Consider the following 72,089-nt stretch of genomic DNA (forward strand, 5'->3'; position numbering starts at 1 on the left):
TATAGAACTTGGCTTGTATATTCCAATGATGGGCTTCCTCAAATGCCCTAGGTCTTCATGAGCAAGCAAGTTGGATGCACACCCACTTAGTTTCAGTTTGAGCTTTCATACACTTATAGCTCTAGTGCATCTATTGCATGGCAATCCCTACTCCTCACATTGACATCAATTGATGGGCATCTCCATAGCCCGTTGATTAGCCGCGTCGATGTGAGACTTTCTCCTTTTTGTCTTCTCCACACAACCTCCACCATCATATTATATTCCACCTATAGTGTCTATGTCCATGGCTCACGCTCATGTATTGCGTGAAGGTTGAAAAGGTTGAGAACGTCAAAAGTATGAAACAATTGCTTGACTTGTCATCGGGGTTGTGCATGATTTGAATGCTTTGTGTGGTGAAGATGGAGCATAGCCAGACCATATGATTTTGCTAGGGATAACTTTCTTTGGCCATGTTATTTTGAAAAGACATGATTGCTTTATTAGTATGCTTGAAGTATTATTGTCTTAATGTCAAATGATAGACTATTGCTTTGAATCACTCGTGTCTTAATATTCATGCCACGATTAGATTAGATGATCAAGATTATGCTAGGTAGCATTCCACATCAAAAATTATCTTTTTTGTCATTTACCTACTCGAGGACGAGCAGGAATTAAGCTTGGGGATGCTGATACATCCCTGTCGTATCTATAATTTTTATTGTTCCATGCCAATATTCTACAACTTTCATATACTTTTGGCAGCTTTTTATAATATTTTTGGGACTAACATATTGATCCAGTGCCTAGTGCCAGTTCCTGTTTGTTGCATGTTTTTTGTTTCGCAGTAAATCCATATCAAACGGAGTCCAAACGGGATAAAAACTGACAGAGATCTTTTCTGGAATATATGTGATGTTTGGGAAGAAAAATCAATGCGAGATGATGCCTGAGGGGGCACATTGAGGGGGCACGCCCCAGGGGGTCAGGCGCGCCCTGGGCCCTCGTGGCCACCCCATAAGGCGGTTGGTGCCCTTTTTGCCACAAGAAAGCTAATATCCGGATAGAGATTGTGTTAAAATTTCAGCCCAATCGGAGTTACAGGTCTCCGGGAATATAAGAAAAGGTGAAAGGGCAGAATCCCAAAAGGCAGAAACAGAGAGAGACAGAGAGACAGATCCAATCTCGGAGGGGCTCTCGCCCCTCCCACACCATGGAGACCATGCACCAGAGGGGAACTCCTCTCCCATCTAGGGAGAACGTCAAGGAAGAAGAAGAAGGATGTGGGCTCTCTCCCCCTCCCTTCCGGTGGCGCGGAACAACGCCGGGGGCCATCATCATCACTACAATCTACACCAACACCTCCGCCATCTTCACCAACATCTCCATCACCTTCCCCCATCTATCTACAGCGGTCCACTCTCCCGCAACCCGCTGTACACTCTACTTGAACATGGTGCTTTATGCTTCATATTATTATCCAATGATGTGTTGCCATCCTATGATGTCTGAGTAGATTTTCATTGTCCTATCGGTGATTGGTGAATTGCTATGATTGGTTTAATTTGCTTGTGGTTATGTTGTTGTCCTTTGGTGCCCATCATATGAGCGCGCCTGTGGATCATACCATACGGTTAGTTGTATGTCGATAGGACTATGTATTGGAGGGCAAGAGTGACAGAAGCTTCAACCTAGCATATATAGAAATTGATGCATACGGGATTGAAGGGGGATCAATATATCTTAATGCTATGGTTGGATTTTACCTTAATGAACGTTAGCAGCTGCGGATGCTTGCTAATAGTTCCAATCGTAAGTGCATAGAATTCCAAGTCAGGGATGACATGCTAGCAGTGGCCTCTCTCACATAAAATTTGCTATCGGTCTAGTAAAGTAGTCAATTGTTAGGGACAATTTCGCAACTCCTACCACCACTTTTCCACACTCACTATATTAACTTTATTACTTCTTTACCTAAAACATCCCCTAGTTTTTTATTTACGTGCTCTTTATACTCTTGCAAACCTATCCCGTTACACCTACAAAGTACTTCTAGTTTCATACTTGTTCTAGGTAAAGCGAACGTTAAGCGTGCATAGAGTTGTATCTGTGGTCGATAGAACTTAAGGGAACATTTGTTCTACCTTTAGCTCCTCGTTGGGTTTGAAACTCTTACTTATAAAAAGAGGCTACAATTGATCCCCTATACTTGTGGGTTATCAAAGCCAAAAGATACAAGTTTAATAATGATAGTGCAACTTATTTGTGACACTACTGTTTAGGTCATATTGGTGTAAAGCACATGAAGAAACTCCATGCTGATGGACTTTTGGAATCACTTGATTACGAATCACTTTATGCTTGCGAATCATGCCTCATGGGCAACATGACTAAGACTCCGTTCTCCGGAACAATGGAGCAAGCAACAGACTTGTTGCAAATAATACATAGTGATGTATACGGTCCGATGAGTGTTGAGGCTCGCGGCGGGTATTGTTATTTTCTGACCTTCACAGATGATTTGAGCAGATATGGGTGTATCTAATTGATGAAACATAAATATGAAACATTTGAAAAGTTCAAAGAATTTTAGAGTGAAGTGGAAAATCATCATAACAAGAAAATAAAGTTTCTATGATCTGATCGTGGAGGTGAATATTTGAGTTACGAGTTTGGTCTTCATTTGAAACAATTTGGAATAGTTTCACAACTCACGCCACCTGGAACACCATAGAGTAATTGCGTGTCCGAATGTCGTAATCATACTTTATTAGATATGGTGCGATATATGATGTCTCTTACTGATTTACCGCTATCGTTTCGGGGCTATGCTTTAGAGACGGCTGCATTCACGTTAAATAGGGCACCATCTAAATCAGTTAAAATGACACCATATGAATTGTGGTTTGCAAGAAAACCAAGTTGTCGTTTCTTAAAGTTTGGGGCTGTGATGCTTATGTGAAAAAGCTTCAACCTGATAAGCTCGAACCCAAATCGGAGAAGTGCGTCTTCATAGGATACCCAAAGGAGACTGTTGGGTACAATTTCTATCACAGATCCGAAGGCAAGATATTCATTGCTAAGAATGGATCCTTTCTAGAGAAGGAGTTTCTCTCGGAAGAAGTGAGTGGGAGGAAATTAGAACTTGATGAGGTCATTGTACCTTCTCCCCAATTGGAAAGTAATTCATAACATAAATTAGTTCCAGTGATTCTAAAAGTGCAACTATCCCTAGGTGGTTTTGGTAATTCATAACAACATATAGCTCATTGAGCTAATGCTATTCCAAGATGATTATTTCAGGAAAGCTCAATGATTGGCATGGCATGGATGTGAAAGTGGAACCCTCAAAATGCTAAGGACAATGGATTGGCACAAGCTCAAAAGCTCAAGACTCTTCATTTTATATTTTAGTGATCCAAGATCACATTGAGTCCATAGGAAAAGCCAATACTATTAAGGAGGGATGAGGTGTTGCTTAATGAGCCTCTTGCTTCATGTGCTTAGTGATATGCTCCAAAAACCCTCAACTACTTTCCCATATCCACATATGACCTAAACTCTAAGCCAAACTCGGTCCTACCGATTCTTCCTATCCGGCGCCACCGAGTTTCACTTGTCATTAGCCACTGCCAAACCCTAGCAATTCGGTTCTACCGATAAGGATCTCGGTCCCACCGAGATGGGGTTGCAAACTCTCTGTTTCCCTTTCGTAACTTTTCGGTCCCACCGAAAGAGCGAATCGGTCCCACCGAGATTGCAATGTAAACTCAGTGTTTCCCCTTTGTAACTTTTCGGTCTCACCGAGTTCCACTCGGTCTCACCGAAAGAGCAAATCGGTCCCACCGAGTTTGCCTGACCAACTCTCTGGTTAGCTAATTACCAAATTCGGTCTCACCGAGTTTGTGTAATCGGTCTCACCGAGATTACGTTATGCCCAAACCCTAACCGAATCGGTCCTACCGAGTTGCATGTCAGTCCCACCGAAATTCCTAACGGTCACTAGGTTTACTATTTCGGTCAGACCGAGTTTATTGATTCGGTCCCACCGAGATTGGAAAATTGTGTAACGGTTGGATTTTGTGTGGAGGCTATATATACCCCTCCACCTCTTTCTCATTCAGGAGAGAGCCATCAGAACACACACACCATTCCAACTCATATGTTCTGAGAGAGAACCACCTACTCATGTGTTGAGATCAAGACATTCCATTCCTACCATATGAATCTTGATCTCTAGCCTTCCCAAGTTGCTTTCCACTCAAATCTTCTTTCCACCAAATCCAAATCCTATGAGAGAGAGTTGAGTGTTGGGGAGACTATCATTTGAAGCACAAGAGCAAGGAGTTCATTACCTACACACCATTTGTTACTTCTTGGAGAGTGGTGTCTCCTAGATTGGCTAGGTGTCACTTGGGAGCCTCCGACAAGATTGTGGAGTTGAACCAAGGAGTTTGTAAGGGCAAGGAGATCGCCTACTTCGTGAAGATCTACCGCTAGTGAGGCAAGTCCTTCGTGGGCGATGGCCATGGTGGGATAGACAAGGTTGCTTCTTCGTGGACCCTTTGTGGGTGGTTGCTTCTTCGTGGACCCTTCGTGGGTGGAGCCCTGTGTGGACTCGCGCAACCGTTGCCCTTGGGTGGAGCCCTGTGTGGACTCGCGCAACCGTTACCCTTCGTGGGTTGAAGTCTCCATCAACGTGGATGTAGGATAGCACCACCTATCCGAACCACGGGAAAAACATCCGTGTCTTCAATAGCGTTTGAATTCTCCAAACCCTTCCCTTTACATTCTTGCAAGTTGCATGCTTTACTTTCCGCTGCCCATAAACTCTTTGCATGCTTGCTTGAATTGTGTGATGATTGCTTGACTTGTCCTAAAAAATCTGCCAAGAACTAAAATTGGGAAAAGGTTAAGTTTTTATTTGGTCAAGTAGTCTAATCACCCCCCCTCTAGACATACTTTCGATCCTACAAGTGGTATCAGAGCTTTGGTCTCCATTTGCTTGATCTCCATAGCTTTTGGTGGTCATAGCCTTGGTTTCACAACCTAGGAGAGTATGGCGTCTAGCGAGGGAAATTATCACCGTAGAGGTCCTTACTTTGATGGTACTAATTTTGCTAGTTGGAAGCATAAAATGAAAATGCATATTCTTGGACATAACCCCGCTGTTTGGGCTATTGTGTGTGTTGGTTTGCAAGGTGACTTCTTTGATGGGAGAGAACCAAACCGTGAAGCTACCGCGGATGAGTTGAAGATGTTGCAATACAATGCTCAAGCTTGTGATATTCTCTTCAACGGATTATGCCCCGAAGAATTCAACAAAATCAGCCGCCTTGAGAATGCAAAGGAAATTTGGGACACTTTGATTGATATGCACGAAGGTACCGACTCCGTCAAGGAATCCAAGTTGGATGTGCTTCAAAGCCAACTTGACAAGTTCAAGATGAAGGATGGTGAAGGTGTCGCTGAAATGTACTCTAGGCTTGCTCTCATCACAAATGAGATTGCCGGCTTAGGAAGTGAAGAGATGACCGATAGATTCATCATCAAGAAGATCCTAAGAGCCTTGGATGGAAAATATGATACCGTGTGCACATTGATCCAAATGATGCCCAATTACAAAGATCTCAAGCCAACGGAAGTGATTGGAAGAATTGTTGCTCATGAGATGTCACTTAAGGATAAAGAGGAACTTCACAACAAGTCAAGTGGTGCCTATAAAGCCTCATGTGAAGCCCCTACATCATCAAGTGAGAAACAAGACTTCAATGAAGAATTGAGCTTAATGGTGAAGAACTTCAACAAGTTCTACAAGAGTAGAAGCAAAGATAGAAGCTCCAAGTCAAGGTCCTACAATGACAAAAGATCTTCTAGTCGAGAGAGAAACTGTTACAATTGTGGAAGACCCGGACACTATTCCAACGAGTGTACGGCTCCCTACAAGAGAAGAGAAGATTCTCCAAAAAGAAGAAGCAAAGGATCACCACCAAGAGAGAGAAGGAGTAGAGATGATCGTTATGAACGAAGATACTCACGGAGAAGCAAGGATTCGGAAAGGAAGGAAAAATCATCAAGGAGCTACACAAGACGAAGACATCAAGCTCATGTTGGTGAATGGGTATCCGGCTCCGACTCCGACAGCCACTCCGAGAGAAGTTATCACTCCGACTCCGAAGATACTCAAGATGAAGGTGTTGCCGGTCTAGCACTTGTGTCAACCAACTCCTACGACATATTTGACTCACCAAATGAAGGAATTGGAAGATGCTTCATGGCCAAAGGTCCTAAGGTAACACACCCCGAGTATGTTGATTTCAATAGTGATGAAGATGACTTGTTAGGTGATGATTTGCTTGGTGACAACTCTAGTGATGAATACTATGATGAAAGACCAATTAATCATGCTAATCAAGATAAAACGAATGACAATGATAAGGAGAAGATTGAGGCTCTAACTAAAGAACTAAAAACTCTTAAGTTAGCTCATGACACTATCTTCGAAGATCATCGAGAACTTTTAAGAGCTCATGAGAAGCTACGCTTTGAAAAGCTCAATCTTGAGCAAGAGCATGAGTTCTTAAAGGCAATCAATGATGATCTCCGCAAGAAAAGTTCTTCTTACATTGCCAAGCGTTTACTCTTATCCACTTACATGCCTCAAGTCAAATCTAACAAGAAAGATTCTTCCGCTAGTAGTAACAATGATCATGCTAAATCCAATATTGTTGCTTCTAGTAGTTCTCTTGATTCCACTAATGATTCTCTTAGCCAAGTTACACTTGAGCAAGAAAATAGCTTATTGAAGGGAATTATAGAGAAAGGAGTGTACAAAAGCCTTGCCGGGAGTAAGCAATTCGAGGAAATTGTGCGCAAGCAAGGAATGCACCGGAAGAATCAAGGTATTGGTTTTGAACGAAAGTTCAATGCCAATGGAGTTGAATGGGAAGAAGATCAATACCCCAAGACAAAGTTTGTCCCTCAACAAGAGAAGTTTTTCAAGGGGACACAAGCTCAAGATGATCTTCCACCACAAGACTACGAGCAAAAAGGCAAGGACAAGCTTCAAGAGGAAATTGATGCATTTGAAGAAGCTCCTAAGACCTTAGTCAAGTGGATTCCCAAGACTACCTCAAGTTCCACTTCATCAAGTACGACTACAACTCCAAGGATTCCCATCAAGATGATGTGGATCCAAAAGAAGAAGAACTAGAGAGTTCTTGAGGGTGACTCCGCCAACATACTTCACTCTTATCATTTTGGCAAGAACAAGTGCAATCAACTTCCACATCTTGCACTAGTTCAAGGAGTCACAAACCCTCTTGTTGGTAAGACAAGGGACAAGGTAACCTAAAAGTTTTCATGGACATCATCTTTTGTGTGCATCACTCTATGTCTATGGATATCCTTGTTTGTTCCTTGTGGGACTAACCCATGTAGGTATTGAAAGTGCAATTCACTCAAATGGATAGCTCCAAGAGATCTACATCAACATTGAGCATCCACATCTTCAATGTCTACATGAAGTCATCATCGACAAAACCCAAGGTTAGTTCATCCCTCTTAGGGGGGATATCACATCTAGGGGGAGCTTTACTCTAAGACTGAGCTAAAGCAACTCTAAAGATGTGAACAAAACAATGCTTTATGTAAAAGTGGTAACCCCACTTGAGCTTAAACGATGAGTATGACCTACGATCAAGTGTTCTCACTTGACTCCTAAGTCAATATACTCATATATAGATGACCTAGTCATCGCAAATTGCTTGATAGATGCTAGAATTGGTTGTGCATGCTTTGCCACATATTTCATTTGCTATCTTATTGTGTGAGCATGCTGATTGCATATTTTACTCATTCGAGGACATCCACTTGTTGCTTTGATTGTTCGGCTTTATCTTCTTTTGCCAAGTGGATGGACAAGAATGCCTAAGAACCTCCTCTAGCTATCTATGCTTTTCTCGTCTCAAACTCTATTCATGCTGCATCACAAAATTTGATCAAGTCAGATTCGAACCACTCTGTGTGAGGAGCGCTCGGAGTCCCCGATTCGTCATAGACTTAAACTTCCAAAACCTCTTTATGATTCTCGGTCTGACCGATACTCCACTTTCGGTCCTACCGAGATCATTAAGTTGATCTAAGTTTTCAATCTCGGTGCAACCGATTTGAACCTTTCGGTCTCACCGAGTTTCAGTAACTGCACGCAGTTATGAATCTCGGTGCCACCGAGTTGTTCAACTCGGTCACACCGACAGGGTCGGGCTATATATAGTCACGGGCAAAATTTGGAAATTTCTCCGAACCCCTTCGCCCGCGCGATAGCCTGCTCTGCCCCTGAGGTCTCCGGATCGTCTTCTCGCCGCCAGCAGCCTCCAGTCGCTGGTCTCCGTCGCCGTCAACGGGATTTCTGCCCAGCCGTTGCCGCCGTAGCAAGTCCACGCCGAACTAGGGTATGGACTTGATCTTTGTGCTATTCCTCAATCTGATTCCTAGCACATTGTGATCATATTGTTTCTGGCCACGTTTGATAAACTTCTATCCAGTCAAAACGCTCATAGATTAGGTTTGATTCGAAAATTCTAGGTTTAGGTTTCCGCCGAAACCATCTCGGACCCACCGAGTTGAAAAACTCGGTCCCACCGATTTGGCTTATGCCATTGCACAAGTAAAACTCGGTCTGACCGAGAATTACTATCGGTGTGACCGATTTTTGAACTCAGTGAAACCCTAGCAGTCTCGGTGCCACCGAACTGTGACTCGGTCTGACCGAGTTCACTAGTTTAGGTTCCAAAACTGCTTCGGTATCACCGAGTTTGAAAATCGGTAGATCCGAGATGATTTCAGTGGGAAACTAAAACTAAGTTTTTGGATCATTCTTTTTGCAAAAATCTCTGCATTTTGTGATGCTCATCCACTCTATCTCTTCTATAATCTATTCACAGGGTCAGCAGTCAGTTTGCAGCATGTCAGACCAGAGTGATAGCCAGAATCTGTCAGAGCAGCAAGTGGTGATGAGTGAGGGCACTAGTCCCTCCAGTTCATCTGATGAAGGCAGCAGGAGCACTCCTAGCAATTTGCCAAAGCTGCCACGAGACAAAGGAAGAAGAAAACCTCAGATTCTGAAGATGTGGACTATGTGGCAGAGGAAGAGGCCACCTCCAAGAGAGTTGAGCCAGCTCAAGGCTCAAAGCCAGGCCTGAAAATCAAGAGGCCAGCAGGCAGGCAACCCATGTCAAAGGCTAGAGCCTCAACTGAGAAGCCTGCTCCCATTGAGCCCGTTGCAGCTGAGGGCAAGAAGAGGAAAGAAAGAGTGAAGAAGACTATAGCCAGAGTGCTTGGGAAAGCCTCCATCATGGTAGAAGAGGAGGAGGAAGAAGAGGCAGCTGCACCAGCGCCCAAGGCAGCCAAACTTATGGGAGATGCCATAAGGTCAGGGGAGCTGCATCCAAGCCCAAGGAAGCACCTAAGGCTGCATCTAAGCCTAAGAGTGCACCAAAGAGGAACACACGGAGCATTCCTGCAGCTGAGAAGAACAAGGCCCCAGTGCCTGAGACTGTTGCTGAGGATCAGGAAGAGAATGTCCTTCGGAAGCTCAAGCCCAAGATCCCAGACCACAACGATGCTCATCCTGTGGCTGAGGATATGAATCTTAGGAGAGACTCAGGGCTCAGGAAGTGGAGAGAAGCAGACCCATATGCTTCAAGGAGAAGGATTGCAGTGGACTACAGGTTTCACACCAAGGAGCAGCAGGATTTCTATGAGACGGTGCTGCTAGATAAGAAGCCCATTGTCTGTGATATGCGATGGGTTGCTTGGACATATATCAAGGAGAATGAAGAGTACTACCCAGGAGTTCAGGACAGCTTCAAGGCATGTGGAGTAGAGGACTTTGTTGGCCAGAAGCTCACAAAGTGGAATGAGGAACTGATCATGCAATTCTACTCCACAGCACACTTTTATCCGGATGGCAGGATCACATGGATGTCAGAAGGTACAAGGTACAACTCTACTGTTGAGGAATGGGCTAAGCTAATCAATGCCCCAGAGGAGCAAGCAGATGACTTGGACATTTATGCCAAGAAAAAGATGGACCACAACTCCATGTCCAACATGTACAAGGAGATTCCAAATGAAGCACTTGGCACGTTCAAGTTTGGCTCAGTGCATTATCTGCTCTCAGGATTGCCTACGATCAACTGGATCCTTAGGCACACCCTTCTGCCCAAGTCTGGAGATCACAAGATGATCAGAGGTCACGCGATCAATTTGCTTCATGTTTTTGACGTGCCTCAAAAATTCAAAGTTATGAGCCTCATAGTGGAAACGATCAAAAGGACTGCGGCAGATCAGAAGAGGAGCTGTGGATATGCCCCTCAGATTCAGGAGCTCATCAACTCCAAGATGGGCACGGGCGTATATTTGTTGGATAAGGAACACCTGCCCATCCGTCCAGATTTCGAGGACAATGAAGTTGTTATGACTGAGAATGAACCATCATCTGCTCAAGCATTTGCAAAGAAGGAGAAGGCGAGGAAGGAGAAAGCTGCCAAGATGCCCACTCAAGAGGAGGCATCTGAGTACTTCTTGAAGACCAAACAAGAGCAGCTTGGTTACTTGATTGCATCCACGCTGAGAATTGAGCAAAGTCTGGCCACCCTCACTAAGAATCAGCAGAGCCTAGAGAGGATCATGGAACAGAAGTTCTATGACTTGGACGTCAAGGTAACGGAAGTTCAGTCTGCCGTGGAGCAGCTCCAGGAGGACATGAATGAGAGGAGAGGCAGGACCACGACTCATGCTTTTTCTAGAGTGCCACGAGGCCCGAGGTCGTCTGCCGTGCCAGTCGCTGACACCAGAGCCACCACTTCAGCACCAGCTACAGCCTCAGCTCCAGCATCTACTTCAGCTCCAACTCCAGCGACTACTTCAACATCTACTGAAGCCTTCGTCCTTGGAGTGATCCGGACTCCACCACCACCAGAAGATCAAGCCTGAGCGTCGATCTAGTGCTATGCATTTTCAAGGAACTTTTTGGTAACTTGTTGCCAAAGGGGGAGAAGATGTATAGATCATAGGCTTCGAGAGAGAGAGTGTTGCTTTTCTCTCTTGCTTTATTTGGTGGTTTTTTCGAACCTTGTTTGCTTTGAGTGCTTGAGATACTTATGCTTGTGAGACATTGATGATCATGTGTTTGATCATAAGCTACACTTAATGCTTGCTTAATGCTATTATCCTATCTATCTTGTGTGATCATTTATTATTCTTGGTGATGAGTGCATGTATTTCATTCTTATCATTTTGAGCGCTCCACCAAGATGTATGTGACATGGAAGAGTAACCCATGACTCTAACTCTTTGTGCATTTGCAGTCCAAAGCAAATTTTAAATATGCACAAATTTAGGGGGAGCTCTTACTTATCACATACTTCTCAAAGCGACGATATATTTCATGCTTATTATCTTTTGTCGAAGCTTTGATCTATATGTTGTCATCAATTACCAAAAAGGGGGAGATTGAAAGTGCAACTATCCCTAGGTGGTTTTGGTAATTCATAACAACATATAGCTCATTGAGCTAATACTATTCCAAGATAATTATTTCAGGAAAGCTCAATGATTGGCATGGCATGGATGTGAAAGTGGAACCCTCAAAATGCTAAGGACAATGGATTGGCTCAAGCTCAAAAGCTCAAGACTCTTCATTTTATATTTTAGTGATCCAAGATCACATTGAGTCCATAGGAAAAGCCAATACTATTAAGGAGGGATGAGGTGTTGCTTAATGAGCCTCTTGCTTCATGTGCTTAGTGATATGCTCCAAAAACCCTCAACTACTTTCCCATATCCACATATGACCTAAACTCTAAGCCAAACTCGGTCCTACCGATTCTTCCTATCCGGCGCCACCGAGTTTCACTTGTCATTAGCCACTGCCAAACCCTAGCAATTCGGTCCTACCGATAAGGATCTCGGTCCCACCGAGATGGGGTTGCAAACTCTCTGTTTCCCTTTCGTAACTTTTCGGTCCCACCGAAAGAGCGAATCGGTCCCACCGAGATTGCAATGTAAACTCAGTGTTTCCCCTTTGTAACTTTCGTCTCACGAGTTCACTCGGTCTCACCGAAAGAGCAAATCGGTCCCACCGAGTTTGCCTGACCAACTCTCTGGTTAGCTAATTACCAAATTCGGTCTCACCGAGTTTGTGTAATCGGTCTCACCGAGATTACGTTATGCCCAAACCCTAACCGAATCAGTCCCACCGAGTTGCATGTCAGTCCCACCGAAATTCCTAACGGTCACTAGGTTTACATTTTCGGTCCGACCGAGTTTATTGATTCGGTCCCACCGAGATTGGAAAATTGTGTAACGGTTGGATTTTGTGTGGAGGCTATATATACCCCTCCACCTCTTTCTCATTCGAGTGAGAGAGCCATCAGAACACACACACCATTCCAACTCATATGTTCTGAGAGAGAACCACCTACTCATGTGTTGAGATCAAGACATTCCATTCCTACCATATGAATCTTGATCTCTAGCCTTCCCAAGTTGCTTTCCACTCAAATCTTCTTTCCACCAAATCCAAATCCTATGAGAGAGAGTTGAGTGTTGGGGAGACTATCATTTGAAGCACAAGAGCAAGGAGTTCATTACCTACACACCATTTGTTACTTCTTGGAGAGTGGTGTCTCCTAGATTGGCTAGGTGTCACTTGGGAGCCTCCGATAAGATTGTGGAGTTGAACCGGAGTTTGTAAGGGCAAGGAGATCGCCTACTTCGTGAAGATCTACCACTAGTGAGGCAAGTCCTTCGTGGGCGATGGCCATGGTGGGATAGACAAGGTTGCTTCTTCGTGGACCCTTTGTGGGTGGTTGCTTCTTCGTGGACCCTTCGTGGGTGGAGCCCTGTGTGGACTCGCGCAACCGTTGCCCTTGGGTGGAGCCCTGTGTGGACTCGCGCAACCGTTACCCTTCGTGGGTTGAAGTCTCCATCAACGTGGATGTAGGATAGCACCACCTATCCGAACCACGGGAAAAACATCCGTGTCTGCAATAGCGTTTGAATTCTCCAAACCCTTCCCTTTACATTCTCGCAAGTTGCATGCTTTACTTTTCGCTGCCCATAAACTCTTTGCATGCTTGCTTGAATTGTGTGATGATTGCTTGAATTGTCCTAAAATCTGCCAAGAACTAAAATTGGGAAAAGGTTAAGTTTTTATTTGGTCAAGTAGTCTAATCACCCCCCCTCTAGACATACTTTCGATCCTACAGATTCCTACACCAATTAGTGAGGAAGCTAATGATGATGATCATGAAACTTCTGATCAAGTTACTACCTAACCTCGTAGGTCAACCAGAGTAAGATCCACACCAGAGTGGTATGGTAATCCTGTTCTGGAGGTCATGTTACTTGATCATGATGAACCTACAAACTATGAGGAAGAGATGATGAGCCCATATTCCGCGAGATGGCTTGAGGCCATGAAATCTGAGATGGGATCCATGTATGAGAACAAAGTGTGGATTTTGATTGACTTGCCCGATGATCGGCAAGCAATAGAGAATAAATGGATCTTCAATAAGAAGACTTTCATTGACGGTAATGTTACTGTCTACAAAGCTCGACTTGTTGCGAAAGGTTTTCGACAAGTTCAAAGAGTTGACTATGGTGAGACCTTCTCACCCGTAGCAATTCTTAAATCTATCTAAATCATGTTAATAATTGCCGCATTTTATGATTATGAAATTTAGCAAATGGATGTCAAAACTGCATTCCTTAATGCATATCTTAAAAAAGAGTTGTATATGATGCAACCAGAAGGTTTTGTCGATCCAAAAGGTTTTAACAAAGTGTGCAAGCTCCAGCGATCCATTTATAGACTAGTGCAAGCCTCTCGTAGTTGGAATATACGCTTTGATAGTGTGATCAAAGCATATGGTTTTATACAGACTTTTGGAGAAGCCTGTAATTATAAGAAAGTGAGTGGGAGCTCTGTAGCATTTCTGATATTCTATGTGGATGACATATTATTGATTGGAAATGATACTGAATTTCTGAATAGCATAAAAGGATACTTGAATAAGAATTTTTGATGAAAGACCTTGGTGAAGCTGCTTATATATTGGGCATCAAGATCTATAGAGATAGATCAAGATGCTTAATTGGACTTTCATAAAGCACATACCTTGATAAAGTTTTTAAGAAGTTCAAAATGGACCAGTCAAAGAAAGGGTTCTTGCCTGTGTTACAAGGTGTGAAGTTGAGTCAGACTCAATGCCCGACCACTACAGAAGATAGAGAGAAAATGAAACTCATTCCCTATGCCTCAACCATAGGTTCTATCATGTATGCATTGTTGTGTACCAGACCTGATGTGTGCCTTGCTATTAGTTTAGAAGGGAGGTACCAAAGTAATCCGGGAGTGGATCACTGGACATCGGATAATTTAATTGCCATAGTTTAATTGCTATTAGTTTAGTGTGATCAAAGCATAGTTTAATTGCCATCTTTGGACCCATTTTACTAGAAATCTTTATCAGCTTCCTCACTTGATGTTGGTTCATCGATATCTCATTGCCCCATACGCAGAAAGGGTCGAAGCGCGGATCTTTACCAATGACATATGTACCTAAAAGCACCAAGTTAATATTAGAAGCTAAACAACAATTGCACAATGATGAAGTACAATAATCTTTTATAATATGTCTATATACATCCATATGTGGTAGTCCATTTGAAATCTCTAAAAAGACAAATATTTAGGAATAGAGGGAGTATCTTATAACATCCAATATACTCACATATTAGATGCATTAACATCTTATATTATGGGCCGGAAGGAGTTTAGTGCATCGTTACAAATTATCGGCTGGTTAACTGCTGTTGTATCCATGTGTTATAGTTAGTTCGAGCTAGTTCAGGTTCAAATAGCCCTAAAGTATATCTAAACATGAGGGCTAGTTTGAGCTAGTTGCATCTATAACCCACTCAGAAAAACTATCCAACCCAAGAGGTGCTAATTGGAGCTAGTTCTCCTAGTGCATTTATTGTCAATCTAACCCTCCATCCAAACAACTCTTTGGATGGAGTTAGTTCAGGGTTAGTCATGAGCTAGAAACTAACTCTAAACTCTAGCTAAGTTGAGTGTCCAAATAGGGTTGTGTTGTTGTTGTTGTTGCTACTGCTGCTGCTCTTCTACGTATATCTAGACATCATTAGAACATTAATGTAACACTCTTCCTTGTTGCTATGTAGCCTAGGGTTGCATATTTAGACATTAAGTACAGTGCATGTTGCTATGTAGCCTCAGATATATTACACATGGCCCTATTGAAAGGACTGAGAAGAAGTGTCTAGAGGGGGGGTGAATAGACTCTTAGCAATAAAAGTTGCAGTTTTTAATTTCTTGAGGTTGAAGTAGAGTTTTAGCACAAGCTCACACATTTATAATACATATCAAGCAAGCATGACAAGAGTATATGAGCAACAGAAAGTAAAGCATGCAAGTTGCAAGAATGTAAAGGGATGGGATTTGGAGTGTGCAAACGCAATGTAGACACGGAGATTTTTGGCGTGGTTCCGATAGGTGGTGCTATCATACATCCATGTTGATGGAGACTTCAACCCACGAAGGGTAACGGTTGCGCGAGTCCATGGAGGGCTCCACCCACGAAGGGTCCACGAAGAAGCAACCTTGTCTATCCCACCATGGCCGTCGCCCACGAAGGACTTGCCTCACTAGGGTAGATCTTCACAAAGTAGGTGATCTCCTTGCCCTTAAAAACTCCTTGGTTCAACTCCACAATCTTGACTGAGGCTCCCAAGTGACAACTAACCAATCTAGGAGACACCACTCTCCAAGAGGAAACAAATGGTGTGTTGATGATGAACTCCTTTCTCTTGTGCTTCAAATGATAGTCTCCCCAACACTCAGCTCTCTCTCATAGGATAGGAATTGGTGCAAAGATGATTTGAGTGGAAAGCAAATTAGGGAAGGCTAGAGATCAAGATTTATGTGGTTGGAATGGAATATCTTGACCTCAACACAAGTGTAGGCGGTTCTCTCTCAGAAAATGTATGTTGGAAGTGTAGGCATGTTCTGATAGCTCTCTCTACGAATGATGAGTTGGTGGAGGGGTATATATAGCCTCCACACAAAATCTAACCGTTACACACATTTTACCAAACTCGGTGGGACCGAATTAGAAAACTCGTTCGGACCGAATTGGTTCATAATTTGACCGTTAGGCATTTTGGTGGGACCGACATGATCAACTCGGTGGGACCAATGTGCTAGGGTTAGGGTAAAGCCTCACCTCGGTTGGACCGATTACACACACTCGGTGGAACCGATTTTGGTAATAATCCAAACAGAGAGTTGGCCAGGCAAACTCGGTGGGGCCGATTTCATATTTCGGTGAGACTGAAATTAATGTAATAGGCAACAGAGAGTTTGCAAGCCCATCTCGGTGAGACCGAGATCCTATCGGTGAGACCAAATTGATTAGGGTTTCTGGCAGTGGCTTATGTCAAGTGAACTCGGTGGCGCTGGGTAGATCAAATCGGTGGTGCCGAGTTTGACTTTTGGTTTGGGACATATTTGTATGTGAGAAAGTAGTTGAGGGTTGTGGAGCATATCACTAAGCACTTTGAGCAAGCAAGGAATTAACCAACACCTCACACCCTCTTAATAGTATTGACTTTCCTAAGGACTCAATGTGATCTTGGAACACTAAAATAGAAATGCAGAGTCTTGTGCTTTGATCTTGAGCCAATCCTTTGTCCTCAGCATCTTGAAGGGGTTCCACATCCTCTAGTCCATGCCACTCCATTGTTGAACTTATCTGAAACATACTAGGTAGAAGCATTAGTCCAACAAGAGATAAGTTGGCATTAATTACCAAAATCACCCAGGGAGCACTTGTGCTTTCAATCTTCCCCTTTTTGGTAATTGATGACAACAAACATCAAAGCTTTAGATAAAGATTTAGAGGATAACAAGTAAAGCTTTGGAAAGACATGTAACATGCATAGGCTCTCCCTACATGTATGCAATCATGTAAATATGGAATATAGGAGCATGTGAATGCATAAGCATCAAAGAGTAAGCAATGTGTTACATATATCTTGGCTATATGCATCAGAGCAAATGATGTGAGTATAGCAAGTGTACCTTCATGCTTATGAGTCCTTGCAAATAGTATGTAGATCAGCAAGAAATCCTCATATACATGACTATGATGCATATACTTACCTTATGGTCTTGAGTTGGCTTCAGAAGGGATGAACCTGAGTAAACAAGGTTAGATAACACAGATACATCTACTAGCCAGAGCAAACAAAGAAACCACAAGAATACCAAGACTGGGATGACATGTAGAGAGTGAGTATTGAGTACTCTATTGGATATAGACATGTCCCCAAAGGTAAAGATGTCCAATGAATTCAAGGATTTCCTTCCCTTAGCTGTCTTGCTCCCCCTAAATCTTACAGAAAATCAGAGCAATGAAAGAAAAAGAAGGAATGCAAACAATCAAATATGAACATGTCTTTCCCCTCTTAAAGACATGTGACTTCTCTCCTCTTGAACACCAAGCATCTGGGGTTTCTTACACTCTCCCCTGAGTATTCTCTCCCCCAATAGAAATGATTAAGCTTTGATGTGATCTCTCTCTCCCCCTTTGAGATCAATTTCCAAGAAGGGCTCTTCTGGATTTTTGTTACAAATGGGTTTGGTCCTTGAGTCAGAAAGCAAAGCAGCAAGTCGAATGTGATGCTGGTAGAGGACAAGAATCATTGAGTGGAGCTGGAGCAAAAAGAATGCAGGAACAAGTGGCAAGGTGTCTTTCCTGTAGTGAAATCGGTAGCACCGAGTTGTGTGCTTCGGTGGCGCCGAAAGGATTTGGTTGGACCGAAGGAAACAAACCGGTGTGACCGAGTTCATCACAGTGAAAACACTTGTCACCTCAGCTCACTAGGCAGGTAAAATCTCACAAGGATATGCAAGGAATTTGCTGAAAGATTTCCAATGATTTGGATGCAGGGGATGTAGAACAAAACAAAGAAAAGAAGAATATAGATGAAGTTTGTTTTGGAATAAACATGCAAGGGACAAATGCAAAGAACAAATGCAAAAACTCAGAGAAACACTAGAGAACTTCATCTAGAATTGGGCGGTGACTGAGTCACCTTTGTTAGAGTATTTTGACTGAGGAGTCAAGTGAAAACACTTGATGGTAGGTCATCTATTACTCATCGTTTAAGCTCAAAATGGGGTTACCGTTTTCATTAAGAATTTGATGTATTCACATCTTGTTGAGTTGCTTTAACCTATCACTTGAGGTTAAGCTTCTCTAAGATGGAATGACATACCTTGGGTGGTGGTGTTGATCCTAGTCATGTAGTCGAACTTGTGTGAGTTGCTCGAGGTTAATGTAGTTCATCAAGAGTTGGGAGCACCACTTGTAATTTGAGTTCATCTACCTACATGGGTTAGTTTTGTAAGGAAGAGCACTTGTGTATCCAAAATGACAACTATGAAATTCTATACATATAATTTGTCAAAGGATATGTTGAAGGGTTTCGTGCTTCCTTGTCATCGACCACCGTATTGTAGATACTTGGTGATGTAGATATTGCTCAAGATGTGAGAGAGTTGCAATCTCATAGATTTAGATTCATCCAAGTACCTACAAGGGTTGGATAACATGCAAGGGTGCAAATATATCCAAGACATATGAATAGCATTATGAAAGAAATATCAAGGATTAGTCATAGATTCATGCCTTGCATGTATCCAAATGGAGTTCCTACTCCACGTTTGAAGCATCAATGATGTTCAACTCACCTCTCAAGCGACAAAAGACTTTCTCATCAAGCGGTTTGGTGAATATATCCGCCAATTGCTTGTCGGTACGAACATGCTTAAGATCATTGTCCCCTTTAGCAACATGATCTCGAATGAAATGATGACGAACTTCAATATGCTTAGCTCAAGAATGTTGCACGGGATTGTGAGCAATCTTAATAGCACTTTCATTGTCACAAAGCAATGGAACATGTTTCACATTGATCCCATAATCTTTAAGAGTTTGGGTCATCCAAAGTAATTGTGTGCAACAAGAACTGGCGCAATGTATTCCGCTTCGGCGGTGGATAAGGATACCGAGTTTTGTTTCTTGGAAGACCAAGACACAAGAGATCTACCAAGAAATTGACAAGTACCCTGTGGACTTTCTATTAACCTTGTCTCCGGCATAGTCTGAGTCGGAATAGCCAACAAGATCAAAAGAGGACCTCTTAGGATACCAAATGCCAAAATTTGGTGTATGTATTAAGTATCTCACTATCCTTTTCACAGCATTAAGATGACATTCTTTGGGGGCCGCTTGATATCATGCACACATGTACACACTTAGCACAATATCTGGACGAGAGGCACATAGATATAACAATGAACCGATCATAGAGCGGTAAACCATTTGATCAACCGGTTCACCGTCCTTAGTCAAGTCAAGATGTCCACTAGTAGGCATGGGAGTATTCATACCTTTGCATTCTTGCATATTTGAACTTTTTGAATAATTCCTTGGGGTACTCTGTTTGAGAAACAAAGGTACCTTCCTTAGTTTGCTTGATTTGCAAACCAAGAAAGAATTTGAGTTCATTCATCATAGACATCTCAAACTTCTCCGACATAAGCTTTCCAAATTCTCACTAAATGAGGGTTAGTCGAACCGAATATAATATCATCAACATAAATTTGGCACACAAATAGTTCTCCATTAACCCTTTTAGTGAAAAGAGTAGAATCTACTTTTCCAATTTCAAAGCTTTTTTCAGTAAGGAACTTGGTCAAGCATTTATACCATGCTCTAGGGGCTTGTTTAAGACCATAAAGAGCTTTCTGAAGTTTGTAAACTTGATTAGGTTTCTTAGGATTGACAAAGTCGGGAGGTTGCTTAACATAAACTTCCTCCTCAATTTCACCATTTAGAAAAGCACTTTTAATGTCCATTTGGTACAAGGTGATATCATGGTTATTAGAATAAGCAAGTAAAATGTGAATGGACTCAAGTCTAGCAACGGGGGCATATGTCTCACCATAGTCCATACCTTCGACTTGTGTGTAGCCTTGGGTGACAAGACGAGCTTTGTTGCGGACGACTTGACCGTCTTCATCTTGCTTGTTGCGAAACACCCATTTGGTACCGATGATGTTGTGGTTGTTGTCGGGATTCTAGACCAATGTCCACACTTGGTTTCTCTCAAAGTTATGTAGCTCTTCATGCATGGCATTTATCCAATTCAGATCTTGCAATGCTTCTTCAACCTTCATACGTTTAATGCCAGAGATGAATGAATAATGTTCACAAAAGTTAGCCAAACGAGTTTTAGACCGAGTGATTCTCCGGGTTTGAATATCGTTGAAGATTTGTTCGACGGGATGATCTCTTGAGACTCTTGCTCGAACTCATGAGAGCTTTTGCTTGGGTCGGGGTGGAACATCTTCTTCATCATCTTGTCCTTCTTCTTGGCCTTCTTCATTATTTGCATTGTCGTTTTCTTGTCTTGGTGGAGAAGGGGGTTGATGAGGTTAATCTTGATGTACTTCCTCGTTCTCCTCATCTTGATGCATCCCACTCGTGGATGCTTCCATGTCGAATCTTGGTTCACCTTGTTGGGAGGTGGAAGCCTCCACTTGGGCAGATGAGTTACTCTCCTTTACCTTCGTTGGACGAATCTTGCCGATAGACAAGTCTTGGATTGCTTCCTAAGGGTCTTTATCTCCTACAACAATTGGCAATTGCTCTACTTGTAAGCCGTTAGATTCATCAAACTTCACATCTACCGTCTCTTCAACCTTTCAGGTGAAATTGTTGTAGACACGATAAGTGTGAGAGTTTGGGCCATAACCAAGTAGGAAACCTTCATGAGATTTAGGAGCAAATTTAGAACGATGATGCTTATCAAGAATGTAGAACTTTGAGCCGAATACTTGAAAGTATCCAAATTGGGGTTTATTACTAGTGAGGAGCTCGTATGCCGTCTTGCCGAGTAGCTTGTGAAGATACAAGCGATTTGTTGGATGACAAGCTGTCTCAACCGCTAGCACCCAAAATTGTTTTGGATTCTTGTACTTATCAAGCATCATTCTTTCCATCTCAATAAGATTCTGGTTCTTCCTCTCAACAACTCCATTTTGTTGAGGCGTGTACGCAGCCGAGAACTCATGTGAAATCCCTTCTTCGTCAAGGAAGGTATCCACATTTGCGTTCTTAAACTCTGGTCCATTGTCGCTCTGAACCGTCTTGATCTTCACTTCAAATTGATTTTGGGCCTTCCTAGTGAAGTTTTTGAAGATCTTTTGGACCTGCGATTTATCATCAAGAAAGAACACCCACGTAAATCTTGAAAAATAATTGACTATGACTAGACCAAATGAGTTACCACCGAGACTCTTGTAGGCATTGGGACCAAAGAGATCCATGTGAAGTAGCTCAAGCGGTCTTCTCGTGGTCATGATGTTCTTTACGAGGTAACTTCTTCCAACTTGTTTTCCTGCTTGACAAGCACTACAAAGTCTATCCTTGTCAAATATAACATCTTTTACTCCAAGGATATGATCACCTTTAATAAGCTTATCAAGATTTTGTATGCCCACATGACCTAGCCTTCTATGCCACAACTAGCCTTTAGAAGACTTAGCAATTAAGCAAGTTGTAGGTTTAGCTTTTCTAGTGAAATAAACAATGTAAAGATCACCTCTACGTATACCGGTAAAGATCATTTTATGATTATCTCTATGAAACACTTGGCAATCTACTTCAGTAAATAGGACATTGAAACCAAAGTCAGCAAGTCTTGATACGGAAAGTAAATTGTAGCCAAGCGATTCAACGAGCATAACATTTTGTATGGAGCTATCATGTTAGATGGCCACCTTACCAAGCCCAACCACCATACCCTTTGAGTTATCACCGAAAGTGACATACTTTCGAGGGTCGTCGTTTTCAGCAAGCTCATGAAACATATCTTTGTCTCCGGTCATATGATCAGTACATCCACTATCAAGGACCCATTCCTTTCCTATGACCATGTAGCCGCGAATATTAGCCATAAGACCAAAGTGTCTCATTGCATCATCAAGATCATAGTCACTATCATCATCCTCATCATAGTATCCATGTTCAACATCATCATGTGGTGGATCAATTCCTAGAGAGAGTGATTCATTAGAAGTATGGCCGTAACAATGTTCATCTCTATGAATTCTAATGACTTCGGAAATGATATTGCTAATAATTCCAACATCTCCTTCCGCACGCATGAGATCACGAAGCTCAAATAGACAATCATCAAACTTAGGATCACTAGTGCTCATCTTACTCGAGGCAATAGACTTATGGAGAATTTCATCTAGATTTTTCAAGGAATAATTTGGTAACTGTTCCTCAAGAAATCTCCATATAGTGTAGGCACACTTAATAGTAGGTAAGGTAGAAATTGAATTTTTGGGCAATCCTCTAATGATAAGATTGATAGTTCCAAGATTGTGAATCATGTCAAGATCCTCATCGGGTGTGGGATTCAAAGTATCAATATGAGGTGCACAAGGGCTAGTAATGTACTTGTTCAAATGATATTCATTGAAAATCTCAAGCATCTCATTTTTCCACTCATGGAAGAACTCTCCATCAAGAATAGGCACTCTATGTCTAAGACTCCCCAACGTAGAATCATCCATCTTCCTCCAAAGGTGTTTAAACCAAAGCAATGGAGACCAATGCTCTGATACCAATTGAAAGGATCGAGAAGAAGTGTCTAGAGGGGGTTGAATAGACTGTTAACAATAAAAGTTGCAGTTTCTAATTTCTTTAGGTTGAAGTGGAGTTTTAGCACAAGTTCACACATTTATAATACATATCAAGAAAACATGACAAGAGTATATGATCAGCGGAAAGTAAAGCATGCAAGTTGCAAGAATGTAAAGGGATGGGATTTGGACTGTGCAAACGCAATGTAGACACGGAGATTTTTGGCGTGGTTCCGATAGGTGGTGCTATCGTACATCCACGTTGATGGAGACTTCAACCCATGAAGGGTAACGGTTGCGCGAGTCCACGGAGGGCTCCACCCATGAAGGGTCCACGAAGAAGCAAACTTGTCTATCCCACCATGGCCGTCGCCCACGAAGGACTTGCCTCACTAGGGTAGATCTTCACGAAGTAGGCGATCTCCTTGCCCTTACAAACTCCTTGGTTCAACACCACAATCTTGACGGAGGATCCCAAGTGACACCTAACTAATCTAGGAGACACCACTCTCCAAGAGGTAACAAATGGTGTGTTGATGATGAACTCCTTGCTCTTGTGCTTGAAATGATAGTCTCCCCAACACTCAACTCTCTCTCTCATTGGATAGGATTTGGTGGAAAGATGGTTTGAGTGGAAAGCAACTTGGGGAAGGCTGGAGATCAAGACTTATGTGGTTGGAATGGAATATCTTAACCTCAACACAAGTGTAGGTGGTTCTCTCTCAGAAAATGTAAGTTGGAAGTGTAGGCATGTTCTGATAGCTCTCTCCATTAATGAAGAGTGGGTTGAGGGGTATATATAGCCTCCACACAAAATCTAACCGTTACACACAATTTACCAAACTCGGTGCAACCGAATTAGAAAACTCGGTCGGACCGAATTGGTTCATAATGTGACAGTTAGGCATTTTGGTGGGACTGACTTGATCAACTCAGTGGGACCGATGTGCTAGGGTTAGGGTAAAGCCACATCTCGATTGGACTGATTACACACACTCGGTGGACCCGATTTTGGTAATAAGCCAAACAGAGAGTTGTCCAGGCAAACTCGGTGGGGCCGATTTCAAATCTCGGTGAGACCGAAATTAATGTAATAGGCAACAGAGAGTTTGCAAGCCCATCTCGGTGAGGCCGAGATCCTATCAATGAGACCAAATTGATTAGGGTTTCTGTCAGTGGCTTATGTCAAGTGAACTCGGTGGCGCCGGGTAGATCAAATTAGTGGGGCCGAGTTTGACTTTCGGTTTGGGACATATTTGGATCTGAGAAAGTAGTTGAGGGCTGTGGAGCATATCACTAAGCACTTTGAGAAAGCAAGCCATTAACCAACACCTCACCCCCTATTAATAGTTTTGGCTTTCCTAAGGACTCAATGTGATCTTGGATCATTAATATAGAAAATGCAGAGTCTTGTGCTTTGAGCTTGAGACAATCCTTTGTCCTCAGCATCTTGAAGGGGTTCCACATCCTCTAGTCCATGCCACTCCATTGTTGAACTTATCTGAAATATAGTAGCTAGAAGCATTACTCCAACAAGAGATATGTTGACATTAATTACCAAAATCACCCAGGGAACACTCATGATTTCAATCTTCCCCTTTTTGGTAATTGATGACAACAAACATCAAAGCTTTAGATAATGATATAGAGAATAACAAGTAAAACTTTCGAAAGACATGTAGCATGCATAGGATCTCCCTACATGTATGCAATCATGTAAATATGGAATATAGGAGCATGTGAATGCATAAGCATGACATATTAAGCAATGTGTTACATATATCTTGGCTATATGCAGAGCAAATGATGTGAATATAGGAAGTGTACCTTCATGCTCATGAGTCCTTGCAAACATTATGTACATCAGCAAGAAATCCTCATACACATGACTGTGATGCATATACTTACCTTGTGGTCTTGAGTTGGCTTAGGAAGGGATGAACATGAGTAAACAAGGTTAGATAACACAGATACATATACTAGCCAGAGCAAACAAAGAAACCACAAGAATACCAAGACTGGGATGACATGTAGAGAGTGAGTAATGAGTACTCTATTGGATATAGACATGTCCCCAAAGGTAAAGATGTGCAATGAATTCAAGGATTTCCTTCCATTAGATGTCTTGCTCCCCCCGAATTTTATAGAAAATAAGAGCAATGAAAGAGAAATAAGGAATGCAAACAATCAAATATGAACATGTCTTTCCCCTCTTAAAGACATGTGACTTCTCTCCTCTTGAACACCAAGCATCTGGGGTTTCTTACACTCTCCCCTGAGTATTCTCTCACCCTATAGAAATGATTAAGCTTTGATGTGATCTCTCTCTCCCCCTTTGACATCAATTTCCAAGAAGGGTCCTTCTGAATTTTTGTTACAAATGGGTTTGGTCCTTGAGTCACAAAGCAAAGCAGCAAGTCGAATGTGCTGCTGGTAGAGGACAAGAATCGTTGAGTGGAGCTGGAGCAAAAAGAATGCAGGAATTAGTGACAAGCTATCTTTCCTGTAGTGAAATCGGTAGCATCGAATTGTGTGCTTCGGTGGCACCGAAAGGATTCGGTTGGACCGAAGGAAACAAACGGGTGTGACACAGTTCATCACAGTGAAAACTCGGTGGCGCCGGGTAGATCAAATAAGTGAGGCCGAGTGTGACTTTTGGTTTGGGACATCACTAGTAGAAAAAGGGTCAAACGTGAAGCACATTAGTGCCGTTTTGAATTTGAGCCGGCACTAATTGTACCATTAGTGCCGGTTCGAATGGCTATGCATTAATGCCGGCTCGTGTTGAACCTTTAGTACCGGTTCGTGCCACGAACCGGTACTAAAGGGGTGATGGCAGGCTGGCGTCAGGCCAGGGCCCCACGATCACCTTTAGTACCGGTTCGTATCACAAACCGGTACTAAAGGGCTAACCTTTAGTACCGGTTTGTGCCACGAACCGGTACTAAAGGGGTCTGACCTATAGTACCGGTTTGTGACACAAACCGGCACTATAGGGCAATTTTCAAACTCTACCCCCCCCCCCCCGTGTGTCGTCCTTTCAGTTCTAAAAAAATCAAAAGAAAATGATAAAAACTTCAAAAAATAAAATCCTTCGAGAGGTAGTTATATTACTACATCTACTAGTTAGGAAAATTTGAAAACTTAAATTTGGACATGTTTTGCACGGCTATAACTTCGAGAGGTAGGGAAAATGTAACACGGCTATAACTTTTGCATACGATGTCGGAAAAAACGTATAATATATCAAAAAATTCAGCACGAAAATCCGCATCCGACGAAGACCGCCTACGGCCTGTTTGGAATTTTTTAGAATCCTCAAATTCCAAAAGGAAAAAAAGATATGGTCAAATTTCAGTTTTTTTAAAAAAATTTGGTTAAATCTGGTCAAACTAATTATTCAAGAAGTATTAATGTTACTACATAATTATTCAAGAATATTAGTGTTACTAAATAATTATTTCAATTTTTTGAATTTTGGTCAAATCTGGTCAAACTATGGTCAAACTGTGGTCAAACTATGGTCAAACTTATTCAAGAAATATTAGTGTTACTAAATAATTACTGTTTTTTTAGAATAATAGTTTCAAACTCAAACGGTGAAATGTGTGACTTCATGCTCAAACTAAACTCCTGAGGGTTAATAGGATTAACATCTTACTATTGTCAGGAAAACAACAAGTGCAGACTTGGAAACGAAGTAGAATAGAACCCGAAAGTTAAGCGTGCTCGGGCTGGAGTAGTGAGAGGGATGGGTGACCGGTCGAGAAGTTAGATGATTTGGAATGAGTGATCCACACTTGAGCAGTTAAGAGAGGTGATTAGAGACTAAATCATCAAATAATTTAAAAAAATTAAAAATAAAAAAAATCAAATTTTTTTCCAAAATTTTCAAAAAAAAATTAAAAAATACCTTTAGTACCGGTTGGTAACACCAACCGATACTAAAGGTATCCCATACCAGGGCGTGAGCTCACGCCACGTGGTGGCACTTTAGCGCCGGTTCGTGCCGAACCGGTACTAAAGGTGGGGGGGCCTTTAGTGCCCACACTTTAGTGCCAGTTCCATAACCGGCACTAAAGGCCCTTACAAACCCGTTTTAAAGCTCCGTTTTCTACTAGTGCATATTTGGATGTGAGAAAGTAGTTGAGGGTTGTGGAGCATATCACTAAGCACTTTGAGCAAGCAAGCCATTAAGAAACACCTCACCCCCTGTTAATAGTATTGGCTTTCCTAAGGACTCGATGTGATCTTGGATCACTAAAATAGAAATGCAGAGTCTTGTGCTTTGAGCTTGAGCCAATCCTTTGTCCTCAGCATCTTGAAGGGGTTCCACATCCTCTAGTCCATGCCACTCCATTGTTGAACTTATCTAAAACATACTAGGTAGAAGCATTAGTCCAACAAGAGATATGTTAACATTAATTACCAAAATCACCCAGGGAGCACTTGTGCTTTCACCTAGTTAACCTAACAATAAATAGGTTGCAGATATATTCAGTTAAAAGTTTGATTCACCAATTAGTCCCTTATCAACCGCCGGCCTATATGGTAGCAGCTACCGATATCCTGAATACTGAACAGATATAAGCCATGGGATGAAACTAACCTCGATGGAAAACAGCAGTCGTTCCCAAAATTGTCCCGTGTAGGTACATCGAGAAGCATGTTAAGCACAACAGGCTAAACATCAACCAAAATTATCCATGTCAAATAAAATAATCTCCAAAAGATAGCTTCGGTGTGTAGGTTTAAGCACGCTAGTAAAGCAAAACAAGTGGAAAGGTGTGCTAACTGCAACATGCCTAACATTTCACAACAAGCAAACATAGTCATTCAAACTGGTATTGTGCCGGTCTAAGTACACTGGTTATTGTTAAATAAAAATATAAAGGCATGTTAACTATAAGATGCAGCAACCAAATGTAGTCATTCATAGTGGTATTCTTGGAACTGGTACTGATGAAATTGAACTGCACAATTCATACTTGCACATATAGAACATCACATTGTGAATAACTAGAATAAACAAGGCATACTACGAACAACCAAAGATAGCATTTGAAACTGGACATATGCTAACTACAAACAACCGAACAATCAAGTAACTTTAAAAGAGGCATATGCTAGCTATAACAGGCTTAACAACAAGCAAATATATGCATTCCTATCGATATGTTTAAAACTGGATTGATGAAATGTACTGCACATTAAATAATTGCACATATAGAGCATCACATTGTGAACAACTGAAATAAACAAGGCGTACTGCAAACAACCAGATATAGCAATTAAAATTGGACATATTCTCACTACACTACAAAAGGGACTCGACCAAATAAATCATGGGTTTCTTGTGAATAGGCACGGCAAACAAATCATGGGTTTCCTCACTTGTCACAGATGGGCTCATTTCCATGGGACTCTTTCCCCTTGGAAGAGTAGATGGGCTCTTTCCCCTTGGAAGAGCCAGAGAGGGTACCCTCCTCGTGGTCGCCGTCGATGAGGTCTGACTTGGAAGCTGTGGATCCCAAGCCAACATCGTAGAATGCGTCCTTCAGAAATGACAAAAGGGGCTCGATGGTGATGTAGAATGGCAAATTGTTCACAGTGAGCCAGAGGAGATTAGCGGCTAGGCCATGGATGAGATCTACGATGGTTGAACCCGAGGGGTTGGGGGTGGGCCACTTGACATGTGACGTAGCCTGCCTCAGGCCGTCACTGTCGTTGACCTCGAGTCATAGCCGGCGACTGAGACATGCCCACATACTCTACCCCGCTGCTTGAGTGCCAGCCACCAGTAATGGTCGTCAGCTTCCTCGGTGACGTCGGGCGAAGAGACCGCTATACACCTCTTTTGGGCCAGTCGCTCCTCGAGCTCCATGGGAAGCGTAGCCGGGCTTAGGCTGCGACGCTCTGGAGTGGGGGATAGGGATGGGGATCTACGGGAAAGGGGGCATTTGGCAGATGCCATCTAAGAAACTCAGGGTGGCCTGGGTATGGAGATCGGTGGGTGTATGTGCATCTAGTGCCACCCTTAGTTGGTTTTGGAGTATTGACGACAAACTTGGTTGAGGGACTAATATGTTTGTGAGAATTGCAGGATAACACAGGTAGTAGTCCCATACTGATTCGGTTTACCTACCAGAGATGACCCCTAAAAATGTGTGAAGACATTGAAGACAATGGTGGTCTGTGAAAAGATTCACATTGAGGACTATGACATGAGAAGACATCGCATGAAGACCATGGAGTATGAAGACATAGTTGTTTCGTAGTTTCCTTTTCTTCTTTGTTTAGTCATAGGAACCACTGCACTTTTAAGTGGGGTCCAAGTGAACAAAGTCAGAGTGACTGATGTGATGGTCAACGAAATCCTATTTCTTCGAGCGAAGACTATGAGAGCAAACCTTATCCAGAGCTCGATGAGTCAGCTTAACTTGTAGCCCAAGTCAAGCTGCCTCATGGGTTTGAAATATGACCGTTGGACACGTGTCAGTTCCTTAGTGACCCAGGGTCATTTTGGACAAATCAGGTCGGGTTGCCTCCTGGCTATAAATAGCCCACCCCTACACCATAAATTGGTGGCTGCTTAGAGTTAGTGCACGACTTTTGTCGTTTGAGAGCAACCCATCTCCGAAGTATTTGAGAGAGATCCTTGCGAGGACAAAGCCCAAAAACACCCAGAGCCAAAGAGTGTTAGGCATCACTGAAGTCTTTCAGTCTGCATGACCTGAAGACTTATTACACTTGAGGACTATGAATCCTCCAGCCGGTTAGGCGTCGTGTTCTGAGTGTCCAAGAGTCATTGTGGATCACCGATGAAAGAAGTCTACGAAGGTTTGGGAGTCTACCTTGAAGACTTACCAGAGTGACTGGGCGAGGACTATGCGTCCTTAGCTCAAGGGGAATAAGGTGAAGACGCATTCTTTTGAGTTGAGTCTCAGCCTCCCTAACCAAACGTATAGTTTTCATAGCAACTAGAACTGGTCTACCAAATCCTTGTCCTCATCAAGCTACTGGTTCTATCCTTCACTTCCCTTTTATTTACAGTTTGTCTTCGTGAAGTCACTGCATGCCTGTATGATCTGATTGACTTCACTAAGTGAAGACTCTTTACTATTTGGCTTTATACTATCTTCCATCCTGATCCATACTACCTAGCTACTGATAGTCTTTGTGTTTTCACTTCATTGCTTACTTGACTATGGCTTGTCTAGTGTAGTCTACCTTCCGCTGCATATCAATGGTTCATTTCTCTCGTTTGTCTTCAAAGCCCCCGTGTTTTGAAGACTTCCATAAAAATCACCTATTGTCAGGACCCCGATTCCATATCACATCGATCTAGCCGGTAACACCTCATATCACATTGCGGCCTCACGCACGGTATTCCCATGGGCGCCGCCTTACCATGGCCTGGGACCGTTTGCGCCTTTTGGCTCACGTATATGATAGTGTCGCTAGCATCCATATGACAGAGAACCCGGGCTGACATGGCTAGTCGTGAACCCAAAGCGGCACAGACCTGTGGAGACAGGCATACATGAATCACATCGAGCATGTCGGTCATCAGCGAGTGAATCCGGGATGTAGCACTGGGCTAACAGGACTCCGGGGAACCCGGGCTGTAGCAGGCTAGGCAGGACTCCGGATGTCACCGCGTGACATTTCCCCGAAGGGACAGACATAGGAACGAAGTGAAACACATGCCGGCTAGTCAAGTGTCCTAAGTAGTAGTGCTGGGCTAGCAGGACTCCAGTGAAACGGGCTGTAGCGGACTACTATGGCTCGAGGAACACTAGACTACATTTCCCCATAAGAAAGGCTGCCAAGGATAAACAACTAGATTGTCGGATCCCACTCATACTAAGCATTTCAATCGTACACATAATATGCCCGATATGAGTATATACAACATGGCATCACAACAAAACTCTACAACTCAAGTACTTTATTTAAAGGCTCCAGAGAGCCATACATAACATGTTCATATAGGTAGGGGTCACATGACCTGACACTCAAGTCATAGAAACATACAAGCACATGCGGAAGCAAATAGTCTTTGTACAGACACTAGAAAGCAAAAGGCTTCTCAAAGCCTGTCTATCTACATAGGGCCCTCCATGGCTGGGATCACCACCTGGGTGGCTAGTCACTCGTCGACATCGAGGTCTACATAAAACCCATTGGAGGGGCGGTGTTGTCGTCTGAAAACAGTAACTAAGCAAACATGAGTACAAAGGTACTCAGGAGGTCTTACATCAGAAACTACTATACATGCTTGTTCTCAAGAAGGTGGTGGAGTTATTGCAGCAAGCCAGCTTTGACTCTTGGCTAAGCTATCCTACGAGACTCCACTAGTAAAACAGTTTTCGCACACGAGTCCACTAATCACCAACACAATACTCCACCAGGGAACCTCCCTCATCATCCTACGAGAGGGCCATCCTTGGTACTCACACTTATCTTGAGTCTTTTAGTAGTGTCCATTAACTTGTCTATGAACTGTATAGGTAACCAAGTAGTCCTTTACCGCGGACGCGGCAATTCGAATAGTTTTATACCCTGCAGGGGTGTACTTCTTCATACACGCTTTCACCATTTACCGCCGTTTACTTGACATGTACTCGGCAACCTTCAAGCGGAAGCCCAACAAGGGTGTCGGCCACGGCCGACCTAAACACTCAAGCCTCTAGTCCAGGTTTATCGGCTATTCAGGTTCCTTCCGCAGGGAGTCCGGCAAAGGTTTCAACATACGGCCCCGAACGATGTGAACAGGGTTCCCGAGACACCAAACGGGTGACTCGGTACACCATGCCATGGTGTATCTACCGCAACATAGCCCACCCCTAGGGTCAGCGCTACGCACGGCCGCCAACACATAACCTACAAACACCAGAAACTAATTGAAACTCCTGGACAGAGTACTAGGATGATTAAGAAGCCGAGAGGGTCAATTAAGGATCCCAATGCATGGTAGTAGCTGATTCTTAAAATCACACATACAGATCTCAGTTCTTATGGACGGCCTCAATGAAACAACCCACCGTGTACACCTACATGGCTTCTCATCGATACCTTTACCAAATCATGTTCAACACATCCCTCGCATTACCGACATAATCATTTCACTCTAGCCCATCACTGTGACGCCCCAAGACCGGAGCTTCAGATGCCTTCCGTGGTTTCCAGGTTTCGTCGTGTGTTTTGTTTGGTTCGGTGCATCATGTGCATTGCATCATGTCATCATGCCATCATCTCATAAATCTTTTGTAACTCACCTAAATAAATTGCATGGATCTTCGGTCCATTTAAATCGAGGGAATTCACATGGTGATTCTCTTTATAACATATCCTCCCAATATTAGGGAGCTAAATAAAAATATTCCACTCGTTTGGAATTGCCGCAAACACACTTGCAAAATATCCCAATGCCTTTGTCCCATGCATCATCTCCTTCTCTTTTCCTTCTAGTTCCTTTCTTTTTCAAGTGCCACTTTCCCCTTCTCTATTTATGTTCAGTCTTTTCCTATAAATTCTTGACCATGCCCTCAACCTCTCTGTCAAATTTCATCTCTTTTGAAATTGTTTTGGTTAGGGTTTAAAATGGTTCAAGTTTGAATTTAATTCAAACTTGAATTATTTTTACTTCCTTTAAAATCTCCAAACCAATTTTGTTAAACAGAGCACATTTTCAGGATCATGAATATATTTTTGTATTTCTCTAGCTCCTCTCCTTTCCCCCCTGCTTTTTCCTTTTTGTATTTCTGTCTGAAGAAATAGAAAAGCAGCGGCATCAGCTACCTGGGCCTCGGCCACCCGGCCGGCCCATTAGCTCAGCCAGCGCCGGCCCATCCCGCACCCAGGCCGTATTCCAAGGCCACTTCTCCTAAACCTAGGCCCAACCTCTCGCTCCCCACTCCTTTCCCTCGTCTTCCCACCAGCGCCGCCAGGAGAGGCCCGATCTCCATCTCCTGGCCGATCCCCTCCTTGTTCGGTCGTTCCCACCTGCGCCTCCCTCTCCCTCGCTCGCAGCGCCCTCTCCCTCGATCTCCTCCTTCCCTGCTTCGCCAAAGAGAGGAGCGATGCACCACGCCCTGCTGTCACCGCTCCGCTCCTTCTAGCCCCGCACGCGTCAAGGAGACGCCGCCAAACTCCGCCCCTACAGCTTCTCCTCTTCCGCCAGGAGCTTGCGGAGCCGAGCGGCCATTCCCGCCTCAACGCCGCCGTCCTCCATGGCCGCTGCCGCTGCTGCGCCTCGTCGCCGGAGACCCGTTCCTCTATCGTGGCTCCGTTCGCCAGCGCCGCGCCTCCATCGCCCGGCGAGCTCCGCCACCAGCCATGCCAGCGAGCTTGCCGCTGTCGTCCGCCTCGTCGTGTTCCCCTCCACCTCCAGCGCGCCAAGTTCATCGTCGTTCTCGCCTGCGACCTCACCATGGCACCACTGCCTTGCTGTAGCTGCTGCTTCGCTGTTCAGTGCCGCTGCGCCTTCATTCTGTCACTTGTTGAAGGAGACGAGCAGCAGCCAAGCCCCATCGAGCTCATACACAAGCTGCCCGAGTCCTTGTCCAGAGCCACCCAAGTCGTCGCCTCTTTGTGCCATGCAGTGTTACCGTGGACGCATGCACCCCCGGATCGGAACCGCAAGCACCAAGTACACCACCCGCAAGACCCGGACTCCGAACGCCAAGTACTACTACATAACCAAAGAATTCGGATGCATCAAGTCCCCGAGGAGACCCGTTTTTCGTTAAGTTCGACTACCCGTTTCATCAAGTACCACTACGGTCGGAGACCTCGGACATGCCAAGTACCCCTTCGAGCTATCAATACCGCAAGAGCCAAGTTCCACGAACATACGAGAACAACTACCGTCGACATGCATTTTGCCAAGTACCACTACCTTCAACGCGAACCACTACTTCCACTACGGCATGAGTACAACTACTACCACTACGAACGTGACGAGAACGTCTACTTCCCCTACACCGCATCGAACTTGGTCCGTTCCGACAACACACGCTTCGAAGGTATAACCCCGAGATGACGCCCGTGAACGAATGTTGCGTGTTGTATGAAATGCTCGTGTTTGCTCCGTGTCGGAGTTGTTCGGTGCATGTTGTCCCTCTTTTGCCTTGCCACCGACATGTGGGAACCCCATAATCGGGAGCACCCCATCATCCTTGAATGACACGCTCCCGTCACTTCCTTTTGCACCAGTATCCCCGTGGGCTACCGGATAACCGATATGTTGTCGTGGCATCATTTTCGGATTCGTCGTCGTGGCACCCTTTTCCTTTCCACCATGATGTCAAATGCTTCATAATAATGCTCTTGTCAAGTTTTAATAAAAATTGCATAAACTTGTTCATGTCATCTGCATCATGATAACAACAATTAAAATGTTTAAATTGTTGTTGCATTAAATTACTAAGGCATATGGGGATTTACCGGATTTGTTATTTGTTATGTCCGGCCCCATTTAAATTGTTTAGATGATATAGTTTTGTTATGCTTCACCACTTGCCATGCTTAAACGACATTTAATATTGTTGAGTACCTAACGAGAGAGAACTAAATAAGTCATGTGGTGTTTCGTCAATATGCAACGGAGTTGCATGTTGAGCTCCACTTAATTTGTAGGATTGTTTGTGCATTTTGCCATGCCATGCTTCATTAAACTGGACATGCATCATACTTGGTTGTGCATCATGTCATGTTTATTGTGGTGGTTGTTTACTATGTTGTTTGCTTCTTTCCGGTGTTGCTTCTTCGGGTTGTTTCCGGTAACGTCGTGTTGTGAGGATTCGTTCGACTGCGTCCGTTTGTCTTCTTCATGGACCCGTCCTTCTTCCTTGCGGGATTTCAGGCAAGATGACCCCACCCTCGAAATCCCTTCTATCTTTGCTTGCTTAGTTGCTCGCTCTTTTGCTATGCCTATGCTGCGATACCTACCACTTGCTTATCATGCTGCCCATATTGTTGAACCAAGCCTCTAACCCACGTTGTCCTAGCAAACCATTGTTTGGCTATGTTACCGCTTTGCTTAGCCCCTCTTATGGCGTTGTTAGTTGCAGGTGAAGATTGAAGTTTGTTCCTTGTTGGAACATGGAGATGTTGTTCCTTGTTGGAACATGTTTACTTGTTGGGATATCACAATATATCTTATTTAATTAATGCATCTATATACTTGGTAAAGGGTGGAAGGCTCGGCCTTATGCCTGGTGTTTTGTTCCACTCTTGCCGCCCTAGTTTCTGTCATATCGGTGTTATGTTCCCGGATTTTGCGTTCCTTACACGGTTGGGCTATTATGGGAACCCCTTGACAGTTCGCCTTAAGTAAAGCTCTTCCAGCAATGCCCAACATTGGTTTTATCATTTGCCACCTAGCCTTTTCTTTTCCCTTGGTAGTTGCGCTCCTGAGGGTCATCATTATTTTACCCCCTCGAGCCAGTGCTCCTTTGAGTGTTGGTCCAAACTAGAGTCCTGTGCAGCGCCCCCCTCGGGGAAACTCGAGGTTTGGTTTTAGTTGTATGGAGCGCTCATCTGAGTGTGCCCTGAGAAAGAGATATGTGCAGCTCCTATCAGGATTTGTCGGCACATTCGGGCGGTGTTGCTGGTTTAGTTTTACCCTGTCGAAATGTCTTGTTGTACCGGGATACCGAGTCTGATCGGAACGTCTCGGGAGGAGGTCTATTCCTTCATTGACCGTGAGAGCTTGTGATGGGCTAAGTTGGGACACCCCTGCAGGGATTTGAACTTTCGAAAGCCGTGCCCGCGGTTATGGGCAGATGGGAATTTGTTAATGTCCGGTTGTAGATAACTTGAACCTTAACTTAATTAAAATGAATCAACCGCGTGTGTAACCGTGATGGTCTCTTTCCGGCGGAGTCCGGGAAGTGAACACGGTGTTGGAGTTATGTTTGATGTAGGTTGTTTAGGATCACTTCTTGATCATAGTTTCATCGACCGTGCTTTGCCTTCTCTTCTCGCTCTCATTTGCGTATGTTAGCCACCATATATGCTAGTCGCTTGCTGCAGCTCCACCTCATACCTTTACCTTACCCATAAGCTTAAATAGTCTTGATCGCGAGGGTGCGAGATTGCTGAGTCCCTGTGGATCACATATACTTCCAAAACTAGTCTGCAGGTGCCGTTGAGTCCATGCAGATGACGCAACCAAGCTCAAGGAGGAGCTAGTTGAAGATCTTTTCCTTTGTCTTGCTTCGTTCTACTTGATCAGTAGTGGAGCCCAGTTGGGGTCGATCGGGGACCTTGTCGCATTTGGGGTTCTTCTTTTATTTTGGTTCCGTAGTCGAACCTCGAGTGTATTTGGATGATGTAATGCTTTATTCATGTAATTGTGTGAAGTGGCGATTGTAAGCCAACTATGTATCTTTTTCCCTTATGCGTTACATGGGTTGTGTGAAGATTACCTCTCTTGCGACATTGCTTTCAATGCGGTTATGCCTCTAAGTCGTGCTTCGACACGTGGGAGATATAGCTGCATCGAGGGCGTTACAATCACCCAGATGAACCAGACTTGACACAACTCTAAGCATAGCAGGCATAGCAAGGTAGGAAACACAAACATGGCTCAATCAACTCCTACACATGCTAGTGGGTTTCAGCTAGTTACTGTGGCAATGATAGGTCATGCAGAGGATAAGGGTTCAACTACCGTAGCACACAGCATTTTGAATCGCGTTGTCTTAATGCAGTAAACAAGAGCAGAAGCGAGAACATGGGTTTGTATCGGAATGATCAATGGGTTGCTTGCCTGTTGTAGTGGTAGTAGGGTACTGCCCTTCAGATGGATACTCGGGGTTATCCTCGGAGGCAGAACCTACCACGAAAGACACACCGAACATGATCAAGACATGAGAATATGCAACAATATGATGCATGCTATGACATGGCAAAATGAAAGTGTCTTGGCCTAATGCAAGCTAAAACAGAAAGGAATGAGCTCATTTGAATCAAAGATTCAAATGTTAGCTCATTTATCATGGCCTTACTAGTGCATTACCTTATTCTGCTTAAACAGCAAGGTTAACTTGTTTTTTCATGCATGAAACCATTACAGATGGATAGATTGAATTTTTCTGATCATTTTTCATATATAAAATGTTGGATTTGGAGCTATGGTTGATTTTCTATGATTTTTAGAAGTTTTGGCTATTTTCTGGATTTTCCAATATAAGAATAATTCCAGTAATTGAATTAATGCGTCAGCATGACATAGGTGTGACATCAGCGGGTCAACTGGGTCAGCCAGGTGAAATCTGACTGGTGGGCCCTGTCTGTCAGTGTCTCAGCTAATTAACAGAATTATGTTAGTGTTAATTAACTGTCAGTGGGGTCTGGGCCCACATGTCCGTGACTAAACTAATTAAAATTAGTTAAAACTAATTCTAAACTAATTAGTAGGGCGGCCCCACCTGTCATAGACTCAGGGGGAAGTCAACCTGGGCCCACACAGGGTCAAACAGAGTCAAACTCACCGGCGTTTAGCAGCCAACAAGGCCAGACGCGGCGGAGGGCTCGGGTTTTGCACTCCGGCGACCAAAAAGACGGCGGAGACCATCTACGTGTTGCGGGGAGCGAGCCGCGTCGAGTGGTGGCAGTAGGTGGAGCTGGGGTGGCCGGAGACGACGACGGCGAGCACGTCCGCGATGGCCGGAGTTCGGGCGAGGTTGAACTAGTTGCTAGCAGGCACGGCGAGGGGCGTGCGGAGGTGCTACGGGCTCCTGCAAGTGCGTTGAAGACGAAGGCGTGCTTGGTTGCGACCCAACGTGGCTGTGGCCACGACGGCGACGTGCGGTGGCGGTGGCGAGCTTCGTCTCCGATGGCCATGGTGGTTAGAGGGCACGTACGAGCGCGTGGAGAGGGGGAAATGGGTCAGTAGCTCACTGTGGTTGCAGGGGAGCGAACGGCGAGCTCGAGGGTGAGCTGGAGCGAGCGGGGCGGCGAGGGGGATCTCCGGCGACCGAGGTTGAAGACGAGCTCGGTGCAGCGTCTCCGGGGCGAGCGAGCGCTCGGGGATGGGTCGAGGCGAAGCAGCGGACGACGGCAGAGCTTCTTGGCACGGCGAGGCAGCGAGTGGACGGTGGTGGCTGCGGTGGAGCTTGGCGGTGGCGACGGCTGCGCTCGGCAGTGAATGGGGAGAGAGCGAGAGAGGGGGAGAGGCCACGGGGAGAGTGGGGAGAAAGAGAGGGGGACGTGGGGGAGTGCGTGGCACTCGTAGGCGCGTCCGGGGCGTCGGCGGAAGCAGGAGGTGGTCGGCGTGTGGCCGCGGGTGCCGGCCACGCGCTTCTCGTCCTCCTGGCGAGAGGAGGAGGACGACTGGCAGGGGCCAGTGGACTGGGCCGAGCCGGTGGGCCAAGTGGGCTGCGCCAGGTAAGTCCCTGTTCTCTCTGTCTTTTCTGTTTTTTAATTTATTCTATTATTTCTGTAACTTCAGGGCTTTATTAAAAATGCCAGGGCATTTCCAAAAATCATAAAATTAATCATGTCCACTGCTTAGAATATATCCAACAGCAAACATTTTAGTTTATGATTATTTGAGCATTTAAAATATTTTATAGCATTTAAATGCCCAAATGCAAATACTATAAGAATTAATCCAATGACCTTATGATGTCCTAGAAAAATGTGCACCATTTTTGTCAAAGGTTTTAACTCAAAACAAAAAGGGTGGGCTTTTTAGAAGGGCATTTCAGGTTCATTGAAAAAGTTTTTAGTAAACCCTAGTTGTTCCAGGGGGGGCTGGGGGTTTTTTCATCCCCATTTCAAATTTAAGAGAAATTTAAATATGATGCACACTCTAATGCTTGAACTAGCTAGGGTGTCACAACTCGCCCCCACTCAAAAGAATCTCGTCCCGAGATTTAGGATCCTCCGGGAAGAAGGTGGGGTACTCGAGTCGAAGACGATCCTCCCTTTCCCAAGTGGCCTCTTTCTCGGAATGGTGTGACCATTGAACCTTGAGAAACTTGATATTATGGCGTCGAGTGGTACGCTCGGCTTGATCAAGGATACGGACGGGATATTCCCGATATGAGAGGTTATCTTGTAGATCAAGCGTTTCGTGGTCCACTCCACGGATAGGATCCGTGAAGCAACGCCTGAGTTGAGAAACGTGGAAGACATCGTGAACTCTGGAAAGATGTGAAGGTAGTTGAGGGAGTCCTGGATTAGGGGGTGTCCGGATGACCGGACTATACCTTCAGCCGGACTCCTGGACTATGAAGATACAAGATTGAAGACTTCGTCCCGTGTCCGGAAGGGACATTCCTTGGCGTGGAAGGCAAGCTTGGCGATACGGATATGTAGATCTCCTACCATTGTAACCGACTCTATGTAATCCTAACCCTATCCGGTGTCTATATAAACCGGAGGGTTTTAGTCCATAGGACAACATATTCATACACAATCATACCATAGGCTAGCTTCTAGGGTTTAGCCTCTCTGATCTCGTGGTAGATCTACTCTTGTACTACCCATATCATCAATATTAATCAAGCAGGACGTAGGGTTTTACCTCCATCGAGAGGGCCCGAACTTGGGTAAAACTTCGTGTCCCTTGCCTCCTGTTACCATCCGGCCTAGACGCACAGTTCGGGACCCCCTACCCGAGATCCGCCGGTTTTGACACCGACATTGGTGCTTTCATAGAGAGTTCCTCTGTGTCATCGCCGTCAGGCTCGATGGCTCCTACGATCATCAATAGCGATGCAGTCCAGGGTGAGACCTTCCTCCCCGGACAGATCTTCGTCTTCGGCGACTTCACACTGCGGGCCAATTCACTTGGCCATCTGGAGCAGATCGAAAGCTACGCCCCTGGTCGTCAGGTCAGATTTGGAAGTTTAAACTACACGGCTGACATCCGTGGGGACTTGATCTTCGACGGATTCGAGCCACTGCCGAGCGCGCCGCACTGTCACGACGAGCATGATCTAGCTCTGCCACCGAACAGTGCCCTGGAGGCTGCACCCACGTCGGCTTCGACCTTTAATTCGGAGCCAACTGCGCCGATCGAGGATGGGCGGTTGGACGCCACCTCGGGGGCTGCGATCCCAATGGTGATCGAGCCGATCACCAGCCCCGCACTCCGTGAGACTCATGACTCCAGGGAGCCGGACCCCGAACCCTCCGCTCCCCTGCCGATCGAATCCGATTGGGCGCCGATCATGGAGTTTACTGCCGCGGATATCTTTCAGCACTCGGCTTTTGGTGATATTCTGAAGACACTAAAGTCTCTCTCTCTATTAGGAGAGCCCTGGCCGAGCTTCGGTCAGCAAGGGTGGGATACGGATGATGGAGAAATTCAAAGCCCACCCACCACCCACTTTATAGCCACTGTCGATGATTTAACCGATATGCTGGACTTCGACTCCGAAGATATCAACGGTATGGACGCCGACGCAGCAGACGATGAAGAACCAGCACCTATTGAGCCCTGGATAGCCACCTCGTCATATGACGTATACATGGTGGACGCACCAAAAGATGACGACGAGGAGCGGAAGGACGCACCGAAGGTTTGTTCCCACGAGAAGCAGTCAAAGCGGTGACGCAAGCGCCGCCCCAAACCCCGCCTCGACAGAAATAAGGATCACACAGACCCAGCGCAAGAGCATGGGCGAACCGCTGCCGGAAAACGGCACTCCAGATAATCAAACCGAACAAACAAATTCTATCAAGGATAATAGTCCGGACGACATAATGCCGGACAGGCACCCGGAGCAGCAGAATGCCCGTAAAAGGCTTGTTGCCACCGCGAGGAGTCTTAAAAAGCAGAAGCAAAGGCTTAGGGCTGTGCAAGACACACTCCAAATTAGATGGAGTAAAATACTCAACACAGCAGCGAGGTACGGCAACAATCGCCCCTCCAAGAGCTACCAAAAGCGGAAGCTGCTACCCGAATTCGATGAGGAGGCCTCAAACCCTCCACAACCTAACATCAAAGCAGCCACCTGGCCAGATAGACGACCCCTCTACCAACACGGGGTGGCATACAACGCCACTCACAACACAACACGCGACCCAGGCAAGGGCTCGCACCCAAAGGATGGCGCAACAAGATCCATCTATGGACCACGCAAGCGCACCCCAGCATACAATGCAATACAACAAACATCCGAACAACGCGGCACACCCAGCTACAGGGGTGCCGTACACCCCCTGTGTTTCACCGATGAGGTGCTGGACCATGAATTCCCAGAGGGATTCAAACCCGTAAACATAGAGGCATATGACGGAACAACAGACCCAGGGGTCTGGATTGAGGACTACATCCTCCATATCCATATGGCTCGAGGAGATGATCTCCACGCCATCAAGTACTTACACCTCAAGCTCAAAGGGCCAGCTCGTCACTGGCTTAAAGGCCTCCCCGAAAGCTCCATTGGAAGTTGGGAAGAGCTTGAAGACGCCTTTCGGGCAAATTTTCAAGGGACTTATGTCCGACCTCTGGATGCGGACGATTTGAGTCATATAACTCAACAGCCCGGAGAGTCAGCCCGAAAGCTTTGGAACAGGTTTTTACTAAAAAGAACCAGATTGTCAACTGTCCGGACGCCGAAGCCTTGGTAGCTTTCAAGCATAGTGTCCGTGATGAATGGCTCGCCAGACACCTCGGCCAAAATAAGCCGAGAACGATGGCCGCATTAACAAACCTCATGACCCGCTTTTGCATGGGTGGGGACAGCTGGCTAGCCAGATGCAGCACCAGCGACCCCAGTACATTTGAAGTTAGAGATGGAAATGGGAAACCACGGCGCAACAGCAATAACAAACGCCGGAATAAAGAAGACAGCACGAAGGGCACGACAGTAAACGCCGGATTCAAAAGCTCTCGGCCAGGTCAGCAAAAGCCGCCCTCTAAAGGCTCCAGGGATGAACTGTCCAGCCTCAACAAAATTCGGGACCAAGTATGTCAGATCCATAGTACCCCTGGTAAACCTGCTAATCATACCCACAGAGATTGCTGGGTCTTCAAGCAGTCCGGCAAGCTCAACACCGTACACAAGGGGGAGGATACACCAAGTGAAGACGAGGACGAGCCTCCCAAGCAAGACACTGGGGAACAAAAGAAATTTCCACCAGAAGTCAAAACAGTAAACGTGTAACACGTGATCAAGGGAAACAATGCGGCACTCCCAGAGAAATATACCCAAGTGCCTATCACTGCGAAGTCCTGCCACTGGTCGTCTCAACCGATCACTTTCGACCATCGCGATTACTCAGCAAGTATCCGGCGTGCAGGATGGGCTGCCCTGGTATTAGACCCAGTAATTGGCAGATATCACTTCACACGAGTATTGATGGACGGTGGCAACAATCTAAACCTAATATATCAGGATACAATTCGCGGGATGGGGTTAGACCCAACAAAAATTCGCCATAGCAATACTACCTTTAAAGGAGTAACGCCAGGCCCAGGGGCTCACTGTACGGGCTCCCTATTACTACAAGTTATATTCGGCTCCCCCGATAACTTCCGTCGCGAGCATTTAACCTTCCACATCGCTCCGTTCCGAAGTGGCTATCATGCATTGCTCGGACGCGAAGCTTTTGCTCGCTTTAATGCAATACCACACTACGCCTCCCTCACACTCAAGATGCCCGGTCCACGTGGCATCATTTCAGTGAACGGAAATATCAAGCGATCTCTGAACGCCAAGAGAGTGCAGCTGCCTTGGCAGCCGCACACTAAAGGTGCCCGGACCACCGAAAGCATCCAGTAGGTCGTCAAGACCTTAGACACAACTAACCAAGTCCGGCGTCGCTATTTATACCGAATAAATGGTCACACCCCTATTTGTCAATGCAAGGGGCTCAACGCGCGCAGACAAGTGGCAATCTTTTATCATCTTGAATTGTACATGGTTTCTTTAAAAACTATCTTTTTGCACGACAACTTTTTCACCTAAATTCCTCTCTTTTACAGACGATCATCGTGCTACACCCGTCCAGGATACGGCACAATGGAGACACAGGCGCAGACGTGCAGCAGGGACCCGCTCCAAGGATTCTTTTTAGATTAAGACCCTGCGTAAACCTTTTTTACTGTCTCTTGTTGATACATATCCACCGTTGAGAAGGATGCTGACGTCTTGGCATGAGGCCACGCTAGAACAATGCACATACCTGGACACAAGGGGATTCTTACAAAGGCCATTATTCAGGCCCGGTTTATACCACAAATACTGAATACCTTAGGGAGTGTTCGGCGTCGCGAGTTTGGCCCTATATACATCAGCTCTGAATCATTGTCTTTGGTCAAATGTTGGGTTTTCCCGGCTCCTGGGTTTTGGTGCCTTACGTTCCGCTTTACCGGCTAAGGTAGCACCAGGAGAACTACTGCGGTTGTGCCCCGGTTCATCCGGATGAGCACCCTAGTAGAGAAAGCCGAAAACTAACTGTCATGATATAGCGTGAGACTGGTCAACCACTCGATGACCTGTTGGAATGATAGAATTCCTCCGCCTTAATGAAGGGCCGCTTTCCGTCCAGGCATGTACGCACCCCGGGATCGAGAGAGTGCGGAGCCACCAGGGGCTATCTAGTAGCCCCACTGTCAAACTCCTATGGCTAAGTGAAAGTGCTAAAGCATTATAGTCCGGTTACCTCGCTCGCTCCGCTATCACCTCCTTAATAGGACCAAGACGTTGGGTTAAGTGTGAACGCATGTTTTTGCAAGCACCTCCGCATTATATGCGTGGGGGTTGAAGCCGACGGCTGCAATATTTCAGGTTATACACATGTATACATAAACGGCCGCCCAGGAGGCATCATATTACTTTCAGGAAAAAGTATAAAAATAGCCTTATAAAACTTTATAAAAGCATTTTCGCTTACAATGAGATTACATATCACTCAAACATAATATTTTTTGAGCACTGGGTCTCTATCAAACGAGCACCCTCAAGAACTTCTTCAAAGTAGTGCTCAGCAGCCATTCGGCCTATCGCCGAATCCCGCGCTGCAACAGTGGTGGCATCCATCTCCGCCCAGCATGCTTTAACACGGGCAAAGGCCATCCGTGAGCCCTCTATGCACGCCGACCTCTTCATCGCATTGATGCGCGGCACCACGTCAAGGAACTGTTGCACTAAGCTGAAATAGCTGTTCGGTTTCGGCCTTTCCGGCCATAGCTGATCCACAACAGACCTCATGGCGCGTCCGGACAACCTATTCAGTTTGGCCCATTCGGCTAATTGGTCAGTCAATGAAAGTGGATGCTCGGCAGAATGGAATTGTGTCCAAAATAGCTGGTCCACTTCACGGTCCGTTTGACCCTGGAAGTAGTTGACCACATTGGCAGCGCTCGCTGCCAAGTCCATATACACATCCTCCGAACTCCACAGCCGATCCAGAGGGGCATACTGTGGATCTCCGAACTTCCTCCTCAACATAAAGGATTTCCTAGCTACAATATCCCTGGCTTCCCGCAGCTCCTCCTTCTTTGCCCTCATAGCAGAGGAGAGGTCTTTTCTCGTCGCAGCAGCCTTCTCAAGGTCCGATGCCTTCGTCTGGTTTTCCTTTTCAAGAACCCGGCTATGGTCAGCGGCGGCTTTTAATTCTATGGCCATCTTGGCCATCTTATCTCGGCTCTCGCCATGCGCGGCCTTCTCGGCTTGCAACTCTTCGGCCGCCTTCAAAGCAGCCGCATTACCGAACCTCGCTTGTTCCTTGGCTCGGCCAAGTTCTGCCCACAAGGCTTCAACAGTGGCAGCTCCATCTGCAGTCACAACATATTAAAGATACTGGCATCATGCCGCTCTTCCTATGTGGTGTTTACCAGATAATGACACTTACCCTGTGCCTCGTCAAGCTTTTTGTTAACAAGCTCGATGTCGGCGTCTGCCGCATCTAACTGCCATTTTAAATAGGCAAATTCGCTAGTCCGGCTAGCCACCGGAGCTTCCATCACCTGCACATAGAGGCAGTATGATTATTACCTGGGAATATGATCCTCTGTTCGTCGTTGTCTCCGACGACCACCAGAGTCTCAAGGGCTACTATCTACACAGGGCACACCTTGCATGTGCAGGACAATTATAAATTATTTTACGTACCTCAAAGCCTGTCAGTAGACTCATATAATCTTTATGCAATCCGCTTTCGGCGGACAAGATTCTCTTCATCACCGTATTCATCAGCATACAGTGTTCATCTGAGATGGCCGCTCGCCCCACCAACTCCCTCAGAACATCCGATCGCGCACCAGACGGCGCCGGACTCTTTTGTCTATTCTCTTTGGGAGCCGGACACTGGGAGCTTCAGGGGTCAATGGGACTATTTTCTGGCCTCACCGGATTCGGAGAGGCCCTCCGCGACGACACTTCAGGGTCGCCCGCTTCTAGAGCGGAGGAGTCTGGAGGAGGCGTTTCTCTCTCCATCATATCTGGAAGAAGATCCCCCGAAGACGAACTCATTTGAGAGGGGCTAAGGCCCGAACTGCAAAGATATATGCGGTGGTTATTTTCTCAGAAGAAGAAGATGGCATACCTATACTATTAAAGTATTTCGGGTCACTTACGACTCGCTGGAGGATTGATCCCCCTGCGGACTTAGTGCGGCAAAAGCACCCCCCGAGGTAGGACCCTCTATGGGAGACTTCTTCTCCCATTTGGAAGCTTCGGCTTTCGAATCCCCGGGCACAGTCCTTTTCCTCCTCCGGTCGTCTTCCTCCATGGAGACGCTCACTCCCTTGGTTAGAATAGGCAGCGTTGGGGGCCCGCGTCTGCCCGTATTATCCTCCCCGGTATCTTCCTTCAAGGGCTCCAGGCAGGGTGTGACCTGGAGCATCTTTTCCAGTACCGGATTTTCCAAACCCTCAGGGAGGGGGGCCGAACACCGAATCAACTTCGCCTTTGTTAGCCAGTCCTGGTCAAAAAGCGAACTCTCAGAGATAACTTCGTAACAAATGAGAGATAGTATGTTCGGCCGGAAGATTCCTTACCTATTCGGCAACGCGGTTACTGCTCAGTCCCACGTCCTCAGTGATTTTCGGACACTCTACCTGAGGTCCGAAGAATGACTTGTACATCTCCTCGTGCGTCAGGCCAAGGAAATTTTGATTGACACGCGATCCTTCAGGATTGAACTCCCACAAGCGACGGGGCCGACATTTGCAAGGCTGGACTTGACGAACCAGCATAACTTGTATTACCGCAACCAAACTAAAATCTCCATTGAAGAGATCTCGAATGCGGCTTTGCAGAATAGGCACGTCCTTGGCCGGACCCTAGCTCAGTCCTCTACTGATCCATGACATTAGTTGTGGTGGAGGGCCCGAGCGGAAAATAGGGGCGGCCGCCCACTTGGCACTTCTAGGAGCTGTGATGTAGAACCACTCCTGTTGCCACAATTCAGATACCTTTGGAATGGAACCTTTGGGCCAGGGGCTCCTGTCATCTTGCGTATTGAGGCACCTCCACATGCTACATGTTGCCCCTCGATCATCTTCGGCTTTACTTCAAAAGTCTTGAGCCATAGGCCAAAGTGAGGGGTAACCCGGAGGAAGGCCTCGCACACGACAATAAATGTCATGATATGATGAAAGGAGTCCGAAGCTAGATCATGGAAATCAAGCCCGTAATAATACATCAAACCCCTAACTAAAGGATCCAGGGCAAGGCCTAGACCTCGGAGGAAGTGGGAGATGAACACGACGTTCTCGTTGGGTTCGAGGGAGGGGACGGCCTGCCCTCGGGCGGGCAGCCGATGCGAAACCTCAGCGGTCAGATATCTGGCCTCCCTCAACTTTTTGATGTCTTCTTCCGTGACGGAGGAAGGCATCCATCGGCCTTGAAGGCTAGATCCGGACATGATTGAGGGTTCGGAGAACCTGACCTGAACCTGGGGTGTTTGAACTTGAGGTGGGGGAAGGATTCGATTGAGCACGGGAGGGAAAAAGTAAAAACCTTGTCCCTTTATAAAGAGGGTGAATATCAAGCGTCCTCTCAGTGGCCGTCTGGACTTGCCTATAGTCTAGGAGTCCTAGAAGCGGTTGGGTTACCCACGCCCGTATTGATGAGAATCCCGGAATAAGGGGACATGATCTCTGCTTTAACAAGATGTGCCAAGGAAACCGCCTCGCATAACACGCTGAGATGGGACAGTAAAATTTGAATAAAGGCTTGGCCGTGGTGTGATGTCACACTATGGAATACGTCAGCAGATTAGATTTGTGTAAATATTATTATCTATATGGCAATATGTGGAAACTTATTTTGCAGAGCTGGACACTATCTTTGTGTTCAAAATCTTCTATGAAGTACTAGCAGAAGGAACCCGCCTTGCAATGCCGAAGATAATATGCGCGCCGGACTCGTCGTCATTGAAGCCTGGTTCAGGGGCTACTGAGGGAGTCCTGGATTAGGGGGTGTCCGGATGACCGGACTATACCTTCAGCCGGACTCCTGGACTATAAAGATACAAGATTGAAGACTTTGTCCCGTGTCCGGAAGGGACTTTCCTTGGCGTGGAAGGCAAGCTTGGCGATACGGATATGTAGATCTCCTACCATTGTAACCGACTCTATGTAACCCTAACCCTATCCGGTGTCTATATAAAACGGAGGGTTTTAGTCTGTAGGACAACATATTCATACACAATCATACCATAGGCTAGCTTCTAGGGTTTAGCCTCTCTGATCTCGTGGTAGATCTACTCTTGTACTACCCATATCATCAATATTAATCAAGCAGGACGTAGGGTTTTACCTCCATCGAGAGGGCCCGAACCTGGGTAAAACTTTGTGTCCCTTGCCTCCTATTACCATCCGGCCTAGAAGCATAGTTCGGGACCCCCTACCCGAGATCCGCCAGTTTTGACACCGACAGTAGTTCCAATTGGTAGGCAACTTCTCCTCGTCTGGCAAGAATGCGAAAGGGTCCGATGTAACGAGGAGCCAATTTGCCTTTGATACCGAAACGATGGGTTCCCTTTAACGGAGTAACCCGAAGGTAAGCCTTCTCGCCGACTTCATAAGTCATGAGCTTATGTTTACGATCATATTGGCTCTTTTGACGAGATTGGGCTGTTTTCAATTTCTCACGAATAACGCGAACCTGCTCTTCTGCTTCCTGAATCATATCCGGGCCAAAGAGTTGTCTTTCCCCGGTTTCTGACCAGTTAAGAGGTGTTCGACATTTTCGTCCATAGAGAACTTCGAAAGGAGCTTTGCCCAAGCTAGCTTGATAACTATTGTTATAAGCAAACTCCACGAATGGAAGGCATTTCTCCCAACCCATTCCGAATGAGATGACAGAAGCTCAGGGCATATCTTCCAGAATTTAATTGACTCGCTCTACTTGACCACTTGATTGAGGATGGAAGACGGTGCTAAAAGAGAGACGAGTTCCCGTAGCATTTTGGAAAACTTTCCCAAAATCGAGAGGTGAAGAGACTTCCACGGTCTGAGTTAATTTCCAATGGGACACCATGAAGAGACACTATTCGGGAGATGTATAAATCAGCTAGCTGGCTAGCGGTGATACTCTCACGAACAGGTAGGAAATGGGCTACTTTGGAAAGACGGTCGATCATGCCGAAGATGGCATTATTCCCTCTCTTGGTCCAGGGAAACCCAGTAATGAAAGCCATACTGATTTTATCCCATTTCCACTTAGGAATAGCCAAAGGTTGAAGGGTGCCAGCAGGCCGTTGATGCTCTGCTTTAACACGACGACAAACGTCGCAGTTAGAAATGTATTGAGCGATTTCTCTCTTCATCCAAGTCCACCAAAACCTCTGGCATAGGTCTTGATACATTTTATTACTACCGGGATCAATGGTGAGAGGGGAGTCATGAGCTTCCTTAAGAATCAACTGGCGTAAATGTTGTTTCTTTGGAACCACCAAGCGGTTCTCGAAGAAGACAACACCTTGCTTATCCATGGAAAAACATTTAGCAACTCCGCTAGCTATGTTTTCCTTAATCCGGGATATGCCCTTATCATACCACTGGGCGGTTATGATCTAATCCAAAAGGTTAGGCTTCGCCACCAGGGTGGATAGAAATCCTCGAGGAACAATGTGAAGATTGAGCTTACGAAATTCCTCGTGCAGAAGTGGTTGACTTTGTTGTAACATCAGGTTGTTACAATAAGATTTACGACTTAGCGCATCAGCCATAACATTGGCTTTGCCCGGGGTGTAAGTTATTCCTAAGTCATAATCCGAGATCAACTCGACCCAATGTCTTTGCCTGATATTCAAATCCGGTTGGGTGAAGATATATTTCAAACTTTGGTGATCGGTGAAGATCTCGCAACGATTACCGAGGAGGTAATGTCGCCAAGTTTTAAGTGCATGGACTACAGCTGCAAGCTCTAAATCATGTGTGGGATAGTTTTCCTCATGCGGGTGTAATTGTCATTAAGCATAGGCAATTACCTGAAGATCTTGCATGAGTATGCGACCTAGTCCTTTTCGCGAGGCGTCGCAATAGATAATAAAGTCCTTGGAGAAATCTGGTGGTACCAGTACGGGAGTAGATGTCAGGCGTCTTTTCAATTCCTGAAAGCTGAACTCGCACTGTGGGGTCCACTCGAACTTTTTATCTTTCATGAGGAGTTCAGTTAGGGGTTTAGTAACCTTGGAGAAATTCTCGACGAAGCAGCGGCAATAGCTCGCTAAGCCAAGGAAGCTCCGAACTTGCTTTACCGTCTCAGGTGGAGTCCAATCAAGGTGCGCTTGAACTTGCTCGGGATTGACAACAATACCCTTACCAGAGATTACATGACCTAGATAGGTCACTTCTGGCAACCAGAATTCACACTTGGAGAATTGGGCATAAAGGCGATGCTCTCAAAGTTTCGTCAATACCAGCCTTAGATGTTCGGCATGCTCCTCTTCATTCTTGGAGTAGATGAGTATGTCATCGAGGTAAACTACGATGAATTTATCCAAATACTCCATGAGGACCGAGTTCATTAACCATGAGAAGGTGGCTGGGGCATTGGTTAAACCGAAAGACATAACGGTGTACTCGTATTGGCCATAACGAGTAACAAAGGCCGTTTTGGGAATGTCCCCGTTTTTGATTTTGATTTGATGGTAGCCCAACCTCAAATCCATCTTGGAAAAGACTGAGGATCCAGCGAGCTGATCATATAGATCGTTGATCCTGGGAAGCGAATACTTGTTCTTGATCGTGACCAAGTTGACAGGTCGGTAATCTACAACCATCCGATCCGTTCCATCCTTCTTTTTGACGAAGAGGACGGGGAAAGCCCAAGGAGAGGAACTAGGATGGATGAAACCATTTTTCAAGGACTCATCGAGTTGGTTCTAAGCCCGTCTAGTTCTAAGGGTGTCATCTTATAGGGTCTTCTAGAAATTGGAATGGTTCCTGGGACAAGGTCTATCACGAACTCGACATACCTGTCAGGTGGAACACCCGACAGTTCTTCTGGAAAGACATCCGGAAAGTCTTGGACTACCGGAATATCCTCAAGGTCTGGAAGGGGGTTGGCATTTAGGGAGTAAAGCTGGCGCTTGGCCACTCGAGTTAAGACATTGACTATCTTGCCCGATGGATAAGTAAGTTGAATAGTTCTAGTGGCACAATCAATCTTAGCATAATGAGCCGACATCCAGTCCATACCCAAAATGATGTTTATGTCCGAGGACTTGAGAACTATTAAGGATGCAAGGAAGACAAGTCTATCAACAAGAATTTTGTTCCCATGGCTTACTCTAGAGGTTTGCCATTTGGATCCCGGAGTTTGAATTACCATGGAAGTGGGCATGTCACAGAATGTCGTGTTATGCATTCGAGCATAGTTCTCGGATATAAATGAATGAGATGCTCCAGTATCGAAAAGAACAAATGCCGGATGTCAATTAACAAGGAGCGTACCAAGGACGACGTTAGGATCCTCATGAGCCTCCTCGGCTGAGACATAGTTGACATGGCCATGTGCAGTGGTGACCGGCTTAGCGTAGAATGTCTTTCCTGCTGGTTTGCCACGGCCAACGGACTTTCCAGACTGATTGGGGTTGTTGTTCTGGGGACACTCTTGGCTATAGTGACCCGGCTCTCCACACTTGAAACACGTCACAACATTGGGACGTGGAGCAGCATTAGCAGCGTGGCCACCATAGGGCATGGGCGGTGCAAACTGCTGGTTGGGACGGGGCACCTAAAAGGATGGCCTCGGAATGAACCTGGGTGGCAGTGCCGTGCTTGGAATCCACACCCGGCGCTTCTGAGATCCAGAGCCGGATGAAGAGACAAAATCACGAGAGTGCTTGCGTGAAGCGTCATAATCAGACTGGCCTATCTCAGTACTGATGGCTTTGTTGACCAACTTCTGAAAGGAGGTGCATTCGTGCAGACAAAGATCGCGGCGAAGCTCAGGGCTAAGTCCCTTATGGAACCTTGCCTGCTTCTTAGCATTGGTAGATACTTCTTCAGGAGCATATCGTGCCAGATTCCCAAATTCACAGCTATATGCATCCACAGTCAGTCTTCCTTGCGTGAAATTGCTGAACTCCTCCCTCTTCCGATCCATGAGACCTTTCGGAATGTGATGCTCACGGAAAGCCTCACTGAATTCAGCCCAAGTAGTGATTTGGCTGACCGGGTGCATAGCTTCAAAGTTTTCCCACCAAAGGCTAGTAGGGCCTTTGAGGTGATAGACAGCATAAGTAACCTTGTCAGCTTCGGCTACATTGGCAGAACGTAGCTTGTGGGTGATGCTGCGAAGCCAGTCATTTGCGTCGAGGGGCTCGACAGAATGGTTAAATTTTGGTGGGTACAGCTTGATAAATCATTGATTGGCACCAAGTCATTTCGCTGATGGCGTGCAGTGTTCTGCTCAATCCGCTCCAGCAAGCGGTTAGTCTCACGCTTGTTTCTTTCCGCCTCCAGCATCACTTCAGCCAGAGAAGGCGGGTGAGGCAGATTTTTCACCCCTAGCTGCACTGGCTTCCCCCTGCTCCGGGGCAGCAGGGTTGCTGCGGGTGTTGACCATCCTAGGAGAAAACAAGACAACAGTTTAGATAAGGATGGCACAAACTTAACAAGGAAGTGTAGAATGTAATGGAATACTTTTATTGAGAATAATAATGAATCTATGGATGTGAATTTTGTTGGTCGGAACAATTTTGGTAATAACGCGTATAGAGGTAATTTTTATCCTAGGTCGTTTCCTAGCAATTCCTCTAATAATTATGGTAATTCCTACAACAATTCTTATGGAAATTATAATAAGATGCCCTCTGATTTTGCATCTAGTATTAAAGAATTTATTACTTTGCAAACGAGTTTCAATGCTTTGATTGAAGAAAAACTTCTTAAGATTGATGAATTGGCTAGGAACATTGATAGAATTTCTCTTGATGTTGATTCTTTGAAACTTATATCTTTTCCACCTAAGCATGATATCAATGAGTCTCTCAAAGCCATGAGAATTTCCATTTATGAGTGCAAAGAAAGAACCGCTAGGATGCGTGCTAAGAAAGATTGCTTTGTGAAAGCATGTTCTTCTAGTTTCCATGATAATAAGGATGAAGATCTAAAATTTATTGATGTGTCCCCTATTAAATCTTTGTTTTGCAACACGAATCTTGATAATGATGGGGCTGAAGACGAGCCACCTTTACCTAGAAGCCGTTCCAAAAATTCGGAGTCTTTAGATCTTGATGCAAAAATTGTTAAAAGTGGGATTGAAGAGATTAAAACTTTAAATAGCAATGAACACACTATTTTGGATTTCAAGGAATTTAATTATGATAATTTCTCTTTGATATATTGTATTTCCATGTTGCAATCGGTGCTATATTCTCCTCATGCTTATGGTCAAAATAAAGCTTTTACTAAACATATCGTTGATGCTTTGATGCAATCTTATGAAGAAAAACTTGAGTTGGAAGTTTCTATCCCTAGAAAACTTTATGATGAGTGGGAACCTACAATGAAAATTAAAATTAAAGATCATGAGTCCTATGCTTTGTGTGATTTGGGTGCTAGTGTTTCCACGATTCCAAAAACTTTGTGTGATTTGTTAGGTTTCCGTGATTTTGATGATTGTTCCTTAAACTTGCACCTTGCGTATTCCAATATTAAGAAACCTATGGGAAGAATTAATGATGTTCTTATTGTTGCAAATAGGAACTATGTGCCCGTAGATTTCATTGTTCTTGATATAGATTGCAATCCTTCATGTCCTATTATTCTTGGTAGACCTTTCCTTAGAACGATTGGTGCAATTATTGATATGAAGGAAGGGAATATTAAATTCCAATTTACATTAAGGAAAGGAATGGAACACTTCCCTAGAAAGAAAGTTAAATTACCATATGAATCTATTATGAGAGCCACTTATGGATTGCCTACCAAAGATGGCAATACCTAGATCTATCCTTGCTTTTATGCCTAGCTAGGGGCGTTAAACGATAGCGCTTGTTGGGAGGCAACCCAATTTTATTTTTATTCCTTGCTTTTTGTTAATGTTTATTAATAAATAATTTATCTATCCTATGTTTTGGTTGTGTTTTTTGTGTTTAATTAGTTTTTGTGCCAAGTAGAACCGTTGGGAAGACTTGGGGAAAGTCTTTTTGATCTTGCTGTAAAAACAGAAACGTTAGCGCTCACGAGAATTGCTGCCATTTTTATTTGGATAGTGATATTTAGTTAATTATTTTTGAATATGATTAATAGATAAATTCCTCACGTCCATAAATTTATTTTATAATTTTTTGGGTTCCAGAGTTTGCGTTAGCTACAGATTACTACAGACTGTTCTGTTTTTGATAGATTCTATTTTTCATGTGTTGTTTGCTTATTTTGATGAATCTATGGCTAGAAAAAGAGTTTATAAACCATAGAGAAGTTGGAATACAGTAGGTTTAACACCAATATAAATCAAGAATTAGTTCATTATAGTACCTTTAAGTGGTGTTTTGTTTTCTTTCGCTAACGGAGCTCACGAGATTTTCTATTTTGTGTTTTGTGTTGTGAAGTTTTCAAGTTTTGGGTAAAGATTTGATGGATTATGGAACAAGGAGTGTCAAGAGCCTAATATTGGGGATGCCCATGGCACCACAAGGTAAAATTCAAGGACACCAAAAAGCCTAAGCTTGGGGATGCCCCGGAAGGCATCCCCTCTTTCGTCTTCGTCTATCGGTAACTTTACTTGGAGCTATATTTTTATTCACCACATGATATGTGTTTTGCTTGGAGCGTCTTGTATGATGTGAGTCTTTTCTTTTTAGTTTACCACAATCATCCTTGTTGTACACACCTTTTGAGAGAGAATCACATGATTGGGAATTTATTTGAATACTCTATGTGCTTCACTTATATCTTTTGAGCTATATAGTTTTTGCTCTAGTGCTTCACTTATATCTTTTAGAGCACAGCGGTGGTTTTATTTTATAGAAATAATTGTTCTCTCATGCTTCACTTATATTATTTTTAGAGTCCTTTAGAACAACATGGCAATAATAAAAACTTTCATACAAGTGCATTGAATACTACGAGAAGTTTGATACTTGATAATTGTTTCGAGATATGGAGATGGTGATATTAGAGTCATGCTAGTTGAGTAGTTGTGAATTTGAGATATACTTGTGTTAAAGTTAGTGATTCCCGTAGCATGCACGTATGGTGAACCATTATGTGATGAAGTCGGAGCATAATTTATTTATTGATTGTCTTCCTTATGAGTAGCGGTCGGGGACGAGCGATGATATTTTCCTACCAATCTATCCCCCTAAGAGCATGCGCGTAATACTTTGCTTCGATAACTAATAGATTTTAGCAATAACTATGTGATTTCTTTATGACTAATGTTGAGTCCAAGGATTATACGCACTCTCACCCTTCCACCATTGCTAGCCTCTCTAGTATCGCGCAACTTTTGCCGGTACCATAACCCACCATATACCTTCCTCAAAACAGCCACCATACCTACCTATTATGGCATTTCCATAGTCATTCCGAGATATATTGCCATGCAACTTTCCATCGTTCTGTTATTATGACACGCTTCATCATTGTCATATTGCTTGCACGATCATGTAGTTGACATCGTATTTGTGGCAAAGCCACCATTCATAATTTTCATACATGTCACTCATGCATCATTGCACATCCCGGTACACCGCCGGAGGCATTCACATAGAGTCATATCTTGTTCTAAGTATCGAGTTGTAATTTTTGAGTTGTAAGTAAATAAAGTGTGATGATCATCATTATTAGAGCATTGTCCCAGTGAGGAAAGGATGATGGAGACTATGGTTACCCCACAAGTCGAGATGAGACTCCGGACGAAAAAAAAGAGGCAAAAAGAAAAAGAAAAAGAAAGAAGGCCCAAATAAAAAAGAAGAGAAAATGAGAGAAAAAGAGAGAAGGGACAATGCTACTATCCTTTTTCCACACTTGTTCTTCAAAGTAGCACCATGATTTTCATGATAGAGAGTCTCCTATGTTGTCATTTTCATATACTAGTGGGAATTTTTCATTATAGAACATGGCTTTGTATATTCCAATGATGGGCTTCCTCAAATTGCCCTAGGTCTTCATGAGCAAGAAAGTTGGATGCACACCCACTTAGTTTCTTTTGTTGAGCTTTCATATACTTATAGCGCTAGTGCATCCATTGCATGGCAATCCCTACTCACTCACATTGATATCTATCAATGTGTATCTCCATAGCCCGTTGATACACCTAGTTGATGTGAGACTATCTTCTCCTTTTTGTTTTCTCCACAACCACCATTCTATTCCACCATATAGTGCTATATCCATGGCTCACACTCATATATTGCGTGAAGATTGAAAAAGTTTGAGAACATCAAAAGTATGAAACAATTGCTTGGTTTGTCATCGGGGTTGTGCATGATTTAAATATTTTGTGTGGTGAAGATAGAGCATAGCCAGACTACATGATTTTGTAGGAATAACTTTCTTTGGCCATGTTATTTTGAGAAGACATGATTGCTTAGTTAGTATGCTTGAAGTATTATTATTTCTATGTCAATATTAAACTTTTGTCTTGAATCTTATGGATCTGCACATTCATGCCACAATAAAGAAAAAACACATTGAGAAATATGTTATAAAGCATTCCACATCAAAAATTCTTCTTTTACCATTTATCTACTCGAGGATGAGCAGGAATTAAGCTTGGGGATGCTTGATATGTCTCCAACGTATCTATAATTTTTGATTGGTCCATGCTATTATATTATCTATTTTGGATGTCAATGGGCTTTATTTTACACTTTTATATCACTTTTGAGACTAACCTACTAATCGGAGGCCCAGCCCAAATTGTTGTTTTTTTGCCTATTTTAGGGTTTCGAAGAAAAGGAATATCATACGGAGTCCAAACGGAATGAAACCTTCGGTAACGTGATTTTCTCAACAAACGTGATCCTGTAGACTCGGAGTGGGCGTCAAGAAACAAGGGAGGAAGCCACGAGGCAGGGGGTGCGCCTACCCCCTGGGAGCGCCTACCCCCTGGGCGCGCCCTCCACCCTCGTGGGCCCCCCCGTTGCTCCACCGACGTACTTCTTCCTCCTATATATATCCACGTACCCCCAAACATCCAGGAGCACCACAAAAACATAATTCCACCGCCGCAACCTTCTGTACCCGAGAGATCCCATCATGGGACCTTTATTGGAGTTCCACCGGAGGGGGCATTGATCACGGAGGGCCTCTACATCAACTCCATGGCCTCTCTGATGATGTGTGAGTAGTTTACTTCAGACCTTCGGGTCCATAGTAATTAGCTAGATGGCTTCTTCTCTCTCTTTGGATCTCAATACAAAGTTCTCCTCGATCTTCTTGGAGATCTATTCGATGTAATCTTCTTTTGCAGTGTGATTGTCGAGGTCTGATGAATTGTGGCTTTATGATCTAGTTTATCTATGGACAATATTTGATTCTCCTCTGAACTCTTTTATGTATGATTGGTTTATATTTGCAAGTCTCTTCTAATTATCAGTTTGGTTTGGCTTACTAGATTGATCTTTCTTGCAATGGGAGAAGTGCTTAGCTTTGGGTTCAATCTTGCGGTGTTTGATCCCAGTGACAGAAAGGGAACCAACACATATTATATTGTTGCCATCGAGGATAAAAACATGGGGTTTATATCATATTGCATGAGTTTATCCCTCTACATAATGTCATCTTTCTTAAAGCATTACTTTGTTCTTATGAACTTAATACCCTAGATGCATGCTGGATAGCGGTCGATGTGTGGACTAATAGTAGTACATGCAGAATCATTTCGGTCTACTTGTCTCGGACGTGATGCCTATATACATGATCATACCTAGATATTCTCATAATTATTCGCTTTTCTATCAATTGCTCGACAGTAATTCGTTCACCCACCGTAATACTTTTGCTCTTGAGAGAAGCCACTAGTGAAAAATATGGCCCCCGGGTCTATCTTCCATCATATTAATCTTCCAATACTTAGTTATTTCTGTTGCCATTTATTTTACTTTGCATCTTTATTTCTCTTTATCATAATAAGACCAAAAATATTGTCTTATCATATCTATCAGATCTCACTCTCGTAAGTGACCGTGAGGGATTGACAACCCCCTTATCGCGTTGGTTGCGGGGTTCTTATTTGTTTGTGTAGGTGTGTGGGACTTGAGCGTGATCTCCTACTGGATTGATACCTTGGTTCTCAAAAACTGAGGCAAATACTTACTTTACTGCATCACCCTTTCCTCTTCAAGGGAAAACCAACACAGTGCTCAAGAGGTAGCAGTTGGCATAATCCTTCTGGAACAGAAGACAATTATTCCTACAAACATGGAGCATATCATATCCAATTCCAACTGCACGAAGGAAATTCTTCATTTTACTATAGGTGTGTGGCAGCTCATACACATCTGGGAGAGCTTTGCGGAATGCAGCCAACATCGCATCGAATGATTTGTTGGTCATCCGCTCAGATGTCTTCACCTGAAGAAAGGTGACCGTAGCCGAGAATATTGACAACTTATTTCCTGGGGTGACAGCCACGTTGCATTGTTCCAACATGCGGGCCCACCGTTTTTCTTCTACAGGTGAAAGTTCACGGAATGCACGAGCATTTCGTAGCATTGTTTCAATGTTGGTCAAACTCACTGGCTCTGCCACCACCTCCTCCTCCTCCTCTTCCACCCGAGCATCAGGCAGATCAAGATGGTGATCTGCTGCTTTCACGTAGTCAATAACATTAACGTTCACAGCTTCACCATGATGAACCCACCTAGTATATGTGATCGACATCCCATACAAGTTTAGATGATTTTGCACAGTTGACTAGGGTCTTGTAACTGAATTCATACAACTGCTACACGGGCATAGCACATCTGATTTCGGACCACCGTACTCAGCTCTGATAAAGTTCATGAAGTTTCAACCCCCTCGACATATGCAGCAGAGAATCTTCGAGCAGAAGTTATCCAAGTCATGTTCATCTGTTAGACAAACAAATTAGATCTTCTACTAGATATTATAGGAAAATCATATATGTTTTTTATGAAGTCCAGAAAAAAATACGTAGGTCGATGTCTAAAGCTATGGCAAGATATTTGGACAAGCAGATCTATGTAACGGAATATATGTAAAGCTAATTCAGCGAAAATATTTGGGTGCTAAATTATGGCAGGCTGTTTCAGCAGTCAATGAGGCCGAGCACACATCCATCGAACTATCGAAGGCCATTGCAGCAACAAAGATCGAGTATAAAATGGTGTAGAGCTATTTCACCTAACAGATTGGCTACTAGACCATGGCAATCTACGTCACAATAATTATAGGGTAGGATATTTTAGCAACTAATCGGCCTTGGCATGCCATCTCATCTAATCAGACTGAGTGCAGAACAAGGCAAGGAAGCTTCTTAAGAGAGCATATTGACTGTAAACTACTTCGGCAAACAGTGAGATTAACAACGTCTATCAGCTAACATCCAGCGCTACACCGACATGCATGGGGCCTTAGTCTAGAATGCGCGTACCGTGGGAGAAGCTGACTGCCCTGCGTCTCCAGACGAACGTCGCCAGCGGTGGCGGCGCTGACCGCCGTGCGCCTCCACAAGAACTTCGCCAGTGGTGGCGGCACGGCTAGAGGACGACAGTCTACGAGAGCGTACTGTGGGAGCGAGAGGATCGCCGTGTGTCCCCCTCGACAAGCCGCGGTGCAGACGTATTAGCACGGTGGGGAGGGCGGCTTTAGCGGATCGAATGGAGTGGAGGGGTACGTGGGGAGGGGGGTTTGGGGAATATTATTGGCTAGTTGGCCGAAGGGCGGTTGAATCTAGGATTTGGGGAAAATTTTTGGGTGGAGGGGGGAGGATTTTTGCGCGGTGGGCGGGGGGAGTTTGGCGCATGGTCAGTTTCTCCAAGTGCAGTCCCACGTGTCTGTGAAGAGGCAAGCCGAAGCGTGTTCTGTTTGCGTGAGCCGTGTGCAGGACCGAACATGTGTGGGGTGCAATGCGATCGCGACAGGGGTGCTGTGAGTGTACCGCCTTTTTTCCTTTTAAACTAGGTACTTCGCCCCCTAAAAAACTTGTTGCTTCGCGCGATCCATCGATACTACTACTAGTAATCCGGTAATCCCGACTAAAATGGCGCGACCGGGTCTTTTCCCGCGCGATATGCTGGGAGGTTGGCTTTGTTGGGTTTTTTAGGACGAGTAATGCTACACCTATGTAATCCCAGTTACGTAATTAACGTAATGTGAAACGTGTGAGCTGTTGATTGTAGATTGGGGGGAGGGAGGGCCCCACCACTATGAAAATCAGGGGAGGAGAGAGAGGCAATTCACGTTAACCCTTTCGTATGTTCCCATAGATGTAGAAAGATGTCAAATGCGTGAATGTGTAGTGGACGTACTATTGGAGTGCCTAAGATAAACTGTGAATGTATAGACCCTATGTGTTTATTTTACTTCGCATGTTAGCTTTGTCTTGGTTTAATAAAAAGCAGAGTTGGTGATGATGGTGTGCCTGTCATTTTACAATATGGGCCGTCCGATCTATATCTAACGGATAGGAAGGAAGCTATGACAATTTACCCGCACTCCTCTCCACATTTGCATATAAGGCCTTCCCTCGTTCATCCTTTTCTCCCACAAGATCTTGAACTTCTGTGCAACGCACAGGCATCTTGCTAGTACTCCTACAATATACTATATTATTGTGAAAGTTCATATACACCAGCCGAGATTAATGCAAACATGACAGATTTTCATTACATTTTGAACTTTATAGGACAGAAAAATAAAAGAAACCCGACCCTAAACCTATTGTACGGCGGCGACCGACGTCCTCCATCTGTGATCTCTATGTATGGGGCCGGGGTTCAAGACCCGTGAAGTGAAGGTGCGGTCTCCAGCGAGGAAGAGTAGAACACAGGATACAGACCGACCAGTTGGCGCACCATGCCCTACCGCCTCCCATGCCATACTCATCCTCGGAGGAGTCCCTGACCTCGGCGGTGTCGGACGTTGGACGGCGGCAAGTAGGACGCATGGCTGACGTTGCTCCCGTCGTCGGCCACCAACGTGGCCACTGCTTGTGCGGTCGCGTCCGCGTCCGGCTATGCCGCTATTGCGTCGTGAGAGGTGACTTGAGCGAGGGCGGCGACCTGGAGCTTCATCCTCGAAGACAAGGTCTCCCGCAGAGCGTTCACGCATGTGGTCATGGCGGATGTGGTGCCAGGTAGGAGGACGATGCGCTATGGTGTGGAGGTTAGCTGGGCGTTGCCGCTTTATGTAGCGCATTCCGTTGAGGCCAAGCGTCCTGGTGCGTCATTAAGTCGTCGGAGCTGGTTCCTCGGGCACCAAGCCTCTTAACGATGGCATACGGTGGACGACATGAATGCGGGCAGCTGGCGCCGGCTGGGAATGCACCGCACGATGGCGCAAGGGACGAGGGTTTTTGGTGTGCCAGGGTAGTCAGTTGCGGTCGTGGCAACATTGGAGATGCCCTTTGCTCACATGCGATCGACGCATGTCATTGAAAAAGCAAGACGAACCGGCATGGTCTCAGGTCCTGAGGATGCAGTTGGCCGTGCTACACCACTCCGTGAACGCGTCCTGGCGCCCCGTGCATCCTCGACGAGCCGGGTGTTGGGGTGTGTTTGGATTGTGGCCAAAGTGCACCATACCAAAATTTTGGTCATGACCCAAAGATTGGTCTTTGTTTGGATGGTTGCCATTTTTTTGGCATGCCAATGAACTCTAGCCAACTCTAGTTCATTTTTCTTGCCAGTGTTGGCCAAATCATGGGCAACCAAAACCTCAACCAAAATTTTGGCTACCCAATGCTTTTATGGGGCAACCTTGGGCACAAACCAAACATACTGTTGGTCGTGCCACAACACTACCGCCACCCTTGGCACACTAAAACCGACCGTGTCTAGCGACGATGAGTGTGTCACTCACCACGGTCATCGTGTCCAGAGGCGATGCTGGAGCTGCGCCACGTTGTTGGCCCCCACGAACAACATGAACGGTTGCCGGTGGCGAGGAGGTCGTGGGTAGCTCCTCCATTGGAGTAGTCTGCGCTACGTCGTCCCGACAGGTGTGCCCCACATGTCGGTTTCTGTAAGTGCATCTAGTGCCACCCCTAGTTGGTTTTGGAGTATTGACGACAAACCTAGTTGAGGGACTAATGTGTTTGTGAGAATTGCAGGATAACACAGGTAGAAGTCCCTCATTGATTCGGTTTTACTACCAGAGATGACCCCTAAAAATGTATGAAGACATTGAAGTCAAAGGTGGTATATGAAGATATTCACATTGAAGACTATGACAAAAGAAGACACATTATGAAGCCTATGGAGCTCGAAGACTTAGATCTTTCGTAGTTCTTTTTCTTTTGTGTTGAGTCATAGGAACCACCGTACTATTAAGTGGGGTCCAGGAGAACCAGTCAGAATGACTGAAGTGATGCCTAAACCAAAAACCTATGTCTTCGAGTGAAGACATTGAGAGCGAATCTTGTCCAGAGCCGGACAAGTCAGCTTTGCTTGTAGCCCAAGTAAAGTTGCCATGAGAGTTTGAAATCTGACCGTTGGGACACGTGTCAGTTCCTTAGTGACCCAGGGTCATTTCGGACAAATCAGGTTGGGTTGCCAAGTGGCTATAAATAGCCCACCCCCTACAACCATAAACGGTTGACTGCTCAGATTGAGAGTACGGCTTTTGTCGTTTGAGAGCAACCCACCTCGAAGCCTTTGAGAGAGAGAATTCCTTGCGAGGATAAAGCCCTAACCACCCAGAGCCAGAGAACATTGGGCATCACTTAAGTCTTCTTGTCTGTGTGATCTGAAGACTTATTACACTTGAGGACTGTGCATCCCTAGACGGTTAGGCGTCGCGTTCAGAGCATCCAAGAGACATTGTGGATTGCCAGTGAACGAAGTCTGTGAAGGTTTGGGAGTCTACCTTGAAGACTTACCAGAGTGATTGGGCAAGGACTATGTGACCTTAGCTCAAGGAGAATACGGTGAGGACTTGGTGTCCTGAGCTGCGTGTTCAGGACTGGGTGTCCGGGACTGTGTGTCCTAAGGTTTAAATACCTAGCCGCTCCAACCAGACATACAGTTGTCACAGCAACTGGAACTGGTCCAACACATCATTGTCTTCCACGAGTCACTGGTTTCATCTTCACTTCCTTTTACTTACTGATCACTCATTGTGAAGTCATTGTGTGTCTGATCTATCTGTTGTCTTCACAACGTGAGTGTATGATCTGTTTGGCTTCATAGTATCTTCCTACCTGATCCTTATTACACTACAGCTATTTGTCACTGTGCTTTCACTCTGTTGATACTTGGCCATAGCTTGCCTAGTGTAGTCTAACTTCCGTTGCATAGTAATGGGCATATCTCTACTGTTTGTCTTCATAACTTCCACGTTTTGAAGACTTTCATAAAAATCGCCTATTCACCCCCCTCTAGTCGATATAACGCACTTTCAATTGGTATCAGAGCAAGGTGCTCCCTTGTTCTGTGTGATTCGGTTTAACCACCTGGAGTTTTAGCTATGTCGACTGCAGGGATAATTAAAGTCTCCGCTGCGTGCCCCGTCTTCGATGGAACTGAATATCCCTACAGGAAGAATAAGATGCGCGTGCATCTTGAAGCCATTGACGTCGACCTATGGTATGTCGTCGAGAATGGCATTCCCAAGGCTGGAGAAGGTGTCACTGCTGCTGATGTCAAGAAATTCGTTCAACTGGACTCTACTGCCAAGAATATCATCTGTGGACATCTGACCAAAGGACAGTATGGCCGTGTGAGTGCTTTGAAGACATCCAAGCTGGTCTGGGACTGGCTCTCCAAGGTCAATGAAGGCATCTCAACACAGAGAGATCAGAGAATCAGTGTCATTCGCAACCTCTTCAACCGCTTCAAGCGAAATGACAATGAGAATGTCCAGCACACATTTGATCGACTCACTGACATCACAAATGAGCTTCAAGCCCTCGGCGCTACTGAGATCACCAAACATGAAGTCGTCAAGACGCTGCTGAGATCACTTGATAGTTCGTTTGACATCCTAGCCCTGATGATTCAGGAACGTCCTGATTTCAAGACACTCGATCCATCTGACATACTTGAGAGGCTCAACACACATGAATTTCAGCTTTCTGAGAAAAGAGATATCTACGGTCCAAACTATGGGCGAACTCATGCCTTGAAGGCAAAAGCTGTTTCCTCATCTAAAGAAGAATCTGACAGCAGTTCTGATGATCCTGAAGACATTGGAAGGGAACTTGCAATGCTAGTGAAGAAGTTCCAAAAATTCACCAAGAAGAAAGGCTTCAGAAAGTCTTCACGATCAATCTCAAGGAATGATGAAGCTTCTGCTCATGACTACAAGAAGAAAACATGCCACAAGTGCAAGAAAACTGGGCACTTCATCTCTGAGTGTCCACTGTGGGACAATGAGAACAGAAAGAAGAAGAAGAAGAGCAAGGAATATGACTCAGATGACAAGAAGAAGAAGAAATACACAAAGTCTTCTTCCAAGTCTTCCTCAAAGTCTTCATCACACAAGAAGAGCTCATCTGGCAAGGCACATGCGTTTGTTGGCAAGGAAATGGATTCAGAGGAGGAGTCCGCTTCTGAGGAGGCAGAGGTGGAGTCTGAGGAGGAGTCTGATTCTGGCATTGCAAGTCTGGCTACAGCATACGTCGCCAAGTCCATCTTCAACACTAAAGACAATGATTTCATCACCGACACCGATGCAAATGACAAGGACTACTCCACTCCTACCTACTGCTTCATGGCACGCGGTGCCAAGGTAAACAAACGCACTACTCACTATCAAACATCTAGTGACGATGACTCTGATTGTGATTCAAAACCCAGCTACAAAACACTTGCTAAAATTGCAACTGAACAACAGAAAGCCATGGAACATATTCAAAAACTGTTAGACAGAAGCGATGATCTGTTGGGTGCTGAAATGACTCGATCTGAATCCTTAATTGAAGACATAAAAAATCTTCACGTTAAGTATCAGGAACTTGAAGATCGTCATGATACTCTCTCAACAACTCATGAAAAGCTTTCCTATGATTATCTTCAAAGGAAGCAAGAACTTGAGAAATTGAGAGCGGCTCATGAAGATCTTCAAAAGGAAAACGAGTCACTTCACGCCGAACAGATCAGTTTCGCTCAGGACGGATTTGAACCACCATGTCTTAAATGCATTGAGCGTGATAATGCTACTTCTGTTGCTGAATGTTCCACTGCTACTGCTGTTGCAATATCTTCAACTGTTGATGTGGTAACTAACCCCTCTGCTGAGGATACCACTGCTATTGCTGATGAGAATGCTAGGTTGAAGACATTGCTTGAAATAGGGATGTACAAAAGTCTTAAAGGACATCAGACATTATGTGATGTCCTCAAGAAGCAGATTCTGAACCGAAACCCTAGGAAAGAGGGTGTTGGGTTCGTAAGGAAAATAAATGCAGATGGCTCTTACTGGAAACCTGAGCAGTACCCCAAAACCAAGTGGGTTGCTGCAAAGGAACCTTCAGCAGATCCATCCAATTTATCTGGCTTCACTTGTTCTAACCCCATTATCATTGATGAATCCTTTGATGCAAACTATATACTATTTAAGAATCAGAATGGTGAAGTGTTTGCCAGGTACATTGGTACTAACTGCAGGAATGGACCGCCTATGAAGAAGATCTGGGTTCCGAAAAAGTGTTTGGAAAATCTTCCTGTGAATGTCTTCATGACACCTCACATGAAGAAGACAAACCTCAGACCAAAGGCTTCATACGGTCTAAAGGCTTCATACAGACAGAGGACTCACCCGAGTCGCACTAACGCAAATGTTTTGCAGGGAAACCATACTCAGGCATATGAATATGAGAGCGGTTCATCAAACCGTCATGTTCATATGACCAAAAACTATTCTGCCTATTCTTATGAGTACTATTGTCCGCCTGCTAGACTGTTTGCTAGGGCTCCAAAACCAAAATTCTCAGATGCTGCACTTAGACTTATTGCTTCTAAGCCACCCTTGAAGATGTGGGTGGTTAAGAAAGCTTAACTCTCTTTTGCAGGGAAAGGTCTCCAGCAGAAAACCAAAATCTTCTGACGCTATTGCTGGGGACCTTAAAAATCTTGTAGGGCGCAAGATAAAATGCCCGAATGGCATCATTATGTACTTCGTTCCTGAATCGCATGCTACTCTCCCTATTAGTCCTAATCTGGATCTAAGTTTTCATAACCCACTGGTTCGTCTAATGTTTTTGCTTCACAATTCTCTTCGTGAAGCCTATCCCCCTAACTGCACTGTAGGGTACGACACCAGCGTCTTCAAAGTCTTCAGAATGGATTATTGACAGTGGGTGTACAAATCACATGACTGGCAAAAGAAGCCTCCTTATAGACTCAACCTTACGTCCATCCGACAAGAGCCACATCACATTTGCTGACACTGGTAAAAGTAAGGTATTGGGTCTAGATAGAGTTGCAATCTCAAAGGATTAACACATGGACAAAGTCATGCTTGTTGAATCCCTTGGTTTCAACTTAATGTCTGTTTCAATGCTTTGCGATTTGAACATGGTCGTAATATTTGGAAAATATCGTTGCCTGGTACTAATGGAATCTGACAAGTCTCTAGTGTTTGAAGGGTATCAGAAAGATGATTTGTATGTGGTAGATTTCTCAGCAGGGCCACAACTTGCAGTATGTCTTCTTGCAAAAGCTTCAGAATGCTGGCTTTGGCATCGGAGGCTTGGGCATGCTGGCATGAGGAACCTCCACACCCTTGCGAAGAAGAAGCATGTCATAGGCATCAAGGGCGTCAAGTTCAAGAAAGATCACTTATGCGGTGCCTGTGAGGCAGGGAAGATGACGAGGGCAAAACATCCCTCGAAGACAATCATGACCACTACTTGACCCTTCGAATTGCTTCACATGGATCTTTTTGGTCCCACTCACTACTCAACTTTGACTACTACTGCTTGCCTCTATGGCTTTGTCATTGTTGATGATTACTCTAGATATACTTGGGTGCACATAATCCTTTACAAGACTGAAGTGCAGGATGTCTTCAGCCGCTTCGCCAATCGTGCTATGAACAATTTTGGCGCCAAGAGAAAGCACATCAGAAGTGACAATGGCACTGAATTCAAGAACACTGGCCTTGATACATATCTTGATACCTTGGGCATCACACATGAATTCTCAGCCCCGTACATGCCACAGCAGAATGGCATCGTCGAACGCAAGAACAGAACACTCATTGATATGGCCAGAATGATGTTAGATGAATACAAGACTCCAAGAAAATTCTGGACTGAAGCCATTGATACTTCATGTCATACAATCAATCGTGTTTATCTTCACAAGCTATTGAACAAGACATCTTATGAGCTCCTTACTGGCAAAAAGCCAAATGTCAGTTACTTCAGAGTATTTGGCGCAAGGTGCTGGATCAAGGACCCACATCACACCTCAAAATTTGCACCAAAAGCACATGAGGGTTTTACGCTTGGATATGGAAAGGATTCGCACTCCTACAGAGTCTTCAATCTCTTTCATTACAAAGTGGTTGAAACAGTGGATGTGCGGTTCGATGAGACCAACGGATCACAAAGAGAGCAGCTGCCAAGTGTGCTAGATGAAGTTCCATCCAGTGAATCAATCAAGCTAATGGGAACTGGAGAGATTATACCTTCTGAAGCTCGTCTTGAAGAAGAACTTATCATTTCAGCACCTGATCAACATGAAGACATTGCTCGGCCTGAAGACATTCCTTCCAACAACGACAGTGAACAGCAAGAGCAAAGTCTTCGCCCTGTACATCCTCGCGTTGCCAATGAAGTGCAGATTGAAAGAATAATTGATAGCATCAATGCATCTGGTCCACTCACTCGTTCAAGGGCAACTCAGCTAGCAAATTTCTGTGGGCACTTCGCATTCGTCTCAATATCAGAACCCAAGAAAGTTGAAGAAGCATTCATGGAACCTGAATGGATTCAAGCTATGCAAGAAGAGCTTCAACAGTTTGAGCTGAATAATGTATGGGAACTGGTTAAGCGTCCTGATCCACGGAAGCACAACATAATAGGCACCAAATGGATATACCGCAACAAGCAAGATGAGCATGGTCAAGTTGTCAGAAACAAAGCTCATCTCGTTACTCAAGGATATACTCAAGTGGAAGGCATTGACTTCGATGAAACATTTGCTCCTGTGGCTAGGCTTGAAGCCATACGCATACTGCTGGCCTATGCAAATCATCATAACATACTTCTATATCAAATGGATGTGAAGAGTGCCTTTCTCAATGGCAAGATTGAAGAAGAAGTGTATGTTGCACAACCGCCTGGCTTTGAAAATCCAAAACATCCTGACATGGTATACAAGCTCAACAAGGCGCTGTATGGCCTCAAGCAAGCCCCTAGGGCCTGGTATGACACACTCAAATACTTCCTGAAGAGAAAAGGCTTCATACCTGGTTCCCTAGATCCCACTCTTTTCACGAAGACATATGATGGTGAACTGTTTGTGTGCCAAATATATGTGGATGACATTATCTTCGGCTGCACCAATCAGAAGTACAGTGAAGAGTTTGGATATATGATGCAAGAGCAATATCAGATGTCCATGATGGGGGAGCTGAAGTTCTTCCTTGGTCTTCAAATACGACAACAACGCAATGGCATCTTCATATCTCAAGAGAAGTATCTCAAAGATTGCCTGAAGAAGTTTGGTATGCAAGACTGCAAAGGCTTCACAACACCAATGCTAGCCAAACATCATCTGGGTCCTGACGACAATGGTAAAGAGTTCGATCAAAAGGTATACTGCTCCATGATTGGTTCTTTACTTTATCTATGTGCATCTAGGCCAGATATTATGCTTAGTGTTTGCATGTGTGCTCGATTTCAAGCGGCACCAAAGGAGTCGCATCACTTAGCTGTGAAGCGAATTCTTAGATATTTGGTTCGCACCCCAACTTTAGAATTATGGTATCCAAAGGGCTCAGAGTTTAATTTGGTTGGATTCTCGGATGCTGATTATGCTGGTGACAAAGTTGATCGCAAGTCTACATCAGGCACATGTCACTTTCTGGGACGATCACTTGTATGTTGTTCTTCAAAGAAGCAGAACTGTGTATCTCTCTCCACTGCTGAATCTGAATACATTGCTGCTGGATCTTGCTGCGCTCAGCTTCTGTGGATGAAGCAAACACTCAAGGACTATGACATTCATCTAAAGCAAGTGCCACTTTACTGCGACAACGAAAGCGCCATCAGGATTGCCAACAACCCAGTTCAGCACTCGAAGACAAAGCACATTGAAATTCATCATCACTTTCTCAGAGATCATGTTGTGAAGGAAGACATTGATATCATACACCTCAACAATGAAGAGCAATTGGCAGTTATCTTCACCAAGCCCTTGGATGAGAAGAGGTTTTGCAAGTTATGGTGTGAGCTAAATATCCTGGAATCCTCAAATATCCTGTGATCAGGCACACATCCTAACACTTATGCATATGATGACTTAGATGTGCAACACACAAAGTAAAGTATATCTTCAATCAATGAAGACATACATTCTAAGTGTGAATACATTAATGTGGAATTTGACTTCGGAGCGCCACGATAACTATGCACCGTGTCTTGGTCTAATACTTCCTATACGGTGGGTAACGCCACCACCAAACGTTCTATTTTGAAGTGTTTCACTCATGGCGTTACCTTGCAATGTCTTCACATTTGGTTTGGCTTCAAACTCAACATATTTTCATGATTATCTTCACTATGTTGATTATATATATATATATATATATATATATATATATATATATATATATATATATATATATGCTAGTGTTCTGTCCTCTATAGCATTCACTTATAGCTATATCTTCGTGTTGAATCTTTTGAACTAAGTGAATGTGATCGGACCCCAACTTCTCTATGATTTCTATCTCAAACTCTATCTCTCCAAGTCATATGCATTCTATTGAAACTGTCGAATGTCTTCACTGCGTCCTTGTCAGCAGAAGATATAGAGACAACCATAAAGTCCGTTTTCAATGTTCATTCATCCACATAAAATCCGGAGAAGCAGGAACGACCACCCGACAATCCAAGCGTGTGTGGGACGTGGAACAAACCCCAAACTTCCGCAAACTGGCCACGCGTTCCTCAGATGCAAATCGCCAGGGGCACCTATGTAATAGCACAGTGCCGCCCTTGTGCCTATAAATACAAACTCACAGCGGTAACTATCTCTTCTTCCACCCTCGCACAAACCCTAGCGCCACCGCTAGCTCTCGACGACGCCGGCGACAAAGCGCTTCGCTGCCGCAACCTCTCCGACGCCGTCTTCACGCCGACCGCGGACATCATCCTCTCCGCCGTCACCGTAGGTCTCCTCTGTCACCAAGTTAGGGCACGGACGAGTGAACTGCTCGGCCTCATCTCTCGCTCCGTCTAGCAGTTCTCAGTGTGGTAAATAAAACTTCCTTTTTACAGCACCGTTGATCCTATTGATCTATCACTTTCTACCACAAGAAGTTTCTGCTCACACAAACTAGATCTCTCTCAAACTGCATCTCATAACATGCCTAGAATATTCACTTGTGCTTCAAAAAGTAGTTAGATTCCTCACTTGTACTGATCTGTGGATTCGTACAAATCTGGAACCAACTTCTTATCTATGAGTGAATGTCTTCGCACGATGAGGTCAATGTCGTCTAAACTGATTTATCTTCAAAATCTTCTGAGAATGCATATGACCTCTTCCCCTTCCCTCACACCTTAATGCTGTCACAGGTACATGTCCGTGGGAGAATCCTTTGGTTCTCATAGTCTGCATTCATTTGCAGAATTCCTACAGCATCACATAAATTCTCCTGAAGCCAGTTCCTGTTGGTCCAGCAAAAGAAAGCCTTTGAAGCCTTTGAACGTCTTGAAGCCTTCCAAGTTAAGGTTTATGGCTTCAGAAACAGCAGCAAGGAAGGGGGGCAGACAGCGACGTGGAGGAACATCCAAAGATCTGCCTGATGAACTGGCAGAAATGTATAAAACAGATCCTGAAGAGAATTATGGTCAGCACAAGACCCGAATCCAACGGATTCGACGCTATTGGGCAGAACAATGGTTCAAATACCGCTTCTCAACCCAAGAGTATGCTGAGAAAAGTGCCATCAAAAGACCGTGGGGAGACATCTTATACAAGAACCTTGTACCCAGGTCCAGAGATGAAGCTATTGCCCAAAGCTTCTATCCATGCATGGTTCGTGGGCCACAGCCTGATGATGCACATCCGTCGTCACTACTCTGGTGTCGTGACGACAATCTGTTCAAGCGCAACTTCTAGTTTTCCCAAAACTCAGCGAAGCAGAACAAGAAGAAATTTGGGTTAGACTTCAACCCTGGTCCCTCAGCACCAAGGGCAGATGGCACACGAGAAGCAGAACCCAATGTCATCGGTCCGTATGCCAACCTTGAAGGCCTCATCACCTACATCTTGGTTCAAGGGACTGCGGTAAATGAGCCTGCAGCTGACACTGAGTCTGATGAAGCGCCTGCAGTGCCTGCAGTGCCAAAGCCGAAGCAGTTGAAGAAGCCAAAAGCTTCAAAGCCAGCCTCTTCACCCAAAATCTCAAAGGTGAAGCCATTGGCGACTGCACCTCCTGAAGACAGTGTGCAGTCTGAAGACTTATCACGCGTCTCAAGGCACCAGAAGGCCAAGATGCCTCTTTCTCACACTGGCAAAGAGCTCACAGCTACTGCCATCCTGCACAGTGAAGCCATTGATTTGTCAAGTGATGAAGATCTTGGAGATGACACTCTTGAGCAACTCATCAAGAGCAAAGAAGAAGCAGAAATCTTCAACAATCTGCCTCTCTTTGATGTCGCCATCATCCACAACTTCTGTTCCTGAGTCTGCTGCAGGTCCCCAATTCAACTATCATGTTGAGCACAGGCCTCAGGTCCAAAAGCCAATCCCCAGACTGCCAAGGTTTCCAGGTCCTACATCAGCACCTGACTCCTTCAACATCAATGGCTTCAGGGCATATAATACTTTCTTCAATAGCTCCAAGAACCCCTATTCAAGGGAAAGGATTTCATCAGATAGGTTCTGGAGCTATCCTCAGCGCAGCTACTACTCTTGCATACTGTACAACCAAGGTCGCATTTTTCCGCACAAGCGCCTTGATGTTGAAGCTATTGCTGGTCTTCCCTGTCTAGAGGAAGCGTTGGATTGCTTCAAACAAGTGGGTCTGCTATAGTTCATTACTGATGAAGAGCATTGGAACGAAGAGCTCCTGCTACAATTTTATGCCACATTGCACATCAAAGGATACAACAGAGATCCGAAGACTTGGGTCCTGGAGTGGATGACCGGCAACGTTCATCACGAAGCCAATGCATTTGATATCATTGAGCTCACTGGCCTGCCCACTCCAGGCGAATTCTTCGAGCAAGGATGTCAGCTACACACTGAAGCTATTAAGAGCATATTTCAGAGGCCTGAACCGAATATGAGTCAGATGCTCTCCATGATGAAGCCATTGCCCCACAATGCTCGTTATCCCACAGAGTTCTTTGTTGAAGACCTTGAGTACCTGCCCAGGACCATCTATCACATCATCCGGCGGACTCTCTGGCCCATTAAAGGACACTCTCCAAATGCCAAGATCGAGGGTGCAATGAAGACTCTGATATTCTATATCCTTCATGGCAAATGCTTCAACGCACAGGATTTCTTCATACGCCAACTAGCTGCATCAGGC

Source organism: Triticum aestivum, chromosome 3A (assembly GCF_018294505.1).
Source record: "Triticum aestivum cultivar Chinese Spring chromosome 3A, IWGSC CS RefSeq v2.1, whole genome shotgun sequence".
In the NCBI taxonomy this organism is placed as follows: Eukaryota; Viridiplantae; Streptophyta; class Magnoliopsida; order Poales; family Poaceae; genus Triticum; species Triticum aestivum.